The 72,089-nt window shown below is 39.2% G+C and overlaps 1 protein-coding gene across 1 annotated transcript; it reads right to left on the reverse strand.

Moving 5' to 3' along the window:
- Positions 1-3,509: 3,509 nt before the first annotated feature.
- LOC5564472 lies at positions 3,510-51,429 on the reverse strand. Its single transcript, XM_021842115.1, has 5 exons — positions 51,205-51,429; positions 26,510-26,693; positions 16,372-16,600; positions 4,899-5,105; positions 3,510-4,609 (listed from the first exon to the last, which is right to left on the reverse strand). The coding sequence occupies exons 2-5, from the start codon at positions 26,617-26,619 to the stop codon at positions 4,295-4,297; spliced, it is 861 nt and encodes a 286-aa protein (XP_021697807.1). The 5' UTR covers positions 26,620-26,693; positions 51,205-51,429; the 3' UTR covers positions 3,510-4,294.
- Between the last annotated feature and the right edge of the window lie 20,660 nt (positions 51,430-72,089).

The raw sequence follows: 72,089 nt of genomic DNA on the forward strand, positions 1-72,089 counted from the left end.
GTTGCTTTACACTCAGTATGCTCTTGACAAACCAGATCTGTTGGCGTTGGACCGATACTTTGAAGATAAGCTATACGTGTGCGGGTCTACCTTGGATGAATTTCCAGATGTTTACCAGAATCCCAAAATTACATGCCATGATGCTGTCACGCTCCACTATTATCAAGCAGGACCGTTGCTGAAAGGATACGTTAAACTGTGCGCTGAATGCCTCAACACCAGCAGTATCATTATCGATGGCAAAACGTTGCTGTGTCAAGATTGCTTCAACAAGAAGAGCGTTGGTTCAAAAATTTCAAAGAATCCGGTTGAACGTCGTCCCAGGGGACGACCGAAGAAGAACGCCTATCGCGACTTACGAGAAATTTCTTACAATAAAATAAAAAAATCCAAAATCAACTTTTTTTTATTTTTAATTTTTTTGTTCCTTATTTATTTTTTACCCCCCCCCTCGTACCTCTCCAATGGTCGCGGACATAAAAGATAATTAATATTTGTATCAGCCTTATAGAAAATTGATAAAAATGCTTCTCTCAATATATTTTCATGTGTTTTCTTCAAGAAAATCGTAAAAAACGTATAAAAACGTTTTTCGATATTTTAGTTGCAATTTTGCGCGATTTTCAAGGCGATATTTTAGGACGATAAATAATCAAATTTCTAAAACTATCAACGAGAGCCAACTTGTGCACTGTCAAAGTTTATATTACATGCAAAAAATATGTTAAATTTGTCCTAAAAAAGCTTATTGAAGGACCTAAAGTTTAATCAACTTTGGGGGCAAAACGCCCACTCCTATTTCATAACACCAAAACAGCCGTTTGAATTCAAATTCTACCTAACGTAATGCCATGTTGAAGTTATGCGCAATTTGGAACCTTACAAATGTACATTTTTCGCATCAGCATGTCTACTATTCGCTCTAACGAAGGTACGATGCTGCCATCTGGAAAAAGTTTACTCTATGCGTGAAGCGTCGACCATTTAACCCGGCAAGGTATAGGAAGTGAAATTTCAAATGCTTATATAAAATTTATTACAATAGCTGTTTAAATTCTTTTCAGCACATGTTGATAGACTATTGATGGGCTACATTATAGACACATTATTTTGATTTTTATATTTTTTCCTCAATATTCTGCGGATTCTATAGCTTATCGTAAATCTAATCCCATACACTTAACAGAATTTAATTAAAAATAGTTTTGAATTTTTAAGTAGCATTCGAAAATTGACATCCTATGCTTTGCCATGTAAAGACATCGGAGCTTCACGCATAGGGTCAACTGTGGTAATTGCCTCCGTCATCGCGAATTATTGAATATTTTTCCAGATGGCAGCATCGTACCTTCGTTAGAGCGAATAGGGCGATATTCAAAACTGAAAAGGCAATAGATGACTCTTTTTCAGTGGTAGTAAAAACGAAATCCTGAAGCAAAGAAAGCACAATGGAAGATGAACTAAACACAAAAGGTTATGTATTCATATTACGCTTGATTTCTAATCACTACTTTTTCGATCCAGTTTCCTAATTGCAAGTAATTTACGTTTTTTCATTATTTCCCATACGTTTTGACAGTTCACCGACTACCATTCTTCCATGCGCTTGTGTTTGAAATTTGAGAAATTTGAGAACCCAGCGTAGCGCGATCAGTGAAAGGAATACAAACATCAGTGTCGCCGCTAGGCGGCCAGCACAGATAAACTGAATGTTCGAAGGGTTGTTGTCTGCACTTTTTGCCACTGGCGCCAACTGTTAGCGATTAATATCAAAATAAACAGTCGTTACCCTATTAACATCTGAACAAACGCCCGGATGTATGCAACCTTTAAACAAGCATGATTGTGTGCGTACGTTTACAGCATGGCTAACGCCGAACTGAAGCGGGGCGTTTTACCTCGCAAAACAATACATAAGCAGTTAAGCAAGCATTTTTTTAAAATGATTTATGTTTTCCCTAACGTGGGCAAACTACTCCCAGTCCCCCTACACATGTGCAATCATGCTTGCATATACGTTGCATACATAAAGACGTTTGATCAGATGTTATTGTTCAATGGATCATTAAACGGCTGCTATGGCAAGCATAGATGGTGCCACCGTAGCCTTGTGTGTTTGACAGAACAGCAATGCTGTCACAATGTTAAATCCCATATACAGTGGCGCCTTTGTTCTGATGCGGTGAGCACTGACAAAAACGGCCTTCAATGATCCATTATAGCATTATAGTAATTATAGTCAGTGTTGATTAGACTCATTTACCCGAAATTCGAATTGTGAAGCCATGAACTGTTATAACTGTGCGTTGTATTCCTGAGATGGAGGGGGAGGTGGTTGGGCTTACACATGGGATCCGACAGTTTCGATCTCGGTGGGCCGCAATTCAAGTTTCGGTGAAATGATTCGCACTCACTCACTCACTCATTTCATTTCACCGAAACTTGAATTGTGGCTCTCTGGGATCAAAATTGATCGATTTTGTGTGCAGTACTCTGTTGCGCTGTTGATCTTCTTCTTCTTCTTCTTCTTCTTGGCATTTACGTACCCACTGGGAGAGACCCGGCTTCTCAGATTAGTGTTCTTATGAGCACTTCCACAGTTATTAACTGAGAGCTTTCTTTGCCAGAATCACCATTTTTGCATTCGTATATCGTGTGGCAGGTACGATGATACTCTATGCCCAGGCAAGTCAAGGATTACGAAAGGATCCTGAACCGACCGGGAATCGAACCCAGACACCTTCAGCATGGCTTTGCTTTGTAGCCGCGGATTTTAACCACTCGGCTAAGGAAGGCCGCGCTTTAAACAAAATACGTGGAGTTGAGTACGGCTAACATAAGGTAAATTGGTAATCATCTCTATAGGTCATAATATGGAAGAAAAAGAAGAAAAAATCAGACAGAAGCAAACTTCAGCTTGCACAATGATTTGGGTTTAAGGGTGCAGGATCCGTCATTGATTTTGGAATTTTCAAAAGCAGTTTTATTGTTCAAAGCCAATAAAAATTACAGAAAAATGTGTTCACTATATTCTTTTCTCCAATCGGAATACAGTGAACACATTTTCATCGAAATATTTTTAGTTTTGAACAGAAAAACTGCTTTTGAAGTTTCGATGATGACGATGATAACGATGACGGAGCGTTGAACGTTAATGGAAAATAATGGTTCAGTGCGTTTCACTGCTTTTCACTGGCAAAATAAAGAGTCGTTCATCTTATCCTTTTCACCATCTTTGCCAATAGCTATCTTCTACAGCTGAACCGTTATTGGAATCTTCAATCAAATTAGGGATAAACCACTAACCTTCAGTCCAATCATCCGATTAAGTTCTGTTTTGAGATGCACATCAAAATATGGTTGGTCAAAAAATGTTTCATGTTTCTAGAAATTCACAATAGCTCTGCTTATTGAGAGAAAGAATTTATAGAAGAAATTTTCTTATTGTAAACATAAACTCTCACGTCTTTTCGAATGAATTAGGGAAACAAAATTATAAAACACTTTTATTTCATTGGTATCCTTTTTATTACAGGTTAAAAGTTTTGTCATGAAATACAAAGCTGAAAAGACGAAATAAATATATCGAAACTAGAGTGCCTTATACTTCATCTGAGATGTGAATCTTGAATTGTTATTTTTCATTGGGTCAGTTACAGGTAAAATATAAATACAGTATAAGTGACTTATTTGATTTTCCGTAAAAGCTCGAACACATGCCTAACATCGTCTGATAAAAAATAAATGAATCTACGTACGGCAATGCCAAGTTTTGATGGCCGGCCATTTATCTCACATCTTGTCTGTTGGTTTTGCGAAAAAAAAAATAAAACATGGTCTGACTCAGGGTTCATCAATCTCCGACTGCAAGGATTTTCGCATCAAATATTTAAATAGATTATTGTTATCATCGCCCGAGAATGTTAACCTTGGTTATAATTCGCACTGTGAGTCATTATTTTGGTATTGCTTTGAGTATAGCAAATCTCTATTTATAATTTACATTTTTTTGATTATTGTCCTGTCTACTTCTTCCTAACATTAATTAATTCTACGCTCGCTCTCAGCTCGTTCTGTCATGAGCCATTTGGTGACAAGGAGAAAAGCAGTGCCTAGTGCCAGTTGAAAGGTATCTATTATGTGAATGTCTTACATCCTAATAGTAGTGTTATTTTTCCATTTTATTTTCAAAAATTTATACAGTATATAGATTAAACGATAACAATAAGGTAGGAATTTGAAACAGAAAATATAAGGTAAATTTATTGGTTGCTAACTCTAGTAAATCCAACACTTAGAAAGAAACAACCTTCTTTTGTGTTTTGAATCGGACCATTCCGGTTGTGACTTTGGTTCCTGCCTGTTCGGTGGTGGTGGCTGGGATCAACTCATCGCACGCCGTTTCCGCGAGGACCTTCTTCAGATGAGCTGCACGGCGAGCTCGGGCAGCTTGCTTCTCTTCGAAATCCATCATTTCCTGGTCCAGATCGGCCAGACGCGCCCTGGTGGCGTTGGCTCGTTTGGCTGCGAAGGACTCCGCAGTTTCGTCCTTCCACTTGAGGGCACTCTTGGAGTCCAAGGCGGAGCTGCTATCGGTTACTGCTCTAATCTACGGTGGACAGGGGGAAAAGGTGGTTCAAGGCGGGCAGGTTCGATTTTGGGAAGTTCAACAACGAAGCAAGGTAGCCACTAGATTTAGTAGGATTCCGGAGCTTCCAGATTCTGAAGCACTGATTGATATTTCAGCTGCAGCGGGACAATGCAGGAAGGGAAACAAGCAGTAGGCAGAATAGAAAAGCGTAGAATTAGTTTTATTAGCAGCTAAAGCGCGCATAGCTCAAGGCATAGAAAATTAGTACGGATTTGTTTGATTAGACTCTAGCTAAGCAGTACTTTACCTTGAGTGTTTTCCTCACGGATTGCTTTTCGGTGGACGCAAGATCGCTGGAGTCGTCGTAGCTGGACAGTTTTTCGGCCAGTTTCTTGGCGGTCTGTTCACTCAGCTTGGACCGAGTTTCGCTGCGAACCTGTTCCAGCGTATCATCGCTCTGCAGTTGCTTCAGAAGGTTCTTGTTGGCGCGGATTCGGTTCAATGTGGCTTGGACCTGTAAAAGTGGTGAAGAGGTAGTGAGTCAGCTGTGGATTTAAAAATAACAGTTTCGATGGGCACGGGTGATTGCGGTTGCGTTCAGGTTGGTACTGTTTTAGAATCGAATGTGATTGAACTCGCGATGAATTACGGTCGGCTGTGTTGACATTCGGATACAGAGTGCAATGAACCAAGAATGCGTTGAAGAATTTGATCGCTTTGATCAAAGATGGAAATGTAGACAGTTGGTACCGTATTGATAAGAATTACAGGACGATTCGAAAGCCGGACACTAACCTTTTAATCGATATTCTATAACTGAATACCGATGTTTTTCGCTTAAAATTACGACGCCTTATACAATATCCATTAATAAAAGTTAACGAAATAATGATTTTGGATAAATTAGGGTCGATTTCTGGGATTCGATGCCATACGGAAATTCGAATCAACACGGCACAACAATAATGACAACATATATAGATTCATTAAAAAAAAATAGTTTGAGAAAAATATACATAGAATTTGTGTTTTGTACATATTCAGCATGTGGCCCAGCCCAGATACCTTTCTTAGAAGCCGTAGACATTACCACTAGGCTTAAGAGCTTCCGATGAATCAAGAAGCATGTTTGCTGTTAGACACCCAAGTAGAAGTGCTTGGAAAATTTGGTAATATTTGCGCTATTCTTTCTTGATGAATTGTCATACCATTTGTATGAGAAATCAACTAACAAAGTAATCACACTTCCATTATCATTCCATGTATTGATTCACGTGAGTGTATTGATTCACGACAGCTTGCACCGATGGGATTGGTGGTCCAATGGCTATCGCTTCTGCTTCGTAAGCAGAAGGTCATGGGTTCAATCCCAGGCCCGTCCCTTTCCTCGTACTTTGTGATTGTATCTTTCATTTGCTTCTATCTTCCACTACTAATATATCACGGTTGATCTATCACAGTTCATAGCATTCGCTGAAACCACAGGACGGCTGTTCGCTAGAACCACAGGAAACGGCTGTCATCCACGAACAACTGGAGTGAAGACAAAAACTTGGAACTGGAAAAGGTACTGTTTTGACAGCTGGCGCAAGAAGATAAATTATGCACTAAATATACACGATTTATAGACGGAGTAAACGTGACATTTCAAATTCGCATATTATTCTGGCGTTTACTTCGTATTTGATTGTGCAATTAGCTGCAGTTTTACACAAGGTAAGAATCGTATCCTGCCGTATAGAGTTGACCACAAAATTAACGATAATATGTCTCATGAGTATTTGATCATGCGACATATGTCGCTTATGCGCGAGGTTTATTGTGCACAAAGCCTCAATTTGTTAACTTCAACACTAAAGCCACGCTAAAGATGGCTGATCCTCTCTTCAGGGGGTTGGCTCGAACCAGAGACAACCAAAAATCCGTTTCCCTACGCTTCCATTCTTCCATCAAAGCACGCCTTCCCTTACGCCTGATACATAGGCGTTTGCAAACCAATCAGCAAGCCTCTCTGCCATAAATTTACCGCCAAAACACCTTCCCGTATGAACTGGCGTAGATGCAGGGGCATATCCGGTGTACTGTGTGAGCCAGTTTAATGCATTATCAATTCCTCCCCCTTCCTTTCATTGGTATGCATTCTGACGTAGCAGGCGCCATTGTTGCCTAAAAATAGAAGATCATCAGTACATATACACTGAGGGTGTCGTTTGTCCCAAGCAGTCATCTGGTTTGTTCCTTGTGTAAGTGCAGCTGATCTGGCGATACTGAAGTAGCAACAACGGACGGCGAATCAAGCTCAAGTACGCAAAGCAATAGCTTGCATATTTCTGAACGACCAAATAATTTTCATTATTGGTACAATGCAACCTAAATGTACGAACTAGGTCAGGGTTTATTAATTGAATCAGTTCGTAAACGAGCCAGTTTGAACCGTAAAACGAGGTTTTCCCTCTTGGAGGCTACTTGTAAGCAACTAATATTTATTATTTCAAGAAATTGTACTTCTTAGTATGCTAAGCATATCATTGATACTTATGAATCCTAATCAAACTAAAATGTGTACAAGCTAAGGTCTTCCAAAACATCCTTGTAGTTCAAGCCTATGATTCTACACGCGTAAAAGAAGATCTATTAATTATTTCTAGGGACAAGAGCAACTCATATTTCTAATCACTTGAATTGTTGAATTTTGAAAAGTTATTTATTTCGTCATGACCCAAGTTTTGATTACTTAGGCTTTCTAGTTCATTCGAAAACATAAGGGAACAGAAAAAATTCGAAATTATATATATTTAAATCTTTGCATATTAGCTATTTTTGTTAATTCGGAGACGTACTCGTCTATGGTCCAATAAGCTATAGAAAAGCTCAGTTTTTATGGCTTTTGCCATTCAGTTACATTCTGGTATTGTAATATTCTAAAGTGGTTGTAGTGGCTCACTAAGAAAAGTGGACAAACTACAAACTTCAGAATCAAATAATTAATTAATAGCTATTGCCTTAAGACTGCCATATTGAAACCATAACTTCTGTATCTGTATGTTGGGGATTTTTGTTATTTCCGTACGGGTTTGGGCCGAAAGGTCTCAGATTTTCATGAAACTTTTCCCACAGGCAGGACTCATCAATATATGAATAAAAAAATGAGAAAAATTCAAGGTCGCCTATTTTCCCGGAAAACTCAGTTGGATTTTTTTTGTTTTCCTCTGGCACTACTTTCCAAACAACGTGATTGATCGTGATATCAATGCATTGGAAAGTGTGTGGTAAAATTATTAACCTCATTGTCATCATTTGAAAACCATGATTGTAATTTAACAGAATATTTGAAATAAGTTTCAGTAACAAAATCTTAAGTGGATCGCTTTCACTCCAATTTTAAGTACTACTCCAAACAAAACAGAAATCAATAAAATAATGAAAATGTAATATTATTGTTACATAAACTCTCGCAGAGCTGAGCATCAGATAAAATGCCTGTATTTGATTATAGATTTAACCTTCCTGTTATTGCGCGATTTGCCATCGTCAGAACCACCACGCTGCAGTTGTGAACGAAAAGCGAGGTTTTTTCACCAGTGTTGTACAAAATACTTAGGGAAGATCGTGCCCAAACCCGGTGAGAATTTTGGTCGTATGCTGACAGGGAAGGGGGGTTTGCTTCTGCAAACCTGGAGCGTCTGTACTCCATGTTAGGAGCGGCTCACAACAGCGTCTGTTACTAGAAATGGTCGGGTCTCGGGTTTGAAAATTTAAAATTTTTCGGGTTCGGGTCGGGTTTCACAACAAAAAGAAATTTCGGGTACGGGTCGGGTTCGGGCTTGTATAAAGTCGGGTCCAGGTCGAGTTTTTTGAGAATTTGAAACAGAGTAACAACCTGGAAGCTTACCCATGCATCAAAAACAATGAATTTACCGAATCTATGACTAAAGGTCGAAAGACAAAAGGTCGAATGGACAAAAGGTCGAGTGGACAAAAGGTCGAATGGCAAAAAAGGTTGAATGGACAAATATTTCGGAAGAACGAAAGGCTATACTCTGTAGACGAAAAAGCAAGTTGTCCCTACACCAAGCACAAGCGCTATAGCTATAACAGACGTGGCGAAAACGCGCATATTTTCAGAAAGACCGTGCTGAGGGAGGTTAGATTTCAGATGGTCAACGATCTTTTTGAGATGAGATTTTGTTAGACTTTTCAGGTTGTAGTGCATCCAGAGTTACTGTGTACGTGCTGTAGTCTTATGTGCTAGAGCCACATTCCTTTCAGGCTCACATACACAGCTACAATAATTGAAGTGAAGAAAAAATTTTAAAACAAGAATCGAAATTGTAACACCTGGATCGCGCTTCTTCGACCGTATCATGTAGACCATCAAGACACCTGCATAATGAGGTAAAAATAGTTGTAGAGACTCTTCGTTACTGAGCAGTTGTTTTACAACTTGGATACTGATGGCGAGCGTAGCACCGATCATCGCATGTAACAAACGCATGCACTCCCCTTGCGCGCATTTAGAATTTTCGTGAACCTCCGTCTAGCGTAGCACACTACGATTCTGCTGCGTTTAAAGGCGGTTTAGTTGGAGACTCGTTATTTATTTATATTTTCCTGAGAATTATGTAACTCTAACTACATCAAGGTGCAAGCCACACGTTAAATGGTACGCTCTGTCACAATGTTCAAGGCAGCTAGGAGAAGCAGTTTGCCTAGACTTTTTCTGCTGCATGTGTTAAAGTGCTGTATGTAATGCCCTCTCCTCAGAGTAATATCATCAGGTGGTTCCGAAGAGAAATTAGTCTGAGTCCAAGAGTAATGTATGTGTTTTCTGCAGATCATCTCCTAATAAAAAGCATGATGCATAAATCCAAAAATGATCAAATTATCAGAAAAGCTCTCAGTAAATATTTGAGTCAGATAAAACTGTGATACCTAGCTCTAAGAACATTCAAAATCCAAAAAAAGGACAATCCTTTCTTAAAAATGCAATTGAATTCCCCATGAATACTCTAAAGCATGAAGAACAGCCGATATTTACAAGAATTGAAATTGAAAATTGAAAAAAAAAATACAGATAAGATGTAAATGTGAAATCTATTAAGAACAGCCGATGTTTAAAAGAAAGAATAATCGTCGATACAAGTGTCTACAACAGTATAAAATTACTATAGTGTATAACTCCAAAAGAACAGACAAGCTTTAAAAGGAGGACAAATCTCTATTGAAAATGTATCAAATAAAAAGCTAATAATAATTACTCTATGCTTTGGAGTATCAAAATAATAACAATTGACGGTCAGAAAATAAATCTTTTCATGGAAAATTAAAGCCTTAAATCAAATTATTGCTTCAAACGGCAGTTCTAAAGAACAGCTAAAATTTAAAAGAAGGAAAACTTCAGATGAGAATGGAGAAATTTGCGGTCAAAATAGACAACTTGGACCTTTCGTCCATTCGACATTTTATCTATTCGACCTTTTGTCCATTCGACATTTTATCTATTCGACCTTTTGTCCATTCGACATTTTTGTCCATTCAAGCTTTTTTTCCATGCGACCTTTTGTCCATTCGACCTTTTGTCCCTCGATCTTTTGTCATTTGACCTTCTGTCCTTCAACCTTTTGTCCTACAACCGAATTTACCATCTTTACGAACTCGAGTTTTGTCGGGTTTTCTCTTGAAAACATTTTTCAGGTTTCGGGTCAGGTTCGGGTTTGAACAGCGAAATTTTTTTCGAGTTCGGGTCGGGTCCGGGTTTGTTTTTGAATTATTGTCTCGGGTTCGGGTCGGGTGCGGGTTTGAAGAAATAGAATAAGTCGGGTTCGGGTTTGAAAAATGTGAAACCCGACCATCTATATATGTTACCCATGTCAGGAGCGGCTGATCATCGTCCGAGTGCGCACTATGGTCCTCCATACATTTAGGGAGAATGGTCCTTCTGAAATCTAGGGGGTTGGTGACAGGCCCTGCAAGCTTACCGTAAAACATATCAGCGCATGATCGTCAACGAGAGAATATGGACCAGAACAATCGGCAAAGACCACAGAGACGGAAATGAACTAGCGATTGGAAACTCGGTACGTGGAATTGCAAATCTCTCAACTTCATCGGAAGCACACGCATACTCTCCGATGTACTAATTATTCGTGGTTTCGGCATCGTAGCGCTGCAGGAGGTGTGCTGGACAGGAGCAATGGTGCGAATGTTTAGAGGTAATCATACCATCTACTAGAGCTGCGGCAACATACGTGAGCTGGGAATAGCTTTCATAGTGATGGGTGATATGCAAAGGCGCATGATTGAGTTGTGGCCGATCAATGAAAGAATGTGGATTTTGAGAATTGGAGGCCGATTCTTTAGCTTCAGCATAATCAACGTGCATAGCCCACACTCCGGAAGCACTGATGATGACAAGGATGCATTACACGCGCAACTTGAACACGAGTACGATCGCTGCAAGCACGACGTCAAGATCATCATAGGACAATTGAACGCTTAGGTTAGACAGAAGAAGGAGTTCAGACCGACGATTGGAAAGTTCAATGCCCACCGGCTGATTAATGAGAATGGCTTGAGAATGATAGATTTCGCTTTTTTAATGAATAAGGCCTTTTTCTACATAATTGACGTCAGAACCTATCGTGGTGCTAACATTGACTCCGACCACTATGTGGTAATTATGAAACAACGCCAAAAACTATCCCTCTTCAATGATGTACGGTACCGACGCCCGCCCCGGTACAATCTAGTGCGACTGAAACAACCAGATGTCGCCAATGCGTACGCGCAGCACCATAAGGCAGCGTTGCCGGATGACAGCGAGTACGATAGGACTCCTTTTGAGGACTGCTGGAGGACAGTCAGAGCGGCCATTGACGACGCTGCCGAAAGTATTGTCGGATACGTGGAACGAAGCTTAAGAAACAATTGTTTCGAAGAGAAGTGCGAAGAGGTTTTGGAGGAGAAGAATGCAGCGTGGGCTGCAATGCTGCAGCAATGTACGCGGCAAAACGTGGAACGACACAGACTGATGCGGAAACCGCAAACCCGCCTATTAAGGGAAAAAAGCGCCACCTGGAAGAGGTGGAATACCAAGAGATTGAGTAGCTGTGCCGTTTTCAAGAAGCGAAAAAGTTCTATCAGAAGCTCAACGCATCTCGCAAAGGCTTCGTGCCTCGAGCTGAAATTTGCAGGGATAAGGATAAGAGCCTCTTGACGGACGTACGCGAGGTGATCGAATGGTGGAAGCAGCACTATAATGAACACCTGAATGGCACAGAGAACACATGCACACAAGGTCAGGACGACGAAGGTGATGGCTACGTCAGCATAGCAGAAAATGGAAACCAAGCAGCTCGCACGATGAGACAAGTTAAGGATGCTATTCAACAGCTCAAGAACAACAAGGCCGCTGACAAGGTTGGTCTTGGATCCGAATTCATCAAGATGGACCCGGAAAGGCTGTTCGCTTGTCTGCATCGGCTGATAGTCAGAAAAAAAAAAACAGCTACCGGAGGAGTGGAAGCAAGGCGTTACATGTCCTATCTACAAAAAGGGCGAAAAACTGGAATGTGAAAATCATCGTGCAATCACTATCCTAGACGCCGTCTACAAAATGATATCCCAGATTATCTTCCGTCATCTATGACCTATAGCAAACGAGTTCGTGGAAAGTTATCAAGCAGATTCCGTCGACGGCCGCTCGACAGCAGACCAAATATTTTCCGTGCGGCAAATCCTCCAGAAATGCCGTGAGTATCAGGTCCCTACGTACCACTTAGCCATCGTTTTCAAGGCGACAAACGACGGTATTGACCGTGTAGAGCTATCGAAGATCATGGACGATAACAGCTTTACCAGGAAGCTTACAAAATTGAATAGAGCAACGATGCATGGGGTGCAAAACTGTGTGAAGATCTCGGGCGAACACTTCAGTTCGTGAGGGTCTCGGCGGAGACTACGACAGGGCGATGGACTTTCGTGCCTGTTGTTCAATATTGCGCTTGAAGGTGTCATGCGGAGAGCCGGAATTAAAAGTCAAGGCACGATTTTAACGAGATCCGGACAATTTGTTTGCTTCGCGGATGACATGGATATTATTGGGAGAAAATTTGAAACGGTGGCAGATTTGTTCACCCGCCTTAAACGCGAAGCAACAAGAGTCGGACTAATGGTGAATGCGTCAAAAACATAGTACATGCTGGTAGACTGAATTGAGCGCGGAAGGGCCCGCCTAGGAAGCAGTGTCAGGTGGTGGACGAGTTCGTCTACCTTGGATCCTTGCTGACCACTGACAACAATGTTAGCCGGGAAATACGAAGGCGCATCATCAGTGGACGTCGTTCCTACTATGGGTTCCTGGAGAAACTGCGGTCAAGAAAGATTCACCCCCGCACAAAATGTGTTATGTAAAAAACGCTTATAAGACCGGTTGTCCTCTACGGGCAAGAGACGTGGACTTTACTCGAGGAGGACTTGCAAGCTCTTGGGGTTTTTGAATGCTGAGTACTCAGGATGATCTTCGGCGGCGTGCAGGAGAACGGCGTGTCGCGGCGATGGATGAACCACGAGCTCGCCCAACTCTACGGCGAACCCAGTATCCTGAAGGTGGCTTAAGCCGGAAGGATACGCTGGGCAGGGTATATTGGAAGAATCTTGGACAACAACCTTGTAAAGATGGTGTTTGCCACGAATCCGGTAGTACATGAAGGCGTGGGGTGCAGCGAGCTAGGTGGATCGACCAGGTGCAGAAGGATCTGGAGAGCGTAGGTCGCAGTCGAGGATGGAGAGAAGCGGCCATGAACCGAGTGAATTGGCGATGCGTTTTTTTGCGAGGTTTAATCAAGTTAATTGATGTAGAAACAGTACATAAATCATAATTAGGTGTCCTGGTCGCCTATTTATTAAGATGGGGACGGAATATGAGAATCTAAAGTTACGAACGAGATCACTGTGAAAAAAGTCTTTAAAACCAAAAACGCCTCGGGATCAAACAGTATTGCAAATGTTGCTTTGAAAGCAGCAAATAGAAAAACACGAATATGTTCAGCACAACGTGTACAAAAATGAATCAATAAAGGTAACTGGCTTGGCATGTATAAGTAATCCTGCCTAGTTTGGGTAGTAGCTACGGCTAAGATATTTCAGATCAGTATTTAGCGTAAAAGAACAAAAACAAATTTTGGTAAACCCGTTCGAAATACTACAGCCCATGTAGCGTTAATTTTTATCTTGGTAGACTTGGTGGACCCAGCTTTTACTGCTTTCAACAACCATGAAATGGCAAACTTACGTCATCTTGATTATACATTTAAATATAAATTCGCAGATGTTGCGTTTAAAAAACCCCCGGTTAACAAGCTGGGAACTCTATATTGAATTGATTGCGACCAAATTTCATGGATCCGCTCCGTCCATTGGAAGTCTTAGTACATTGGGTGTTTCCACATCTGGTGAATTGGGAGACATTAGTCCTTGCTCCGAGTGATCGCCCAATTGTTTTCCACTTTTCACATAGGACATTTTCCACACAATTCCCTTCCGGCTATCTGTACAGAATATACTCAGGCTGCTATTAGAATTCGTGCTGAACATGGAACTGAATTCATTTAACTTTGTAAACCTTGTATACCTGGCCATTCTTCCATCGCTGGAAATGAATTGGCTGATGAGCTAGCTCGCAATGGATCATCGCATGACATCTTTGGTCCTAAACCATCTATTCCGTTTCGAAGTGCTGGGTGAAGCTTCACATCAATTCTTGGGTGGTAACTCAGCACTAGGACTCGTGTCGTCAAACAAAATTGAACATTACTGAGCCATCCCCAAAGGTGGCAAAGTATTTAACAAATCTGTCAAAGCAAAATTGCAGTCTCTTGGTCAGAGCGTTGACTGGCCACTGCCGACTCAACTAGCACATGGCAAATATTCACCGTGCTGATTCATTTGTGTGTGATAGTTGTGATTCCGATTATGGAACTTCGTATCATCTGATATGTAACTGTCCAGTTTTCGCTCAACTGTTATTCAATTTACTTGATAAACACTTATTAAGTGAAACTGATTTCAGAAGCCTGAATCCTTAGAACATTCTCTTATACTTTAGTCTCTAGCTATAGGCTCTCTTTACGTTTATATGTTTTGCAGGCCCTTTTCAGGGCACTGTTAGAATCTATCGTGGTATGAATATACTCGCAATTAGTTAACGAATACCACGCTGGTTTACATGAAATCGATCAACAATTTTGAGAGGTATTCGACATTTAAGGATAGATAATGGTTGAAAATGGTTTATCAGCGAAACTAATTTGGCTACATATAACGCTCGATGGATCAAAATAAGGTGAGTGTAGACTTCGTTTGTGAAATCAGCAGTGAGACGCACTGCTCAATAACGAAATGAAGATCTTGCGAAAAAAGCAACGGTATTGTCATCAGATGGTCGATATGTCGACAAGTCTTATAAGTCCATCTCAATAAAAACAATCGCAGGACAGTAATGGAAATTTAGATCAACTGAATAAACAAAAATTGTGAATTTCTTGGACCTAAACGGCTGATTTACTTTTGATCATTTTTCCATATGCAAACGCATTCTTGTTCCAATAATATTTTTTGGTATATCATGGTCATCATTAACCAAGTGACGATATGTGATACTTCCTCTTCATGTTAGCGATTAGTACTAATGAATGTTATACATATGAGGATTTTTCTACGAAACAATGGGGTAAAAGCTACAACCATCTATCTAAAATTAGACTCAAACGTAAATTTTGACCGAATATGTTTCCTTTTGCAAACAATTGACAACCGAAAGGATCGAACAAAAAACAACTGACTTCGCGAGAAGTCACAACGACTATGACACCCAACAAAAAGCATGCCTGATTTGTGTGTGTGCGTGTGAACGATTGATTCATGAGGTGCTCAGTGATTCGATTGAAAAATAAGAGTACAGCTAGACTGAGACTTTTTTTTCTAGAAATATCACATTTTATTATCATCATTCCTGTAAATATTCCTAAGCTACAATAGGTTGCGCTGAGTATAAATATTGAAGGTTAATATATTATTCATAATTACAGATATTATTTAATTTATTTGTTATGTGATAAATAGCCATCAAAGCAGGGTTGAGCACATATTCCGAACCATTCGATGTTGGAATCGGTTCTTAGGTTTTGTTTTTGTAGACATAATCACATTTCATAGAGAAATACTACTAAATGTATCCATATGATTTTAATAACAAGCGCTCGTCATTCTAATATATCGATTCGGTGCTTAGATGGTAAAATTTCGTTCGCCTATCTATGTAAAGTGCAGTATAATTTTTTTTCGAGCTCGAATAATTTGTTTTTTTCCTAACTACAAACATTTCGTGTGTACACACAACAGATCAACATTCCTAAAGTATGCTACAAAGGTAGTGGCTACAAAATCATGCAAAATATGGAATTCTAATATCAGAGAGAGACTTGCTTTGCCGTTGTTCGATTAGTGTTGGAAACATATTGAATCAAAAGTTGTGATTAGTAAATAGAGGAGGTATACTCAAACCAGGTAGATTCATTGGTTAAACATTGAAGAGTGTTCTATTAAATGATTTAGGAGCAACCACAACCGCAGCCGGTGCTGTTGTAGTAGTTGTAGTAATTGTAGTAGTCGTAGTAGGATCGTGGGATGTAGTGCGAATCACTCGGCAGTGGGATCACGTAAATGACCGAGTTGTCCCGATTGACGTCCGAGCGTCTCAAGAGAAAACGTCTGAGTCTCACCTGCTCGTCGAAGTCGTTCTCCAGCACGGAACTGCTGACCGGGGCCAGGCTGTGGCTGCGCAGCTGATCCGAACGCGAATCGATGATCGACTTCTCGTGGATAACCTTGGAGGCACGGGCCCGGGCCATCGACAGGTCCTCGTCGAACTCGTCTCCGTTGAAGTCGAACAGGGGCTTGCTGGCGAGAGGGGAAGCGCGGTGCATCGATGTTTGCTCGCGGTCGGCCGATCTGTGGATGGGAAAGATGGGGTCAGGTGGAAAATTGTTGAACAATACGGTTAAAACTGAAAACTATGAATAACTAGTCGAGGATTTCATCAATAAACGGTCAATAAATTTAGAAGGGTGGCATAAAATCAGCACAAATCTAGAAATGATTCTCACATAGACCAACTTATGAATCATTTAGAATTTTTCCGAATCTCCTCCTAATCACCTACGATAGATAGGCCAAGGAAGTCCCATTGAGAATCTCAGTTGATCAACGCATCTGCCAAGAATATCGCAATCATTTGATCGAAAGCTATTTGTCCAAACCTTAACAAGATTTTTTTCTATGATCTTTGAGAGGCTCCAGTCTAATGAAATATTTAAGTAGTGGATTATTTAATATAGGCAATCGCCCAATCTTCATGGCATCTTCTAAAGAAGAAGTGTTAGACATAACGCTCTTCTCAAATAGAATCAGTCACGAGTCGACGGATTGGTATGTATCAGATGAGGAATCATTATCTGATCAACGCTACATCTTCTTTGAACATTCAAATGTAACTGCGCAAACTTTGCGTTTTAGGTATCCCCGATCAAAAATGGTTTGGATGATGCCGTTGATCCTACAACATCCTACATTATGGAAGCTTTTGAAGAATCATGTCCTCTGCGGTCTTTGAAGACTACTAGAAGGATCCCATGGTGGAATATCGATTCGACTAGACTCAGGAAACAATGTAGAAAGAGTTGGAACGGACATCGTTTAGCTAGATCAGAGTCATTCGAGTTGGCTCGAAAGGCTCACAAGAAAGCTCTTCGTTCTGCTGAACGATCCGGTTGGAAAAACCTTTGTACAAATGTTTTAGTTTAAGTAAAATCAGTCGGCTGAACAAAAACCTTGCACAATCTAAGGATTTCCAAGTGAACAAAATTCGCTTACCCAATGGTAACTTCGCTTCTTTCGATGAAGAAGTTTCAGAATGTTTATTCAATACACATTTCCCCGGATGTGTGGATATAGCATGAACCAAATATCTTTTCATGTAGTTACGAGTATTTGGCTTTGGCTCGCAGTATCGTAACTAATGAATCAAATCTAGGCGCACTTAATTATTTTGCTTCTTTCAAATCTCCATGAGTAGATGGGATTTATCCAGTTATTCTCCAGAAGGGATTTAAGTTTATCAAACATATTTTGAGAAAGCTACTTATAAGCAGTTTTGCTACCGGCTATATCCCTAGATCCTGGCGTGATATCACTGTGAAGTTTATCCCGAAAGAAGGGTGTGCGTCGTATGAGGAAGCGAAGAGTTTTAGCACCCCTTTCTTATGAACCTACCTACCTACGACAGCAACGCTACCAGGATGTTCTCCCTGCGGCCACTTAATCGCTGTAAGGGTCGATATCGACCGTAGGGCACCGGTATGACCTACGTAGCCGACTGCGAACCCTTGGACCACCTGTTGTTTAGCGTCTGCACTAGCCACTTCTCGAGTCCACTCGCCACCTCCTTTGTAGTTCCAAGACGATGTGGGTGATAGCCGATGAAACGGCATTCCAGCCAAGCTCGTCTTCACACATCCTCTGAACCAGATTGTCCGGAGTCGTGTCCCCACCGCATGTGGCAAACATGCTGTCACGCATTGTGCGGAAACGCGGGCACACGAACAAAACGTGTTCCGCCGTTTCCTCTACACCTGCGCAAACTGGACATTCGGGAGAACCCTCATGACCGAAACGGTGTAGATATTGTCTAAAGCAACCATGGCCCGAAAGGACCTGTGTCAGGTGGGATGTTAGTTCCCCATGGCGCCTATTGATCCAGATATCTACCCTCGGAATCAACCTGTGAGACCACACTCCCTTGGTGGAACTGTGCCACGCACACTGCCATTTGGCCATAGAGGCCAGTCTGGCAGTCCTGCGTATGCCTCTTGTGCCGCGCCTTTCGAAGCACTCTATGTCTTCCATGATAAGGATACCAATAGGCACCATACCGGTGATGACGCAGAGTGCATCGTGTGACACGGTACGGTACGCGCTCGCAACCCTCAGGCATATTAGCTTATAAGTACTTTCTAGCTTGCTACGGTAGCTGTCGGTACTTAAAGCCGGGCCACCATACCTCAGTATGGACGAGGCGACACTGGCCAGAAGCTTACGCTTACTGGCGTACACCGCAGAGCTATTGGACATCATCCGGGATAGTGCCACAATAGCTGTGTAGGCTCTCTTGCAGGCATAATTAACGTGGCTAGGCTACCGAAGGTAAGCTTATCGTCGATCATCACCCCTAAGTGTTTGACGGAGCGCTTTGAAGTGATCGTGCAGTCGCCTACACTGATCACCGCTTGCTGCACCGACTTTCGGTTGTTGACAACATCCGCCTCAGTTTTGTGGTGAGCCAATTCCTAAAGCTCATCCACTCCTCCACAATTGCGATCGAGTTGGCTGCAGTCAATTTCACTTCTTCGATCAAATCACCGTAGACCTCCAGCGTAATATCGTCGGAAAAGCCAACGATGACCACACCCGCCGGACATCTTAATCTCAACACCTCGTTGTACATGAAATTCCATAACACTGGAAGCAGGATGGAACCTTGAGGGACTTCTGAGGTTATGTGAAAGCACTTCCGACCTACCTCTGTGTTGTAGACTAATACCCGATTCTGGAAATAACTCCCGAGAATGTTATAAAGGTACTCGGGTATCCCCAGACGCAGGAGCGCATCAGCAATAGCCGCCCAACTAGCACTATTGAATGCGTTCCTTGCATCCAGAGTCACTACTGCACAATAGCGAATTCCCCTCCTCTTACGCTGGAGTGCTATCTCAGCGGTTTTTTTTTAACCGTCAGAATAGCGTCTACAGTGGATCTCCTTTTCCGGAAGTCGAACTGGTTGCTTGAGAGTCCATTTATACCCTCGGTGTACCTTAACAGTCTGTTAAGGATGATCTTCTCGAGCACCTTCCTCGCCGTGTCGATCAAGCATATTGGTCTATACGCCGACGGGTCACCGGGTGGTTTTCCAGCCTTTGGCAATAGTACCAGGCTCTGCCGCTTCCAAACGTCGGGAAAAACTCTCTCGTCCAGGCATCTCTGATTGGCAGATCTGAACATCCCGGGAGCCTCCGCAATTGCAACTTTGAGGGCCAGGTTTGGAACTCCGTCTGGACCTGGTGCCTTACCTGTTCTGAGGGATTTTGCAATCCCTGCAAGTTCCTCTTTGATTACCCTCTCCTCATCGCCAGCCCCAATCCCCGGCTGTCCTACGAAAGGAGGCCAAGGGCTAGGATTATGTTGCGGAAAAAGCCCCTCGATGATCCCCTCCAGCATCTCTAGAGATTGTTCTGTAGGAGCCATTGCACCACTTGTCTTCGCCATAACGATCTTGTAGGCATCGCCCCTCGGATTCGCATTGGCACTCTAACAGAGTCCGTCAAAGCATGCCTTTTTGCTTGACCTTATCTCGGATTTCAGCGCGACTTTGGCAGCAGTGAACGCCACCCGTCGTTCGTCACGCTCCTCCTCAGTACGTGCTCGCTGCATCCGCCCCCTGGCCGGTAGGCAGGCACGGCGCAGGTTCGCAATCGCTTGAGTCCACCAGTACGCCGGTGGTCTCCCATTCCTAGGGTGGACTTGCCTAGGCATGGTCACATCGCATGCATGCGAAAGCACCGCTACCAGCTCGTCCCCGCTTAAGCCGAGGAGGTTACGCTCACAGCGGAGCGCCTCTCTAAGTACTTCGTCATTGAAGTACGATGTCTTCCACCTACAAGGACTTGGCCTTGACCTAGCCGATTCCTCTACTCGCTGCCTGCTGTTGTTGTAGTCTATACTGTAGCGAACCGCCAGGTGGTCACTGTGAGTATAGGCATTGTGTACCCTCCAGATCGAACTACTCGTTAAGCCAGGACTACAAAAAGTAACGTCGATAATAGACTCCACTCCGTTACGGCTAAAGGTACTTTTGGTACCAACATTAGCCAGATCGACATCTAGCACGGCCAGTGCCTCTAGCAGGATTTGACCCCGCTGGTTCGTGATACGGCTTCCCCATTGCACGGCCCAGGCATTGAAGTCACCCGCTTTTACTACTGGCCTTCGCCCTGTCAGCACGGTCGTCATACAGTCCAGCATCTGCGTGAACCGCTCAATCGCCCAACTCGGAGGCGCATAGCAGCTACAGAAGAGGACCCCGTTTACCTTGGCGATCACGAAGCCCTCGTAGGTAGTAGACACCAACTCCTGGAAGGGGTATTTACCCGTCGTCCATATCGCCGCCATTTTTCCGGATCCATCCACGACCCAGTTGCCGTTGCCGGCGGGTACTCGGCATGGGTCCGATATGATGGCAATATCCGTCCCCCATTCAGCAACTGACTGATACAGCAATTGCTGAGCTGCGTCACAGTGGTTCAGTTTCAGCTGCGTTACCTGCACTGTGACTTTTCAATTATGGCTCTTTTGAAGGTCGGGCACCTTGAGCCTCCCGTTTGATGCTTGTTGTTCACAGACTTCCCGGAACAAATCAAACACTTTGGAGGGTTCTTGCAGCCTAGTGCCTTATGACCTTCCTCACCGCATCGCCTACACAACTTGGTCCTATCAGGGCCTTTACAGCCCCAGGACTGGTGTCCTGGTTCCCTACACCTGAAGCAGATCACCGGTTGCTCGTGTATGGTCAATGAGCATATTGATCAACCCACCTTGATCTTCCCTACCTTAGCGGACTTATTAGCGTCCGCGACAGGTAGCTGTACTAAGGCCACCTGAGTTCCTGCCGGACCTTTCCGTAGCCGAACGGCAGCGGTGGGCACCTGTACCTCGCACTGTTGCCGCAGTGCCGTGACGAGCTCTTCTGCGTCAGTGATCTCGTCAAGATTCATCACATTCAGTGTCACTGCCTGCGTTAGAGCCCTCACCTCGACATCCTCGCCAAGGACCTCTTCCGCCAAACTTTAGTAGGCGGCGCCCTTACGCTCCTTGTCGCGGTTAAGCTCGAGGATCATTTCATCTGTACGAGTGCGTCTGACACTACGTACGTCGGCTCCTAGATCTGTGAGCTTCGCGTCGCTGCGTATCGCATGTTGAGGCACTTAATGAAGGCTCAAGTGACATGCGCCAAACGGAGCCACATGTGGGGAAGTGAAGGAATTCGATTTTATAGTTTGGGATGAGAAGCAAAGTTTTCTGTATTATCACTATCACATTAATGAGAAAATGTAGACGTTAGTGAAAGAAAGAGTGGATGAGAGTGGTAGAGAGTTTATTGGATTTCAAAAATTCCTATTTCGACTCTTCCTTAGGCTGCAGGATTGGCAGAAACTCATCTGCAAATTCGAGGCTATTCTGCGGAGTAAATATTCAACTCAGAATTCGTGACACAAATATTCACACGATTTGACGTTTCTTTGGACTTTAGATCCACCAACAATTCGCCACTTGCACCAAAGAACCCGTTATCCGGAATAAACCAGTATGTGACCAGGTCATCCGAAACCTCTTGACTATTCTTCTTTTGATTTAATTTGTCAATTCTTGAAATTCAATATGTCTGCAAGATAGCTCTCAGAACCGCCAATACAATGGCCACTTCCCCTGAAGAACAGGGTATACAAAACAACCTGGCATGTGATCAAGTCGTCCAAAAACGTTTGAATCACTCTTCTTTAACCTTGATTTGGGAATTTATGAAGTTTGATGTCGCCAACTAGGTTTCAGAACCGCCAATTTAGTGGACATTTTTCCCAGAGAACCGGGTAACCGGAAGGAAAAAAGGGCAAAACGTCAAAAAACAAAATGTCGAATGCTAAACGTCAAATACCAAAACGTGGAAAAGACAAAATGTCGAAGAGAAAATTCGAACAAGAAAAAAGAATGCAATTTTCTGCGAAAGTCGATACAAAGCTAACGTGAAATTCAAACACCAAACAATGTTGCATATAGTAAAGGCAGAATTTTTTTTTACTATTTTTTCAATGCTATTTCCGGGATGTTGTAATATTTAGCTAGTTATGGAACTGATAGTAAAAAATCAAATTGAAAACAGCCAAAACTTGTTGGAAATGTTTAGAATTTTTTAAAGCTTCTGTCAAAAAATTGAGTCTCTTTTTGGAGTGCTAAATATAATCAAACTATGAAAGGACTCGTTTTTGCTCCAGTTTGACGTTTGCGCAGTATCGCTACCTAGTCACTGTTTGGTCAAATCTTGTATTTCAAGTATTGGGTGTTAATGTTCGCTTGACTTTGTTTTGAATTGATAATTTTCAAGTTATGTCTGTTTGTCTGTGTAAATTATCTGCACAAATAATAAATCATGGTATAGAAGTCAATTCAGTAGTAAATATTGAAAAACTTGCCGGATATCCTGATATTTATATATGCGATCCTGAATATCTGTTGTAGGAAAGGAAATCGATCAATCTAATCAAATGCATTTTTCGACGAAACAATGAATTCATTTTTAAAGAATAAATAATTCACTAATCGGGTAACGATTGTTTACATCGTTCTGAAATGCTAGCAGTTGATGTCAGCAGCGAAAATTACAGACAACAACTTTTCGAACACTCAATTCCTGTAATCGACCACCAAACAACGACACTGTCGTTTGTATTCCTCTCATTCAGCGTGGTATGCTCGGTTGTCAAGTGTTTCATACTTAGGCTTCAATTTTAATTTGCTTCAACTGCTGCATTAGGTACTTCTGTTCTCATCATTCTCATTTGTTCCATGCTTACTCTTATGAAAGTTGGAAATTTGGCTGTTTCCAACGCTGTCCGCATCGCAACCATTTTTTCCTTAGCAACGCTAGTTATCCAAGAAACTTCGCTTGAAAAATAACTGAATTCGACGTTTTGTCCCTTCGGTGTTTTGGGATTCGACGTTTTGGCATTCGACGTTTTGTCTTTTGACATTTTGTACCTAAACCGTGTGTACACCAATCATGCGCAAGCCGTTCAAACCCTCACATGAACATCTTAGTAAAAAATTATTGCGTTTGCATCACACCGAAGCGGAGATAGGCATTTTAGTGAAATTTCATGCCAGCAAACGTAGCATACATTAAAAATAATTAGCCTTGTGTTTGGATTTATCAGCATCTCTGGAAAAACTGCTCCGTTGACTGAGGTTTTCAATAACAGTTTAATTTGAACGCAATGCTTTTCACTTCTTCAGCCATAAAAACGACTAGCTGCATTTTACGTTTCGTGACAGCGGAATCTGCGCTGCATATGACGTTAATATTTTTTCACTTCACGAGGCTCTCTCAGGTTCAGACTAGAGCGGATATTACGTAATATAGACTATCTTGATATCAAACGTCATACTTCTTATTTCCAGTGAAAACTAGATGTGAGGTTTCTGATATCAAGAGAACCTACGCAGTACGAACGAAACCTGTAAAATTATAGCGAGTCGAATGTAACAAAAGGACTCCATCATATGTGATAGATATTTATGTGCGATCTTAAAATTACATTGCTGCTGGTTTGAAGAAAGCTATAATTAGCTACCAAACTAGATGAATTTATAAAAAAAGTTCTGATCGGGTTTTGAACTTGCGACCTCCGAAGCGGTAGCAACATGCCCGAATATTCTCGGCTGTCTCACCACCTTAGTGAGTAGTTGACGAAAGTTGAACACGTTCAGCGTAAAATTAGTGTATCACAGAATCGCTTCGACGTTTGGTGGTTTCATCGAGAAGTGATTGAAAGAGCAGTCAACAATGCGGAGCGTTCTCTCGGTCGCGTGATTTTTAAGCGTGGCTGGGTTTGTTTTGTGGCAGATTCATGTAAATTTCTAGCGGATTAAACTGAAATATACTTGGAAGGGCCATGATTGGTTGACAGATGGTCATATTTGCTTCAGCTGTTGGCTAACGCGTGTAATTTTCAAATGCCTGCCACAATTTTCCGTCGATGTCCAAATTGCGTGCTGATTAATATTCACAAATTTTTGCTGTGTATATTACGTTATATCAGCTCTAGTCTGAACCTAAGACAAGACGTATCAGGTAAAAGTACAAAAATGGAACCAATTGCCTGTCAAAAAAGACCACTTCTCATTGGTCGTTTTGGCAAAGGCCTACTTTCACGTCGTTGAGTTGGATTGAAACGGGGCACTTTGTTGCTAGCCCGGCCGTGTTGCTAGATCATAGATTAGAGTTTTCATCAAATAAATGAAAAATTTTCATGAAATCTTTTTGTTTCAAATCTATTTATATTCGATTTTGGAGTTTTTTTTTCTATCTTTATTAACGAGATTGATTTTGGAGTTTGTCGCATGTGCTCCTACAATTCTAAAATGAATAAAATATACTTAATTTAGAGCTTCTTGGTTTTCTCTACAAGTACTGCCGGTTTTGAATATAAACCTGAATTTTTAAAAACAGAGCATCCTCTATTGCACTAAATGAATGAAGCGTTTAAGAAACAACCTATTTATGAACCTTGATATTTGAAATTGTGCACAAGATTTGTTTAAAAAGAATAATGGTAGCACTGGTTTTTGTATCGTCAAGGTTATCGACTGAAAAACAACTGGGCAGTCTTAGTTGAGCTGTCACGTCCTGTCCTAGGTCTGAACTTAGCATAAGCTGAGAATTAGCCTCTGTCTAGTGAGGAAGTAACTTCATGAAAAAGAAAATATAAAAAATAATCAAAATTTAATGATGTTAAAATTAGTTTTAGCAAACATCTCACTTCTAATACAGAATACCCAGGTAGAAGGAATTGATATAATTCTTCAAATCTTCAAACACGGAAAAAAGTTCGTTCTCGCATCTGTGAACAGCTGTCATGAACTCTAGAACTAGTAAAGTAGTGTAGTGAAGTAGATCATGTTTAGATGAATGTGTTGCCTGATTTCGAAAACGTTCATGAGTATATGACGGTAGTTTACGATGCCATTTTGACAGTTTACGTTTTCTAGAACTCTTCTTTAAGTGTGAAGTGAAGGTTTTGATAATCGAAAAAAGTACACTGTGGTGAAAGGTTTAAGCTTAGATTTGTCCATTCCACATCACAGTTTATAAAACCACAACCCGTACGAATCTTACATCAGAACCGTGTTCCCGACTAGAGGCTTGTAACAAAAATATAATAAAATTTTATCAGAATATGATATGCATATCATATTATGATATAATTTTGTTAGGCTCCGTCATTCATAGAACATAATAAAACAGAAATATAACATAATGTGTTTCATATCCCTTTAAGATATTTTTTTGTTCATTTTTAACAACTTTATAACAACATAAATAGATAGTTATGTATTTCAATAATATACAATATTATCGTATATCGAACAGTATTATAATTTTGATACTTTGTATCAAACATTATAACTTGGTTTGAAATGTTTTTGATAGAATTAAAACACATTTTGTTATGTTTATGTTACTATTCATACACTTTTTGTTATAATTTTAGTTATTTTAACAACATCCTGCATCAAGTTTGTAACAACCTATGTTCGAAAAACACTTATAACATAATAACATATGCTGATATAATTTTATTATGTGCCCTTAGTCGGGTTTACATAAACTTGACATCGCAGAAACAAAAGCGATTCGAGCAGTACACTCGCCACGGCATCAACCTTGATTGGCGGAGGTTGTTCGACCGCATTTGCCAATCCTATCAACCCTGTGGTGTAGCACGGTGAACCCAATCCACGTCAGTCAAGTCTTTCCATTCGTTTATCTAATTTCCAAGATTTATTTCTGTAAACATGCGCCTCATCTGTGGCTCTAATCGAGTTCAAGTTTGCTGGGCACCATAAGATCGCCAAACCGACCGACGGTTAACCATGCGTACCCATCGTCAAACATGTGTCTTCGCGTCTACTGTTTATGATGTCGGTTGGTTGAGCCATTATGATGGGATGTTATGTCTGTTGAAAAATACTTACGCTGGTCTGCGGCTTCTCTCGAGTCGGGCCAGGGCCTCTTTGTAGTTGTTCTCCACCATGCCCAGGTTGGAGGCGTAGACGCGGGTGCGGAATCCGGGACGGCGACTCATTTTGGATGTGATTTTGTTGTTGGTTTGGTGTTGCGAAGGTTAGTTTGTGGCAAAATATAAAGGGGTTAGTTGAGCTGAAATGAAAAAGAGAAAAATATAATTAAATTTGGTTGGAATTATATATCTGGAGGTAACCTGCAATGAGTTCTTAAAAGGATTGCTTCAAATGTCAGGATTTTTAGAAGATTTGGGCAATCTTTGGGCAAAGCTTTGGGCAAGCATTTAAGAATTCTATGTATAACTCTTTCAGAAATGTATCCCTTATTGAGCAGGAGCATGAATTATTTTAGAGCTATTTAAAATATTCTACATAATTTACTTTCATTCGGAACTCAAAAGAGATCCAAACTTTTTTTTTCATCGTAACGATCGACTGGAAGGAGCATGTGGTGGAGTTGCTATCGTATAGGCCTATAAAACATCAACTTTTTTTGTCATTTGAAACTTTTGGTGTTTCTGTTGAATCACAGCTTGGTAAATATACTTTCATAGCTGCCTATTTGCCTTTGTTATGCACTGCACAGCAAGTTAAATTGCTTCAAACTGACTTGTGGAAATTGACTTGCAATAAGTCATTTTTTTTGTCATTGGTGACTTGAATGCCAAACATGCCTCATGTAATAATTCACAAAGCAATCCCAACGGCAGAGTTTTATTTAATGAGTGCTCTTTAGGATATTTCTCAATTTAGTACAATGTGTTAGCATTCCAAATCCAACTCCTGCAAGTATCAACTCCCATCATTTCATCAAGTGGATTCTTGAGCATCTTCCAACTTCTGTCAACATGTCATCACACTCGTTATCGTTCTAACGGAGAACATCTTCTCATTTAATGAACAAACATCCTGGCGCAAACAATCCGATCGTCTCATCAAACACGTTTGTCCTGCCGCGTTCACCCGGAACGAAACCAGCGCGCCACCATATCAATCGTTGACTTCATTGAGCGAAAAATTTGGCGAAAAATAAACATTCTGGTCGGGTCGGGAATGTTTTTCTTCAAGTCGCCCACGCCCCTATATCTAGGGGTCGATCTTCATGCCACCGTGCCGCGGAAGCTATTTAAAGATCAGCTGGTTTGCTCCCTCGGCATGCCCCAGCAAGATATCTACTATTACTGCACTCCGAGAAGAAAATTACACAATCGGAACACCTTTGAGGAGTGTATCGAAAGGTGGTCGCAAATATTTGGAAACATCTCAGAAATTTGTGTTAAACCCATATGTAATATTATGATAAGGACATGTTTGCAATGTATTTGAAAGTTATGTTACGGTGAAATTTTTTCAAGAACTCCTTGTTTTGTGTGATAAAATAATTTTTCGAATTGTTTACGAAAAAACTAATACCACTTTTCACTTCACTTTTTGCAAAAGTAAAAAAAAAACTTTGTTTGAAAAAAATGTTTGAAGACTAAATCTTAAAATAAAACGTTTTGAATGTTTGCAACAACTTTTCGATACATTCCTTATCTTTTCCCACTTCACCTGCAAGAACTTCTCAGATTCAAAAGGTGCGAACAAAAATGCTCTGATTAAGTGCTCAATAATGGCCACGCCGTGCAACTCGTCGTCACACTTGCCAACCCATAAAAAGGGAGCAGCGCAGCATCGCATCGGAATGTCTCTTTCATAAACTTGTCACTCATCTAGACTAATTAATTATACCACCGCACCGGTGCACTTTGCAGTGTCGCATCGTGCACTTTGCAGCACCGTGTGACAGAATCAAAATAGGACCCAACCGGTTCACTTTTGACACGATTTGGGTCGTGAAAACATTTGCCGGTGAGGAATTTCTGTGGCGGTGCTCTGGTTGGACTCATTTTCAGGTGGCCAGGGTCGGAGCTTAGAAGGCGAGGTTTAATGATGTTATGTGTGTTCATCTTCTTCTTCTTGGCTTCTTGCTTCTCAGCTTAATGTTCAATGAGCCCTTCCACAGTTATCAAGATAGTTTTCTTTACTAAAGTTGTCATTTTCGCATTCGTATATCGTGTGGTAGGTACGATGATACTCTGCCCGGGTAAGTCAAAGAAATTTCCGCTTTGAAAATATCCAGGACCAACCGGCAATCGAACTCAGACACTTTCAGGTATGGCTTTGCTTTTTTGCCGTGACTAAGACTAAGGAAGGCCCCTAAGGGTATTCATACCCTTCATGTTGCTCACGTAATGTCTAACTAGCTTAATGAGCAGATCAAAGGTTGGTAAAACTTATCACAATTTCTTTTACTTTTACTTTTCCTTACGCCGCGTTTCTATGAGTATTATACCCGATGAATTCCAGGCAAACACTCTTTTAGCTTACTTATTGTCTAGCATTCTTACTACATGCCTCACTCGTTGTACTTTTCCAGCCTTAGCGCCTTTCTGGATACTGAGATCACCAATGAGTTACGCCAGCTTGTGATACATTCTTCTTACACTGTTTTCATGTACTCCGCCAAAGATGATCCTAGCACTGGTAGGTGTTCTTTCAGCATTTTCAACGCTATGCCCGTAGAAGCCTAGTGATCTTTCTAAGGTTTGGTATAAGATGGAAGATGAAGTTAACCAGACCTCAGTATCTTGTGGAGTCCTTGGTAAGGACGACCTCCTGCAATAATACGTCTTAATATCCCAGTGCAGTTGTTATCCTACGTAACCAATGATTCTAGCCCTAGGTATACGATCTCGTCCGTAACCTCGAATTCATAACCTTCAATACGAGCTCTGCCACGTTCAGTTTTTTCAGTCAACGAATACTTGTCTTCGATGTATTTACCAAGAATCCCATCATTTCTGCAACTCGTTACAGCCTGGTGTATTGTTCACAATCGCATTTAACATCCTTCCAATGACACTGATCGGCACGTGTTAAAACCCTCATATTTCATAACAGCTTCAGACGTAGTGTTGAATGGAAGATAAGAAGACTATCGCCTTGTCGAAGTATTTTGCGTGTTTTCCTAATGAGTTCGATAATGCAATCGATATTTTTACTCAATACAAAACACCATCTATCATAGCCATAACCAGTTTCCCGGGAAAACCGTTTTCATCAACTTCTAAAGAACTCCAAAGACGATCGTATCGGATGGGGCCTTGATATTAATGATGATGATGAGCATCTTGATATTGGCTACTTTTTTTGGAGAATCGGCTGAAATGTAAAGATTTGGTCTATTGTCGAATGTCCATCCGCAAAACCGACATGATAATTATCAAGAAATCTTCTTGCTAGCAACGGATTTATGTCCTTTTCTAGGGTCTCAGAATTCGCTCCAAAAACATCCAGGAAATATTTGTACATGACCTTATGTTACAATGAAAGATTCAGTATGCATTATGTTACAGGGAATTCAATAAATTGGAATACAACTATTTATCGTTGTGGAGGTGAGCTCCATTTGCATTGTGTGTATTGGTATTGCTGTCAGCTCTGGCCTGATATATAGGCTAAGCGACGCGCATGATGTCGACTTGCTGTCATTTGTGTTTGTTTACCGCACATGATGAAGGAGTTCCGCGACGTCGTATTAAAGTTGTTTGCGAGAGGTCAGCGACCCAGTGACATATTCCGACGGTTGAAATATCACAGGGTGAATGGGAATTTCATTTATACCACCATCCGTCGGTACCAGGAGACGAACTTAGCCAAGGACCGTGTGAGATCCCGGTGGCCGCGTTCGGCGAGAACGCTTGCATCCATCAAGGTTCGCCGACAAATGAACCACTTTATCGGGAAGACCGCTGCTGACCTGGATGTGTTGATCGAGACTACTCACACCATCATGACGAAGAACCTGGGATACAAGCCGTACAAGAAACGAAAGGTTTACGGAGTAACGGAGGCTACAATGAAAAAGAGGCTGGACAGAGCCATGCAGACATTTTTGCAGCACGCAGGTTCGTGTTTTCTGATGAGAAACCCTTTGTCTTGCAACAGCCGCACAATGTCCAAAATGATCGGCTGTGGAAGCCGATGTTCTCCAACAGCCCCCGTCCCTCATAAACATCCCGTGGTTCCAAAACGCCGTGTCGGTGACAGTTTGGGGGCCGTATTCAGGCGTGGGAAGCTGCCACGATTGATTATCGAGAAAAACGTGAAAACCAGCGCAGCGTATTATAAGACCGAGCTTCTAGAGAAGATTGTAGCTCGGTACTACGGGACCTCTACAAGAACCATCGTTACGTCTTTCAACAGGACGGTGCACCGGCCCATACGGCGAATATCGTCCAAGCGTCATCTCGAGAGAGTTTGACAGATTTGCTCGATATGACTGGCCTCCCAGCCCCAAGGATCTAAATCCCCTGGACCATAATGTAATGTCGTGCATGCTGATCAAGCGGAGTAAACATCAAGTGAGCACTATGGACCAATCTAAGAAGCTCATCTCTAAGATCTACTACGAGACACCAAAATCGGTTCCAAAACATCCCGGAAGTTCTTGTTAATAACCTCCTGTTACAAGAAATTAATCAGTATGCATTGTATTACACTCGAGGCAAAAAATCTCAAAGGTTGATGTGCCGCATAATATGTTTTGCAATTATCAGATTGATGTTCTTTTCCAGAGCCCCGGATTCGCCTCCAGAATATCCCGGAAGTACTTGTACATGACCCTATATTGCAAGAAATTTCTCTACATGCGTCAAGTTATACTCCCGGTGAAAAATCTTGAAGATTGATGTGTCGCACAATATAAATTGTGCTGTTCAAATGTTTGATCGCATTGGATGACCGAGGCACCGATTCCAGGGAATCCGGTACCGGCCAGATTGGTTTCAAATATGGAAAGAATTATAATATACTAATGATTTATGATTCAGTTACAAAACATTGTTGTTTTGTTTGCTCCGTGTGATCGGATAGACTAATGGAGCTGCCCATAAGTTCTGCTCTGCTATCTGGTTTACAACTGCCATATTTTTCATAGCATGGCTTTCGACTTCGATTAAATTCAGTATTCGGCACTCCACCCCGTTCACCGTATAGCGATGACTCCTGTCATATTGAGCTTCAGCTACCACACTTTCTTCGTGCTGCTATTTCTTTATGCGGTGGATTCGCTTTTCTTCGACTCTCGTTGCCCTGTACCGCTATCTGTTAGGACAGGTACTGGCCACAAACATACGGCTTCTGGCATCATTCTTCACGTCTGTCACTCTCCGGTACTCTTCATCAAACCGGTCCCAGAATGCTGTTCTTTTGCCGATTCGATAGGCCACCTAACTAGGGTTGCGCTACCTACATCGGTTACACAGCTTGAAACCTTGAAACCTACGTTTAAAACTACTTAAACGACCTAAAATCGCTTAAAACGGCTTAAAACTAATTAAAACTGCCTAATATAAATCAATCGAATTAAAACGGCCTAAATTCGCTTAAATTGTCTTGGAGATCGCAGCAAGCTGTGCACGCGGGCGGCTGCGTTTTGAATTTTCTGTCAAGTTAATTTCGGCTCCGGAAATTTTCGAATTGAATAATGTGAAAATTGAATTGCCTGATTTTAGTTGCAAATGTTTTTTTTTCTTCAGTGAAAAGTGTGATTCTGTTAAAATTCAATGATAAAGCATAGTTGCCATGGATAGGAGATCTGATGATGATGATCAGTGCTTTCTCAAAACAAATGTTAAAAAAGTGACAAAACCGATTGGATAGCTATTCATTTCAAAATAGTTTTCCATAAGCAATTGGAATTAGATTGGTAAAGAAACCAACATGACAGCTTTCAGTATGCAATCTACGAAATACTCCGTACAAACGACTGAGAATGGTACAAAAAGAGTAAAACCAGCTTAAAGTTGCTTCAAATCGCTTTAAATTCCTTAATACGGATATGAATAAAACTGCTTGATATCGCATAAAACGAATATATATATGGCTTGGAACGACTAAAAACGAATTACATACGGCTTAAAATCACTTAAAATTATAACTTGAAATGGCTTAAACCGACTTTAAACGGCTTGAAACGACTTATATGGCTTAAAATGGCTTAAATGACTAAAAACGGCAAAAAATAGATTAAAACGGCTTAAAACGACTTAAGACGGCTTAAAGTTGTATAAATTCGTTAAATATTGCTTAAAACGTATTTAAACGGCTTAATATGACTTAAAACGAGGTCATCGACTTAAAATGTCCTAAAACATCATAAAATGGTTTTGAACGGCCTGAAATCGCTCAAATGTCTTTTAATGGCTTAAAACTACTGAAAATGTTCTGCTAACTCAGTTATCGCTCTCTGTAATAATCATAATCCGCAGCACATCATTGGTATCCTATTTATAACCTTTTTCTACAACACTGATTACTCTGAGTACAGCTTGATCTTCTATATTATATCTCTCAACCTGGGGAATACTATTACTATCAAAAATTCGGTGATTCTTCCAGGGACGAAAAAACTCAATCTACCCTCGCCTACATTGATACTTTCTGGGTAGAATCCTCTTTGTTTTCACCTTGACAACACAATAAAAATTGGCAAAGCGCTTGCGCAAGATTGTCAGTTTCCTTTTAACCTGCTGCTACTCAACCGCTTTGTGATAATCGGAAACAAAAAATGATATTCATTCTAACCAGCTTGACTTTTTTTTACATTCCGCTTCGAGAAGTTGTAATTTTTACACGAGGCGCACTAAAGACACGTCAATATAATCGATTCCGTGCATCGTATCGTTCATTACCCGTATAGCAGCATATTTTTTAATTAATATAAACCTCATTAATAATCAATTTTCTAAAACTGACACTCTTCTGGTTCTGATAATCAAAAAAACCAACGACATACGAGCATCGTTGTTTGTTTTCTTCATCTATTTTTGTTTCTTCATTGGTACAATCATATTGGTAGTGGATCGGTTACTTTGACGATGGCATAAATGTCAGTGAATTGAGTATAGTGAGCATGATTTTTTTTCGTCTTTGGATTGTTCATGCCAGTAAAATTAAACACCTGCCCTCAATGGCAAATAAGCGAGAGAAATTAGTGTTATCATCGCTCTCTCACGCTCTCTCACGCTCTCTCGTTCGATGCTGCCGTTTATCAAGCATGTTACAACTTGCGAATCATGGACCGATTCAGATGGAATGTTTTTCGGCGCTTGATTCATGTTTCGAAATCAAATGAGAACAAAACTATTACATAATCTGTCATCGTTTTTGATGATTCGTGTAATAAAAGATATAACGAGATTGTTTTATATCAAACTCATTATATTGATTGAGACTTTTTTTAGTAATCGCTCAGTGAATCTCATTTTTTATAGTATTGATAAAAAGGTACCGTCAAACGGGGTAACTTGCAACAGGGGTGAAACTTGCAACACTTCAACATGTAAGCGAATTGTCGTTTCGTTCAGCATTGAGTTAAATTATTATAATTTATTCCGCCGTTTATTAACCTTAGGTATACAACAGAAGATTTTGGCGAGGGTTTGGGTATTGTTTCATTTTTAATTGGTTTGCTGGAGGTGAAAATCGTATTACACATTGGATTGTATGAAATTAATCCTGCAAAACGTTCCTCGTACCACACAAACGGTAGAAATATGTCAATCGAGGCATTTGCTATCAGTTACAGTACTTAGTAGTGTACAAATTCATAATAAAAAAGTTTTGATAATTTGATGCTTCAACACCATAAAAATCCAAAAAAGTTTTTGACTACCCTTGTGGGGTAACTTGCAACAGTAAATTTAATCTAAATTGTTTGATATTCCTGGCCGTAGATCATCGAAAACACATGAAAAGGCAAAATTAAACATATATTTGTTCAGGAACATTATATTTTTGTAGCTTAATCAATTAAATACACTTCAGGTACTAAAAAATAGGAAATTTACGTGAATATCCTCACTATTAGATTTTGTTTTGTTTTCTTCATGAAAATAATAAATAATTTTGAATATCTGTAGTAAAATGAACTTGCAGATCTGCTACTGGAAATTTTTTACATGAAATATGATGAAAGTTATGTCAAAACACCAACAGAAACCATTCTAAGACATGCATATCAATATGTGATACGTCGCTTTGATTTAAATATGTATATAATATAAGTTATGAGAAGAATATCCTGAAACAATGGTATTTGTAGAAAAGTTGCATTTAAGCGTTTGAATGGCTTTCCAATAACTGTCATGACTTATGATATGCTAGAATTTCCCCGTGTGGACACCCTATACAATGCCAATGGAGTTTTCAATCGATTTGGTTCAATATGCATAATTCATCAATAATAATTAGTTTTCTAAGAGTAGAGTAGCCTGTTTCTGATTATTCTCATGCTTTTTGTGCAGAAAATTATTGAATGATCATAATAACACGATATAGGTTAAGTTTTTGATAGTGTACTTTAGATAGCACTGTGTGTTGCATGTTACCCCACATCAGGGGTAGCATTAAAAATGTATATTTTTCGTCTCTCCTGAGCCCGGAAAACCAAATACTGATCAAATTAACACCGCGTGGTATTCTTCACGTGGCGATTAGGGTACTAGATGATTTTTGTCTCATCTGAATCCTCAAAATTGTTATCCTTATAGCTTTGAAGTTGAAAATTGTTGCAAGTTACCCCGTTTGACGGTATCTAAATATGTGAAAGTTATGATACCAGTTGAATAAACTTTGTGAGGTGGAAACGCAGGAAGAGGTTCATATGAATTAATTTCAAGACACTCAACTAGAATGTGTTCTCTCTGAAGCTTTCTCAATAAATTCTGACTGAATCTTTCCCAAAATTCTATAAGAGAAGTTTGCCAGAGAAGGGTATAGAAATTTCTATGAAGTTTTCCCTAGGAATGCCGTTGAAAACTCCTTTATTCTTTCATAAAACAATGTCTTTACTAAATACTGAATGTATTCAAAATGAAAACATGACTGTATATCTAGTATCTCCAAAGACTAACTTTCTCTTATTAAGTTGGTAAAAAAGCGTCAGTCTTTAAACTCGGAAGAATTTCCTGGAAGAAAGCATGGAAAACTTTCTTCAGATATATTTTAAATACAGTTTCGAATGAACTAATGGATTAATGACGATATACTTAAATGAAATCTCTTGGAAAACTCCTGGTAGTTTTGCTGGGGGGGGGGGGGGGGGGTACAGTGAAACCTCCATGAGTCGATATTGAAGGAACCATCGACACAAGGAAATATTGAATCTTTTGAAAAGCTGTTTCAAGGACCCATAATACTGCCCTTAACTGCACATTTGTTACATTCGAAATTTTTGACAATTTCGAGTTAATACCATGCAAAGTTATCAAATCAAAAACACTTTCGATCAACTCCCTGAAATTTATGAGATTGTTCTAGAACATACAAAAAAAAAACAAATTTTTTTGTCACATTGTGATTTGTAATCGCATAACATTTACATTGACATTCTACATAGACCTCATAATGCAGTAACAATGATATTTCTGTCAAATTTATATAATGTGTGATATGGGCTGTACACAATTTCAGCCTCAAATAAGTATTGTTGAGTTCAGGGTAATTTTTTAGAAATTTCAGTTACGTCCCATACTAACAAAAAGTACACACTTGGTATTCCATTTGCTCAATGCCTACTTTTGTCTGATGTACCAAATATGCGTATATGGGCACTATAGTAACCAGAGTTGGAAGAAGTCATGAGATTTACACTACAGTAGGCAAGCGCAACAAATCACAGTCAACGAAGACAGTGAAACTCACGCCTATCGATGCTGTAGGCAATATTCCTTGAAAGCAGCAAAGCACCCGTTGCTAAGGGCAACCCAAAACTACTGTAGAAAAATGTTCTATTTCCCGTCTTTTCAGCTTTCTATTACACTACTGGTTTATAAAATTCATGCATTCATGCAGATTCACGATTTTGAACTACCTACTGTAGTGAGAAGAGCAATGTGAGTTCCGAGAAATTCAAGCCTACTACCGCTACCTATTACGCTATTCCTAGCCCTGATAGTAACCATAATTGTTTTTTTAGTGTGGTCCCACGAGTCGATATCGAGTAATGGAACATCGACTCATGGATTCTTTGGATGAAATTGATGAACAATTATGAAAAAAAAATCGTAAAGCATACTCGCTTTATACATCTGGAGAACATGAAACATGGAAGGGCCGGCCCTGCTCACCGCTGGCATGATGAAGACGAACACACTTCAAAACTGTGTAAACAGAAACAGTAGGAGATCCATCGTATTTTAATTAATCACCTCATCGCGGATACTCACACCTCCTCCTCCCAATTCCACCGGAGGTAGCCATAATCCACGACAGTAAACCTTGACTTAGTTAGAACTCAGAAAATTCTCTTTTCATTTCTTCAAGAACGAGATTTACGACGGAAAAATCTTCTTGCTCGGGCCTTTGGGCTGTCACGTTTCACTCGTAATCGCACAAAAATAGATAAGTGAGGGATTTGCATGGTTTGTACTCGAGTTCGTACCGAGACCGGGACGAAGGATCAACCGCAGAAAAGACCGCCCGAGAGACCGGCGTTCTGTGGCCACATAACTCGGAAAGGGAGCGTACAATTCATTGTGTAACACACTTGAGCGGAGACATCGACCGTCATCGCGTATAGTGGACCGCGGCGCCGCCGTACTCCACTATGGGCGGTCTCTATGTAATTTGGCGGACAAAAACTATTTTTGCCGTTTAATGCTATATTTATAAGTTTTCTGATTCGAAATTGATATTATGTTTTCAAAAATCATGTTTTTGAGACAAGCTTTTGAAAATAATATATAGTGAAATAATAAGTGTTGTTAATAATGATGCATATTGGCCAATTTGGCCACTTTGTCGTCCATAGTGTTCCTACTCGACCGGAGGGGATTGGACGAGGATTGCGTTTTCTGTATGGATGGGACGATGCGGGGGACATACATTTATTCAAAGGTGCGCTATTATTAGATCGCGCAGAAATGCCGCTGGCCGTTTGTGTAGCAAAAGGGAAAATCAGAACGGCATTACCCAGTGAGTAAAGTATAAGTAAGTAATCTTTGCCGACCAGACCGATGACGACAACGACGACGGGTGATGAAGTGGCCTGACCCGTTTGTATGGGCGATGAATGAAATTGTTTCTGAAGCAACGAGATTGATTCTTGATTGGACGGGCGGGCGCTGTTTCGTAAACTCTCTGTGTCTTGAGGAATTTAGCTGACTCTGCAAGCATGTTTGAGCTTCTTTTGTGGATAAACGATTAAAATGAACAGTAGTAAATTAAAGTATAACAAACTAACACTTTGTAACTTTTGTATTTAATATATAGAGGTTCATTTTTTGTCTAAAACTCATCACTCCTTATTCTCTCTGGCGTTACAACCCAACAGGCTGACTAAAGACAAATTTTCTGAACATCAAATAAAAGCAGTCTCTAGCCGCCTATCGTGGCCAGTTGTTCCGAATCTGCGGGATTTAGGCAGGAGATTTTCAACTCCATTAGGATAATCAAGGTATCCTTCCAAATCGCAAAGAAAGGAGACTGTCGCGTTTTACCGGAAAATCTTAAAGATCGCGAACTTCTTCTCAAACATCTTGAAGAGAAGAAGCACATTTTTTTACCTATGATGCCAAAACAGAACGTTTGTTCAAAGTCGTCTTAAAAGGTCTCTCAAGTGACTATAAGTCACCTGAAGAGAACAAAAATGAAAAACAAAAAATGATTGACTTGGACTTTCCCCACTCCAAGTAATCATTATGAAAAAGAGAACCCAATCTGGCATTGTTCGGAAAGGGCTTTCTCACGAATATTACTTAGTTCACTTTAACAAAAAAGAACTAAATAATATTGAAGCTTTAGAAAAAAGCAAAACTTATGTTTGATATTTACGGAAATGTTGCTTGACGACTGGATGTTACAGCTATGAACGTGGTATTTTCGGCCGTTGCAGTCTTTGAGAGCAGCAAGAACAGTTTTGCTTCAATATCCGACGGTTTCGGTAATGTAAAAAAGGTAAAATACATTACCGAAACCGTCGGATATTGAAGCAAAACTGTTCTTGCTGCTCTCAAAGACTGCAATGGCCGAAAATACCACGTTCATAACTTATGTTTGATGTCCGTGTGATATGGGAACATTTCCAGAAACCTGGAGGAAATTACCAGAACCCCACCCAGTGCCGTCGGTGTCAAAAGTGGGGTCATGGAACAAAAAATTGTCGCATGGATGCTAAATGCATGATATGCGGAGGTTCTTCTCACGCCAAGGACGTCTGTCCAGTGAAGGAAGATACCGATAAGTTCATATGCGCCAATTGCAAGGGCAATCATAAGTCAATTTTTTGGTCTTGCCCTTCGCGCAATAGAGTCATTTAGGCTCGTGACAGGCAGATGAAAGATAATATCCGTTACGATAACGGTCGTTTCCGGAATTTGCCTGATAGAGCATCTAAAAATGTTCATTTTTCAGTTACCGATCGCTTGATCAAGAATCATACCCATCAGGAAGATCATAATCATGCTCATTCACAAACTAATTTTAATCCATCGGGTAGCCGTTCGAATCTTTTATTTTCGAATGTATCTGCCCGCGGAAAATCCTTTGCCGATATCGTAGCAGGTAATTTGAACTCTTTCCCTCTACATACCATGAGTATCCGTTCTAATTATTTCAAATCAAATCGTAAAAAAATCGGCCGCCACAGGAAACTTCTACTGCGCTTCTTCGTCTACCGAAAATTCTAATGGGAAATCATCAAATGTACCCACTTCAAGTGATATGTCTGTCTTCGATTTCAATTTTCTAACTGAACAATTCAATCAAATGATTGATGCAATGTTCAAAGCCACCACTATGACTGAAGCAGTCCAAGTTGGTGTAAAATTTACTTATCAAATTGTTATGGGATTACGTGTTTCTAATGGATCCAATAAATAAAAATTTAAATATTTTAAATGGAATGCTCGTTCCTTGAATGGTAAAAAGAACGAGCTGTTTAATTATCTTACAGCTAATAACGTGCATATAGCAGTTATTACCGAAACTTATTTAAAACCTGGATCCAAACTCAAAACAGATCCTAACTTTTTTGTTTATCGTAATGATCGACTTGATGGGGCATGTTCCATTGTTGAAGCCAGGAGCATTGCAATTCCAAAATGTGAATCCATGATTATAGACGATGATCTTAAACTCTTGATCCACCTTAAAAACGTGAGGAGAAGGCAATTTTAATGCACTCGCGATCCTGCTATGAAAATTATATGGCAGGATTTGCAGAAAGAAATCAAGAAACGTTTTGCACAATTAAGAAACAAAAATTTTGAAAATAAGATTTCGCAAAAATTTAGTACTATACCATTTATTTCCACTAGAACTCTAGTGGAATTAAATGGTATAGTACTTAATTCGGTTTTTTCATCTACTTATAGGTATTCTACTAAACAGCTCGAAGATTTATTATCAAGATTTCTCAATTGGACTCTGGCTCTAAGCCCTTTTGGAAATTATCTAAAATCTTTAAAAAAAACCTCAGCAGCCAATACCGGCATTGAAAGAGGAAAACAAATTATTACTAACTAATTGCAAAAAAGCTCAAAAACTTGCTATGCAGTTTAAAAGTGCGCACAATTTCAATTTAAGACTCACTAGTCCGAATGAAAATCAAGTAACTTAGGACTTCGAAAGCATTCTCACTCAAGAGAACGTTTTCGAAAATTCATTGGAGACTGAGAAGTGAGAACTATAATCAAAAAATTCAAAAAAAAAAAAAAATTGAAAGCCCTGGCGATCATGGAATTTTCTACATCCTCATCAAGAAACTTCCAGAAAGTAGCTTATCATTCCAAGTTGATACATTTTACAATTTTTTTAGTTGGCATATTTTCCTGACAAATGGAAAAATCCTAAGGTTGCAGACAAAAATCCGGCAGAATATTCAAGCTACCGTTCAGTCAGTTTGCTTTCTTCCATAAGTAAACTATTTGAAAAGGTCATTTTGAACATAATGATGGTCCCCATCAATTTTCGCCAATGAACTGTTCGGATTTCGCCATGGCCATTCGACCACTCACCGACTTTTACGTGTAACATATTTGATTCGTTCCAATTCTACTGGTCTTGCTTTTCCAGACATAAAAAAGCATTCAAAAATGTTTGGCATGAAGGCTTGATCGTATAATTAAAAAACTTTAATTTTGCAACATACATTGTTAGAATAATTCAAAATTATCTGTCAAATCGTACACTTCAGGTTAATGATCAGAACTCCAGGTCTGAAAGATTTCCTGTAAGAGCTGGTGTTCTCCAAGGCAGCATTTTGGGACCAATATTATACAATATTTTCACATCTGACTTACCTGAGTTACCTCAGGGATGTCAAAAAACCTTGTTTATGGATGAAACAGGCCTCTCCGCCAAAGGACGAAGTCTGCGTGTCATCTGTAGTCGATTGCAAAAAAGTTTGGATATTTTTTCTTCATACTTGCAAAAATGGAAGATTTCTCCTAATGCGTCCTTAACTCAACTAATAATATTCCCACTTAAACCAAAAGCTCTTTATTTGAAACCTTCAAGTAGACATGTTGTCACAATGAGAGGGGTTCCAATAAATTGGTCAGATGAAGTTAAGTATCTAGGGCTCATGCTAGATAAGAATTTAACTTTCAAAAATCACATTGAAAGCATTCAAGTCAAATGTAATAAATATGTAAAATGTCTTTATCCCGATATTAATAGAAAATCAAAACTTTGTCTTAAGAACAAGCTTTTGATATTCAAACAAATTTTCAGGCCAGTTATGTTGTATGCTGTACCAATATGGATTAGCTGTTGTAATACCAGGAAGAATGCTCTGCAGAGAATTCAAAATAAAATTTTGAAAAGCTTCCTCCCTGGCATAGTACCAATGAGTTACATAGAAAATCCAATGTTGAAACATTGGAACAAATGTCAAATAAAATAATTAATAATTCCAGGCAAAAATCGTTACAATCTTCTATTGCCACGATCAATGCGCTATATATTTAGGTTAAGTTAGGTTAGTTAAATGGAAAACGTGTTTATTTTTCTCTTATAAGCAGGTGAAATCAACTCACCTGTAAAAAATTTGAACTGCAACGGCAAATGAAATATAATATGTTGTTAACAAAATGTTAATTAAATCTTGAATTTGTTTTGCCAAATTAGGATGGTAGTGTTGTCTAACACAGAACACCTAGATATAAGAAATGAATGTTATGTTTGGGAGGATACAAATAAAGAATTAAAAAAAGGAATTTACATTATTTTTGGTTTGCAGAAATGGCATCTGGAGAGTGTTTTGGTCATCTTAAGTTACATACGGCACATAAGCTACATCAGCAGTTTATTATTGAGTGATGGATTCATTGCCAGTAAACTATTTTGAATTGTGACAGAAAAATAATTTCCACCGAAACGGCAAAGTACCGCTGTCAAATATGAGCTGATTTACAATCACCAAAGTTCACATCTGTTAAGCGCTGTAATAGTTGAAAAACCACGCGTCTCCATCTCATCTCTCATAGTCGGTATTCATACGTTCTCGGCATTTACAGCAAGCATTTTCCCGACACAAACAAATTGCAAATATTCCATTTTATCGTCGTCAGTGACACAGGTGCACCGAAGTAAAAACATTCTCCGTGCAATTTTACTTTGGAAACGGTTTCTGGCACACTGTTCGCGCATTGATTTCACTCCACCTAAACTGTTTATTGCACCGGAGATGGCGTATTTCCAGGTAATGTTCGCAAATAAAAACCGAATATTCTTCCACCAGTTGTTTTATTTCCTTTCAAACTGTTCACGCGTGTGTGTCCATCGAAGGGGACGACGATTCACATCATTTATCGTAATGTATGATGATTGCCGTGCGGCCGCACACATGGGTTCAACCACTGGGAAAATATTTTCACAGCTGTCGAACATCTTGTTTGGCCAAGGCTGCGCTAACGAACGGCACGATCGCTACCAGCTCCCACTTACTCTTTCCATCGGCACACAGTGTACTATTTTGGGTGAACATAGTCCATCTAAAGAAAAAAACGAGGCATCAAGTTTTCTCCGTTTCTTACCCATAAAACTTAGGCAAGTACCATCTTGATTCATATTACGGACAGCTTCAAATTCCGGACACTCTCCTTTGTATGGGAAACATTTCACTCGTAATGTTTCAATTTTTGCCGTTCAAATGTTCTCACTTTCAAGGCTCGTTTTATTAACCTTTTTCCATAAATATCTTTGCAAATTTATAATGCCCAACTACATTGTGTCCGTAATATGAATCAAAACGGTATACCATTTTGTCCGATTTCCCCTATACCTGTGAAGAAAAACTCATATATTTTGGGTATCATTACCGAAAAAAATCAAAAGAAAAAGTTCAAAATATATTGCTGACTATTGAAGGACGTTACAAATGATCATTTGGTGTTAACATTTATTAATCCCTCTACTAGTAGCTTCATTTTTTTCAAAACATATTCAAACCGCGATAAATTTTTCTTTTCTCCATATTTATGCACCATTTTTTTCACAATGGCTCAAAAATAACTCTAGTTTCAATATGACACTGACAGTATCTGCACACTATTGATGATTGGTCATCTGGTTTCTTTGGCCATTATTTTGTTTTTAGTCAATTTATCAATAAATAATTAAAAACAAATCATGGACTAGGTGTACCGGTTATGGACATAGTGGTTCCCTATTTCGTCATACGTGATTACTTTAATACCTTCTAATTTTGATTTTTTGTGTGTGTTGTGGTAGTTAGATTTAAGATATATCTTGATGTTAAAACATTCAAAAAGATTTAAAATGTGAAAGTTATTAAAATTCCACATATGTCCAAATAGGGTACCACTACGGCCATAACTGGTACACTTTCCCTATATAATGTCAATTGATTTGGAGCTTCTCTGAATAAATCATCCTTATCGGTTAAGCTGTCTCCAAGAAATCTGAAAATAACAATATAATGTTTTTTAATTGAAGTTTTAAGGATTGTTATATAGCCATAGTGCCACCCAATGTTCATTTCTCAAAACTGGTTGCATCAAATGACTTCATTTTTTCACAACAGACTTTTATAAAGGTATTCAAAGGTATTGTTAACAAAACCATATTATTGAAATTGTGTTGAAATTATCTGTGGTCTTAGATGTTGCTGTCAACACAGATTTTAAAAGTAGAATTTTTTTTTGAGAGCCTGTGAAAAAATGGTGCAAAAAAAAAACAACAAACTAAAGAGTTATTAAAGTTTGTTTTTTAAAAATAATGTTACTAATAGGAGGCAAACGTAGAGATCAAATGGTGTCTAAGATTAACTTCTATCACTTCAAAATTGAAAAATACCTGAATACACTAGCAAAAAGTAGTTGAAAGACATTTGTATTGAAATCAAATATAATTAAGTATACCATAGCATGAAATAAAATCGAATTATTATTTATGCAAAGAACTTGAAAATTGATGGACGAGTACCTACCAAATACTGTAAACACTAAGTACTGTCATATCTACCATACCATCTTCCATTGATTTACATTATCCCCCATGTTTCGAAATATATGATGTCGGACTACATCAACCGTAAAGTTCTAAAAATTTTGTTAAACTCTGCTTAGTCGATGTTTAGAAGACTGTGGAATAACTCAATGCCAATCTTGTTGCGTACGAAACTCTGCCAGAGTTCCATAATAGCCAGTACCCCTTATATATCATCAAGACTCATATGTTGATCTTTGTAAATCAAATTGTCATTGAATCATACACAAAACAAACAACAAAACAAGCGTGCTGACAACCTTTTATCCCAAGTTTTGCGGATGGGATTCAATTTCAAGACAAATTGCCATGACAAACAAAGAAGACAACATCGTTGCAATCTTTTAATCTCGTGAATTTTGTTTATTTTGAACACAAAACCATATTTGTTTTATGGTTTTTATTCAATAATGTGGCGATCATTGTCATATTCTGTTCAGGTTGTAATAAAATGTTGTTGCGGAACAGCATTGTTGCAACAAGAATAAAAAAAGACATTGTCTTTATTGCTGCCTATTGGTTGACAACTGATTCACTGGTTAACCTACAATCACAGAAGAGTTTAAAATGATCTTAAAAACTATCTGGAATGCGAGAAAAAATATTCTCATGCAGCCTTTCCATGAAAAACCGATCTAGTGCTTCACCGAATTCCGTGAAAATTTGCTATTTTGTTCCTTATCCGAAATAAGGATACACGTGTTTTTGAATTTTTTTGATTAGGGTGACCATTTTCAAAATAGGGTGACCAAAAAACGCGACTTTGCAAAATTTTTATTCAAAAAACCGATATTGATTTTTCTAGGACGAAATGAGATTATATTTTTTTCATTCCACAAAAAAGATTGGAAATCGGTTTAGCTGTTCAAAAGTTATCTAAAAACTAAAAACACACATCACTGAAAATTTGACAGGAAACGTAAAATTTTCTGAACTTTTATGAAAAAATGAGAACAGCAATAGCCCCTTTTATCCCGAGGCCTTCACAATACAAAAAAAAAAAAACGTTAAACGTTTTTTACATAAAAAAATAATTTTTTTTTTTTTATGTAAAAAAACATTATTTTTTTAATTTTATATTTTTCTTGAAAAGTCAAAATCTTTAGCTTTCATTTCGTCCAAGAAAATTTAGAATCGGTCAAGCGGTTCAAAAAATATGATTTTTTAATAAATACAAATTTTGCAAAGTCGCGATTTTTTTAGTCACCCTATATCGGAAATGCCCATCCTAATCAAAAAATTCAAAAACACGTGTATCCTTTTATCGGATAAGCAACAAAATATCAAATTTTCACGGAATTCGGTGAACCACTAGATCGGTTTTTCATGGAATGGCTGTATAATAAGAATATTGTACAACTCCAAACTAAGGTGCGACTTATTATTTGAAAGTTTTCAAACACAAAAATTCGTGCGCTCTTCTGAATTCAAATCACGCAATGAGCGAAACCTTAAATTTAGAGCCAAAAATATTAGGATTTAGCGGTGGCACAAACGACCTGAAGGTGAATTTTCAAGTTTAAAACTTTGTTATTTTCAAACCAATTTTCATGTTTTTAGCATCTTTCTATTCAAAATAAAATTTATAAAAAGTTTATGTTACATCAAATTTGACTAAAGTTAACACTTTTTTTTTATAAGGCACTTTGTGCTCGTGGCCACTACTGTGCCGGAATCAGTTGATCTGTAACTTCTTCTTTACCGATACAGATCTATTTTCAACTTATCTATATTTACATCTTACTTTCACTCTCTCCTACTCTTTTACTCTCACACCGAGCAGGTAGGGGAGAGCTATGCTGTAAGTGAGGCTAGCTGCCTGCGAAGAGGGTCAGTTTGTCTCAGTCACCATCTGATACTGACGGAGGATGGATGTGCTCCCCAAAGCACTCCTCCGTGGGGTGTCTTCTGGTGGCTGGACGGGTTTTTTGTGGAGGGGTTGGGAATCGAACCCATGACCTTCCGCTTATGAAGCGAAAGCGTAACCTCAAGGCTACAGACCCAGCTTTTTTTGAATCAAAGTAGTTTTCTTTTGATTTTTCTTTTTTTTTTATTAAAAAATCATCTAACAATCTTTGTTTCACCATAACTTTATGAATAGTCGAACAATTCCCAATCTTTTGACATATTTTGAAGCTCATTTTGTTATTTGGAAACTGTTTACTTTGTATAAAACTAGTTTGGAATCTGAAAACACGATTTTTGAAGGAAAAACTTTTACAAATATTGCCAATTTATTGTTAATAGTTAGCCGGATCATATTCTCTGCAGGGAAAGATTCCAGAATCCTTCGGCATACATTTCGGCAGAGAGGTTTTCGATAGCTACTAAGCTCATATATGGCGAAAATATGCGTCGTATTGAAGTGCTTCTTACTGCAACGTTTCAGACACATCGGCCGTGAAAAATCCCATGCCAAAGTGAATCATGGAAGTGCCCAAGTTGCTCTGCGCCCTACCTAAGCTGAAAAATATATGCGCTATTGAACTCGCACTTACAAAAAGATACTTTATTAACTTCAGTTAAATAGGAATAAATTAAATGTCCTGCCAATTTATTTAAACAATACAAAAAAAAAATGATTTTAAACATTGAAAAAATCATGTTTTGTAGTTCATGAGTAGTTTTGTTGAATAACTAAGTCAAACCCATTTTTTAATTAAAATTTAAAAGTTTAAAAGACTTAATCCGCTTCAAAGTAATGTTAAAAGATTTGAAATCGGTTGAGTATTCATAAAGCTACGGTCGAGGGAAAATTTTGAAAAATTTTAAGACATATTTGAAGTTTAACAAATTTATTATGAATTTGATTTTGAAGAGACAAAAAATAACAAAGTTATGACGACTTCACTCAAGACCATATTTTTGAAACTCAGAAGCACGCGTCGTTCCAAGAATTTGTAGCGTATTTACTGCAGAAATAGAAATAACTATATGAAACAACATAAAAAAAATTGCAAATGTGCACTAGAAGAAGAACGTGCAAACTTTCAAGAAAATTAATGTTAAGAAACGCTCTAAAAACTCCTTGGATGAATCTCCGAATGTTTTGAAGGATTCCAGAAGTTAAAATGATAACAAGAGAATCATTTTTTGGAAGTATGATTGAAGGAGTCCTGGAACGACACCTAAGAGCATATCTCACGAAAAATCTCGCTAGAATTGCAGGAGCATCTTTTGAACAATTCCTGGAGAAATGCTTGATCTATGCTCGTTTAATGGAGAATCCTTTGAACTTGGAGAAACTCTAGTGCATTAAAATTATTGATAGAATCTCCGGAGAAATTGCTACAGAAAACAATTAGAAAAATGCAATGTTAGGAATTCATACAAGAACTAATAGTTGAATTCTTAAAAGTTTCTTGCAATAGAATAAATTACCGGCGCTATTCTTAAAAATATGTGCAAGATAATTCATAAAGAAACCTGTACCAATATCTGGCAGAATTACTGGTGGAAATGGTTGGGCCACTTGTTCCATTTTTGAAAGAGATTCCTGAAAAATGTCATGTGATAAAACTTTGGAGGAATTCGAGGAAAAAATTCAAGACGAATACTTGAAGTGTTTCTTAGAAATATCACTGTTGAAGGTATTCCATTTTTTTGTAAATTGATATTGAAAAAAAGTAATTCGAAAGAAGATTATTGATTATTTTTTTAGTGAAACTTTCGCTGCTTTTCGGAAAATTATCTGCTCGTAGTTATTTCGCTGATAGTACTACTCACAAAATTTCTGGAGTTATTTGTTGAGGAATCTCCAGACAGATTCCGGGACTCTCGGAATATTTTTTACTTGGTGAAATTCTCCATTAAACGCCTAGAAGAATTCTTAGATCAAGAGAATTCCTTGAAAATATATTCTCGCATCAATTTTCGAAGAGTCCCTGGTAAACTCCTGGACCTATGCTTCGAGAATTTCTTGGATGAATCCCTGGAGAAAATTCTGATAAAATTCTTCGAAGAATGCTGAAGGGAATCTCTAAAGTCAATACTGACAAATCGCTATAGAAAGTCAGAAGAATTTCTGAAGAAACTGTCAGAAAGAACTTGATAAAGGTGTAGGGGGACCGGCTTGACGATCCTATCTCTTCGTTTTTGCCATATGACGAATTCCAACCAGTATGAGTCAAAGAACTTAGAAATAGTGCTCGATTATCTTCGATTTGAACTAACAGGTATAAATCGATCATATTGATTCAATTCTCAACTTTTGAGAATGGCCTGTGAGATTTTGCACTCAATTTATTTGAAAACTTCTTGCTCCGAAACTATGGATTTCTGAGAAAATGTTGAAATGGCGAGTTGATGTGAACCAATCGGGCTACAGGAAAAAAAACACTCGTTAAATACTTTATTTTTTATCACGAAAACTTTAAATATAACAAATAAATTTAAAATTACACTTGAACATTATTTTTATTTTTTTTATTTTCACTACAGAGCATTCTACATTTTGCACAACGTTTGTTTCGTTGCCGTGGTCAACAGTCACAGCACGAGCTTTAGAATGAACATCGATAAAAACCAAAAAGTGTCAATTGAGTGTCTTCTGACACGATGACATTTGCATAAATCATAAGTTTTGCATAGATTTCAGACATCGGATCATAAACAACATGAATAGTTTGATCTTGCCTGTTATGTCGAATGTGACACACATACTGTGACAGCAGAACAGAAACATACAAAACCGTAATGTTTCCTAGCGAAGTTATCATGGCCAGTGGCATTCAGTTGACATTTGTTTTGTTCGACATTCGTTTGATTGCTCGCGTTTCGTATGTTTAAGGGAAGTGCTGTCGAATATCAGTGAAAACGTGTCGACTATCGTGATTGCTTATAACACTGCTACAGAGTCTTAAAAAACTGGTGTTTGAGACAAGTTTTCTTGATTGAGAAATCTATATAAATAAAAATAGATGAAGGTTTGTACGTCACGAAATGACTTACGAACGGGACAACGGATTTGGATGATTCTTTCTCCGTTTTGTTCGTCAAGGGTTCCGACGTGTTTGTGTGTATAGAAATCTCAAGATATTCATCGGGAAAGTCGAAATAACGAGAGTGAACGGAACTGTAATTTTGTATGGGACGATCCATAGCGATTTTCAACAGCCTACTTGATGGCAAGATGAAGCTTGCCAGGACCACTAGTTTCTAATAAAAAGTTTATTCTAAGAACAACTATTGATCAATCTGCAATTTTTTTTGTTAAAATAATTACTTTTAGAAAATACAATGGAAATTTTAAAAGTTTTCATAACCTTAAACATTATCATGATAACTTTTCTAGAAGTAGCCATTTTCATGCTATTTGAAATTTAATGCACAAATTTACTAACTAAATTATAAAAAAGCCCATTTCGATTAGTTATTCGTGATTCTACATCAAGAAAAACAAGTCAGAAGGAAGAGATATTACCTATATTCTCGAAAACCTATTGTTCTTGAAGAAAAATCGTGAATAACCATTGAAAATGACCTATTTTATTGTTTCATTAATACATTTTTTGCATTAAACTAGAAATATCTTGAAAACGGCTACTTCTAAAGAAGTGAGCATGTTGATCCTTATGGGCTAGAAAAATTTCAAGATCATATATTTATTATCCAAACATATTGATTTTGACAAAACACAAAAATAAATGAAAATCGACTTAAAGTTGCTCTAGGATTTTTTATTAAAAATTTCGCCATCATAAAACTTTGTATCAAACATCTATTTTTGTGTACCATTTCGTATCAAACTTTGATCATGACTAGTATTCTGAATACTCGTCTTTTCACAGTGATTTTTCATGAAAACTATTCAACCTACTTCACAGAATGATCAATCATTCAATTATATAAGTCTTCAATGTATAAGAGTTGTTAAAAAATCAATTCTTATCTGTAAAATCGCCACTATTTGTAAGATGAATCAAGTATGGAATTCAAGACAAACTTAATTTTAAATGACGACGATTAAAAAATATATTTTAGTGTATATATTGTCTTCTTATAGCTCAACCGACTACAGCTTCCGAATAGAACATTTTTCTCCAAAAAGTTTTTTTTTACTAAGGAGCCATAATCACGACTTCTTCTAAATTTTCAATTACCAAAAGTTGTAAGATTTTTTTTAGGATGAATTGAGGCCAGAGCCCAAGATTCGAAACATCTGGGCAGTTCGAATAAACACGGTAACAAACTTGTTTATTGATGATACATAGTGAATTGTAAACCAAATGAAACACTTCTAGGGCTAGTTTTTTTTTTGGGACGCATTTTCAGAAATTTTCCATATTCCAGAAGAAAACAGAAACACTTTTTGCTGACGGAGCCTGCTGCATTCAAGTGTTTATGATGTTGAGGAGATAATGTACAAAATTAGACACTATTTGAGCTCTTTAAGAACCTGTGAAATTTCCAAAGGATTTTTTTTTTGTGTTTTTCATTAAAGCCAGCAATTTATTTATGGTCTTCCTTTTTGTTTTTACGATAAAGTATATAATATATATGAGTTTTTCACAGAAATAGGGAAAGTTGGTCAAAATGGAACACTTACCGCTGTTTACTAAAAAAGGGTGGGCACGTTCTCGTAGTTTTTGCACAAAAACGCGTATTTTTCTTAAAGCGTTCGATCGCGGCTAAATTGCGTCCATTTTCTCTCCTAAAATAGTACACTGTGCATCACGATGGACTTCTACCCGATGATGGATTTACTGACGATCGAGTATTCTACTGGATTATCGTTCGCTCCCGGCAGCATCCGAAAACGGATGGGCGTTTGGAATGTTTCAACAATTTACTATTTGACTATATCCATTTCACTGGAATATTGCGTAACCGAGGGGTGCACTTCGAGCATCATCAGGGAAATTTATGACTTTTTCCATTTAATTGGTCGTTTGAGTCCACAAATACACACACTTGAGGCATATTTCATTTCACCGCCGACAATCATCATAACAGTTCATATTGTTTCCTCAGATGGAGACGCATGGTAGTTTTCAGCACGTGCGAAGTCATCCCACCCGAAAACCAAATCAATCAACTCCCCCTCCAAACACTAATCACCAATAAATTCAGCCGTCTTCAACACCTACCTAGTTTAAACACGAACCCTGCGAGCGGGGGAAAACTATCGATCCTCAGCGGAAAAACTGCGCGCGGCAAAATGGCAAAAGTTCAACAGACTCTGGCTTTGGTTCTGACTCTGCACTATACTTGAACTGCTTCTCTTCCTTTTGCCACCTGTGGATCGAGTTTTCTCTGTCCCAAACGATCAACCGAGTGTTTCGAGCACTACTGACTGTGAAAATTCGCTGCCGAGACGATTTTATGAATCAAGTGGTTTTCCCACCGCTGGCTGTTTTTCGGCGCCCGGTCTCGAACCAATACCAATAGCAAACGGGTGACTTTCCCGAGTTTGGCGAGATGCGCGTTTTCCCACATTCGCACTTTGCAGAGTAGGTACACGGTGTGTTTGAAACCGTTATTTTCATTGATTAAATCATGAGCATAGATTATCTTCGTTTGAAAAATCAATTGGTTTGGTTGTGTAGGTTGCTTGGTCACGTCAGGAGTTAACCATCAATGTTAACTTCCTTTTCTCGATCCTCTAGATAGCCGCATAGTGTCGTTAGCGATTGTTTCAATTGGCTATGGAATACTACGGACTGCCTGTTCCGGTGGTAAAAGTCCACCTCACAACTTCTGTATTGCTAGCCTCGCTAGGAAAATCTTCCTAAAAAAAGCTTAATGTCGTCAAAAATGCTGCTCACTACGACATTTCTACGGTGTCTCTGCGACTACTCGTTTTGCCCAATTGGCGGTTGAAGATCTCGCCGGGGCTTTGGACAGCTCTCTGTGCGACGACGCATACTTCCCTTGGGCTGGCCTCGCGTCAGAGCCCTGTTCTTTTGGTCGCTCATGTGCACTTCATTGATCTACGTCGACTCGTTCTCCGCTGCTGCTGTTCGAGCTCTCCTGGTTGACCAGTTGGATGTCGAGGTCGGTCCAGTAATTTCGGTTAGAGGATGACTTCCGGTTCTCTGGCGCTCCGACGACTCAAGCCAGTGATACGCTACGTACTACTCAGAGTAGTCCCTGGTGGTGAATCTATCCTACTCCAACGAAGATTTCCCCGGCGTCGGAAGATCTCCCGAACCGATGCTATCCGGGCAGATGCCGATGTCGGTCTTGCGATTCCGGTGGTGGGAAGCTTCCGGTTCACAGGCACCCCGACGATCATTTGCCGGTGCAACAACGCGATCTACTCAACTAGTCCCCGGCGGTGGACTTAGCCTACTCCGAAGGTGGCTGATAAGAAGGAGTGCTGAAGAGCACATCACACACATCGTGCAGTGGAGATGACATAGGTAAGAATTGTAGATGTAACCAAAATAGATTGTAAATAGTATTCCCAGACATGGAATAAAAGAAAGGTGCTGACGTAGTACCAATATGAGCCCAGGAACGTGTTCTTACTGCATGTGTAGGTCTGGAGGAGGATTGGCCGCACAAGTCGCGTGGCGCAGCACGGGATCCTCAGGAAGGATGGATTGGTCGCAACGGATGACGAGATGTATCGGGAACGTAGGCGATAGAGGACACTGGATGACAGCTGGTGGGTTAAAGAAACTCATGTGACAGGCTTAAAATCAGACGGAGCTCGGATGGAGAAGTCCGGAATTAGGAGGAGTTTCGATACAGGAGGAGACGATCGGAAGTCGAAGTTGCGACCCTAAGGAGGAGTGTTGGAATAGATGTAGTGTTGCATCTCAGGTAGAAGAATCGTCGGTTGAGAAGCGTCGTCGTAGGTAAAAGTGTGGAAGATTCGTTGAGAGAAGTGTGTTTGTGTATGGATATGAATTGTAAATATATAACTGGTTTGAATAAAGGCAGTTGCCGCTGCTGATTTAGGTATCAGTAAGTAGCTGTCTAGTTGATGCAAACAACTTCTGCATTGTCTTCCATTAATGATTTACAATCGGTTGTGGACGGGCTCGCCTCGCTAGGAACTGCATGGTCTTAGCGGACTTGCTTTCCAACAACATTGATAGCTGAATAACAGTTTATTCAGCTGAACCGCTGCATAAACAAGGTTTTAAATAGGGTAGCTCAGATATTTTTTAACATAAAAGAACAGCAACGATCAATCTTTGCAGACCCATGCAAAATGCTAGAGCTCAAATGGCGTTTGTTTAAGAGGAACTTATGTCTTGGTAACCAGTTTTTGCTACTTTCAGTAAACATGAAAAGGCAAACTCGCGTGCTATGTCTTGTACATGCGTGCTTGTTATAGTGCAATTGTTGCTACACTTATTTCTAGCAAACTAACAGAGATGTATGTGCTCCAGTAAATACGTAAGGCCTTCACTGATTGTGGGCAGTGATGCTAATACATGCCTGCATAGTTAAATATACAGCCAGTAACGCCAAACCTCAATAGGATCCGTCATCATGGATTTCTTCTTTGCGTGAATGTTGCTTTGACAATACATGCACGAAACTGATAGTACGTATACTCAGTTTTTTAATAACTTTTTCTACCTTGATTCTCATCCATTTTCATCCAAATGCGCCACAAAAACATACACAAATTGCAAAAAAAATATTTTTTTTTCTTATAAGACAATCATGGAGGCATCACACCAATAATATGACATTCGTTTGCAATTTTCGTCGTTAGAGGCACTCCCTCTTTCTCTCGCAACAGACACACCGATCTGAAGAACATCAACCTTGTCATTCACCACACTATCAACTAAGTCGCTCCGGCGGCTGCTTCGCCCTTCAGTGGAATATCCGTGATCTACGGGCCAACAACAGCGAACTAAAACTGATCATCTCTGACTTCGAACCGTGCTTTGTAGCTTTGAAGAAGATCAAGGTGAACCAGGTTGTTGTTCCATCAGACTTCGTTGGCAGAAACTACACGTTGCTGCTACAGTCGAGGAACGCCAACTAATGGCAACACGATCTTGACATCGGGGAAGGCATACCGTTCAAACGCATCCAAGTCGATACCTCTCTGCATCTCGTTGCTGCTTGCCTTGACGCACCGATCCAGGGCCTAGGCAACTGTATATATTTCGCCGAGCTAATCTCAGTATCAGACCGCATTGGGTGAACTACTCGAACAACTAGAAGGCCCGATTCTGCTCATTGGAGATTTGAACGCTCACCACATCGCATGGGGATCGCACCAATCAAGCGCGCTTGGGCGATTCATAGCCGAAACAACCCTGTCGAAGCAACTGGTGATCTTGAATGACGGTTCAGCGACTCGCATCGACACGGTCTCGGGTAAAACTTCGGCGATCGATGGGACCATCTGGTAGGAGAGTCTGACTCGGAAGTTCACCTGGCGAACCATATCAGACACGCTAAAAACTAATTGCAACAGCGTATAAATTCATCCCGCGGACTAGTGGCCAAATCGGACCGAAAGTGTTACCATGGTGGTTCCCCGAGGCAAAGGCGACAATCCGTCGGCGACGGAAGTGTCTTCGATCGCTCCTACGTCTATAGCATGTCAACCCTAATCAATCCGAAGCGTTGACGGAGTTTCAAGCATCAAAAGCGGAGCCACAAAAAGTGATTGAAGAAGCAAAGGAGCAATCGTGGGAAAGCTTCGTAGGGAAGATCTTCCCGCACAGCACGACAACAGAATTGTGGCACACGGTTAACAAACTTCGTGGAAATAGGACGAAACGCTCAGTTGTTCTCAAACGGCCTAACGGCTTTACGGACAACTCCGAAGAAGTAGTGGAAGCACTAGCGACGCACTACGGCGAAAGTCGGCGACGTCTAGCTACCCTCCAACTCAAGTAACCAATAGTTCGGATTAAACTTAAGCAGTGAACTCCATAGTTCACTTTTGGTGTATATCTAGTTTCAGTGAAACTTTTTCGCTGAATAAGAGTATAGCACGGATATTAACAGAACTTGATAGTCAGATGAGTAACTAATGAACCCCATCATAAACTAGAAAGTTCAGAACAAGTTCGAATTAATGTTCTTTCTCTCTTGAAGGTAAATAAACAACTTCAACTAACTTAATGTAAACTGTAACGTTCGATTAATAACTTAAAAGCTGATTAAGCCAAAACATCCCCTTTTATCCGAACTTTTGAGCCCATAGATGTTTCGTCTAATATCAGCGACGCGTACAACTTTGACATCACCCTAGCCGAAATTCTGTGGGTCGATTGGATAGGGTACCCGCTATATCAACGTCTTCCCGTGTCCGTAAAGTTTGCTCTACTAGAGCTGCTGAACAAAATCTGGCGTAACGGTGAGTTTCCCGGCAGCTGGCGGAATGCGCTCGTTGTTCCCATTTCGAAGCCGAACTGTCAAGACTCTGGCCCTGCTGCCTTCCGACCTGTTTCGATAACCAGCTAAATGGCGAAGACACTCGAGCGAATTGTCAACGATCGTTTAATCACGGAGCTGGAGTCGAACGGACGACTTGACAAGCGTCAGCACGCTTTTCGTGTGGGACGCGCTGCCGGCAGGTACTTCGCCGTGCTGGAGAGGTCGATACCGAACGCCGACGAGCACTGTTCCCGAGCAAAGTTGAATAGAAAAATGACAACAAATCTTGTCACCTGATTATCATCATTTGATAACTGATTTTGTTATTATCTTGGCTGAATTAACAGCCAACATAACAAAAATGAGAGCTCAAATTTGTTTGTCGAATAACAAAGTAATAACAACTTATGTTTTCACTGAGTTCAAATTGATAACTAAATTTACAACATCATTTTTTTTTTAATTTTATGGTTATAAATCACGGAATTTTTTGGAGAAATTGGTGCTTTGGATTAAACTTACGCTTCAAATAATATTACGAAATTTTGTGTGACGAAAAGTCAACTTTGTTTATCAACACAAACTTTGTAAAAATGTTATGGGAAAGATGTGTGATAACATATTTTGTTATCAACCTGTTATCAATAATGTCTGTCACGGATACAATGATAACCAATTCTGTTATCGTTTAATTATCATTGATAACGGAATATCAAATTGATAACAGTGATAATGAAAGTTGTTATCATTTTGATATCATCCAGTTATCCGCCTTTGCTCGGGTTGATAGCGTCTCTGGTTCTGTCAAAGGCATACGACACCACCTGATGACACGGTATACTTCGCACCCTGAAATCATGGCGGGTACGTGGTTGGATGATGAATCTTCTGCAAAGCTTCACAGAAAAGAATCCGTTCTCGTATCCGTGAACAGCAGACGTGAACTCGTCAACAAGCAAAAATACACCGTGAACTAGATCATGTATCTGTGACCAATTATGGTAGTTCATGGTGTATTTTTGACAGTTTACGTTTTCCAGAACGCTTTTTTGAGCGTGTTCTTCTCGGAGCGAACGTTTCAGGTGTCGTTGGATGGTTACGCATCCAAAGCTGGATCAGTGTTGTCATTGCCGGATCGACTGGACAAACTACTGATATCCTGCTTGTCGTGAAAACTTTTCACTGAAAAGGGCTAAAAGCAAAGGAGTGCATCAGAAATTGCAGACCACCGTGAAGGCTGTTTGCAAATGAGCGAAAATCGTCGGCTTCTCAATGTCTGTGGCAAAATCGCATATTTTCTATTGCAGCCCGAATGCGTGTCGGGAACCAGTGTAGACGTTGATCAAGTCTTCATTCCGAAAACCAACCGGTTGAGGGTTCTAGGAATCACCCTAAATCGCACCTTGACGTTTAAGCTTCATTGTAAGGTGGTGAAAACAGCATGCGAGTCGTGTCTAAGAACACTGAAGATGATCGGAGCCAAACTGCTGCGAGGCAATCGGACAAGTCTGCTGCAAATCGAATCGACGCTCTTCGGATCGTCTAGAGCAGGTCTGCCCAAACTTTTTAAGCCCCGGGCCAAATCGCAAAGAAAATTTTGTGTGGCGGGCCACATTTTTGGATGCTTAAATATATGCATGAAGTCTGACGAAACCACACCTCTAATTATCAAAAGCACAAATCTAGAGAACTAGACAATCGTTCGCGCTGAAAATTTCATTGACTTGTCACCAAATTTTCGGCTCGAATGGTTGCTTAGTTCTCTATATTTGTGCTGTTGTGATTTCGAGGTTTGGCTTCACTCGTCATGTTCCCATATAATAAACGCAGTTTCAGAATAAAGTCTATGGTGAGCATCCCGAAAATAAATCAAAAAATTGTGACAAAAAACTAGTTAACGAAGTTCATGAAATATGACAAAATCAGGGAATGAAGCCGTTTGCATTTGAAGCGCTCAGAGAAATCGAAAAACAGATGAAACATCTTACTAGACCTATGGTCACCAAAGTGCGTAACCTTTCCCAGGATTAGAAGACTGCGTTTTGAATCACGCCCAAGTGTTGGTAAAATTTACTTCCAATCTTCTGAAAAAAATTGATTTATTGAAATTTTGTTTAGAAATTTAGCCTTTTGACAATGAGTTATGTTCAGGCTGCATTCGTTGAATGTTGAAAGAATGCACGGTAGAAACATTTTTGTTGTAATCCCAATAACATTAATCTGATATTTGTGTTTTCTTGTGAACCTCAAAACTGCAATCGACAGGGCTTAAATCTACAGTCGACTCCCCACAACTCGATGTTCTATAACTCGATGTATTCTATAACTCGATGGATTTTTCGGTCCCTTCAAATTCCCATACATCACGCGCTCCATAAGTCGATGTTTCTATAACTCGATGTCTCCACTAGTCGATGCCACGTGGGACGAAAATTCCCTCCATAACTCGATATCCATCTAAAAACCCATTTTTATACAGGGAGACATGGACCATTTCTGGTTTAGCAGTGAATAAAAGACTTGCAAGTTGTAATAAAAGTTTAAAAACATAAAACTAAAAAAAAAATTTAGTAAGAATGAGGGAGTTTCGAATATTTTGAAAAAAGTGTCCAGAGATAATTTTTCAAAATGCTATCAACAAAATGATATTGTCTGCTAGCAGAAGTGATCATAAAAGTATAGGAAATATAGAAAATTGAGCCTTTGAATTTAAAATTTTTGTTATCGGTATGCTCTATAACTCGATAATTCTATAAGTCGATGGTCCCTTGAATATCGAGTTATGGAGAGTCGACTGTATATGCTTTACAATCGGTTTACTTCACTGAGGCCTTAAGTGTCCGCAATATGAATCAAAACGGTATAGCTGCCATTTCGTCAATTTCCATTCGATTTTTTTGAAACCGTCTTCAGTTTACTTTAAAATGGTATTGCTGTGTGCATTTGAAATGCAAATATCAAATGCGGGAACACCAAATGCGGTAAGATTTTTTACAAGAAATGCGATGTCAAAGATAGATTTTTCTTACTAGGGCGGCGGTGATTTATGTAATCGTTGCTAAGTGTCCTTTGATTATTTTGTGATACCGCATTTGAAGGACGTTTACTCAACATTTGCATCTCAAATGCAAACAGCTATACTAGTTATTTTTCATAAAAGGACAATACTGAAACCGGAACCATACCGGAGATATTCCAGGTTGTACAGGGATTACGAGGGTGCCAAATTTTGGAAATGTGATCATTTTTTAATTTATTGCAGTTACAACATCAAAGTTTTTATGTAAAACGTAAGATAATGATCGATTGTTATCATTTGAACATAGGGTAACTCGGTGTAATACGCCCCAACGGGGCAATACGCCCCTCTTCAATTTCACGGGATTGAGGCTTATTTTACACGTAAATATGATCACATATCTTAAATATTCGTGAAAAAATGATGTTGCGCATATATGTTCTTCGAGAAGTATAAACAATCAATAGAAATTTTAAAAATATCGAAAATCAGGTTTTTGGCCTAAATTTATGCATCCGATAAGCAAGGCTAGCCGTAAATGAAGCCCATTCTTTACTATTATGCTTATTACAAAAACTTTTACCGGAAGACAACTGCTAAAGGACCCCTTTAAGCATAGCAAGTGGTGGAATTCTCTTTGGAAACATTTCTACAACGCTGTGGACCTTTTTTCTATGGGAGGGCATATTGTCCTGGTTGTTTTGAAACGTAAACATTGGGTCCGTTTACAAAAAAACATCTTATACGCTTTTTTGAAGCAACCTGGAAAGAGAAAGTTGCGTGCAGAGCATGACCAACTATATAAGGAACACCTTGACAAAAAAAATAATTAAAAGTGATGCATTTGCTACTGCGATAGAGCAGTTTTTCCTTAAGGGGGGGCATATTACACCTTTTCACCTTACTTTTAATTAGTGGACCGTTCCGGAATACCGTAGTCAGTTCCGCCAGGGCCCCTTTAAGGACATTTCAGTTTCATATCCAAAACATGCCGTGCGACGTCTTAATCTTCATTCAGTAGAACATGTCAGTAAGAGATGAAAAAACTCGATACAAACACATGTGGCCATGTTCCACAAGGGCACCTTTGGGGACATTTCCGTTTTATGTCCAAAACATACCGGGGAGGATGCTTAGACAGTGGCAATTCGGCCAACCAACGCGTCCTAACAAGGCTGAGTATCGGACACACCCGGCTCACACAAACTTTTCACTTAAAAAAATCCTGCGACTGTGGACCAGTGCACGAGTTCACCCGTTGACGTTTTAGCGGTATCGTGTTATTTACGTGACCATGACAACTAGTGAATTTGGCACCGCTCAAAGGTCAGATTAGTGAATTCGTGCATCGGTCCGTTGCAGAACGTCATTTGATGTGCGGCATGTTATTCTGCACTGCCGAAAACATAAGCAAGAAAGACGAAAATACGCCATAGATTCACAAAGCTTGAATGAAGTTTTGAACAAAACCAAGGAAAGAAATGACCTTTTTTTAAAGTATTTATATGATACAGGATTGCACAGTAAGATGTGAAATGTAATATGTGAAATGTTCTATGTGAATATAATATGTGAATTTGTAAATAATTTAATTAGGTTTCCCTTATTTTGACACAAGTGAACCCTTGAGGTGTAAAGTGTCACCAATTAAAAAATTATGAAACAATAAAATAAGGGGTTGGTGCGAAAATCTAAATGGGACAGTTATGCTTTCATGGGCAGTATGATTCTCATGAAAACAGAACATTTTAAATAAGTTATGCTATTATAAGGGATTTGGATTGAAGATATAAGCTGATTTTTTTCCTCCTGTGATGCTTAAAATGCTATAATTTTGATATAAACATCTCATTTCTTTTAATAATCGAGCTGTTCTTGTTAGCTTTATGTTGAACAATTTAAGGTCTGCTCTACAGTTTTCCTCCATTGCAGTTTCTCAATTCTACAGAGTCAATTTTATGTTCTAGCTGTTATCGGATTTCGAGTGTACGAAGGTACGGTGCTGCCATCTGGGAAAAGTTTGCTCGATGCGTTAAGCGTCGAAAATTTTACCCGGCAAGGTATAGGAAGCGAAATTTCAAATGCTCATATAAAATTAACTACAATAGTTATTTAAAATCTTTTCAGTATTGCTGTGTGCGTTTGAAACACAAATATCAAATGCGGGAACACCAAACGCGGTAAGATTTTCCACAAGAAATGCGATGTCAAAGATAGGCTTTTCTATCTAGGTCAGCGGTGATTTAGATAATCGTTGCTAGGAGTCCTTTGATTGGTTTGTGTTAACGCATTTGGAGGACATTTAGTCAAGATTTGCACCTCAAATGCAAACAGCAATATATGTTGATATACTTTTGATATACAGGCGTATAATTTTGAGTTTTATATATTTTCATTTCTTCGTTTATAACGTTTCTAGGCACACCGTGTATAAGGTGCGCCCGAGGGATTTGCGCAACGCATTCCACAACTTCGTGCGCCGTTTTGAGTTGGGATGTGTTGTTCATGCGATTTTCGTATTGGTCGATTTTCCTCGATCTGTGACGGAGCGAAAGGTGCCGAACAGGTGGAGTTGTATGAGTATGGCACAGGGATTTTTCAGTGGCTTTGGTGGTGTTCTTGAAACATTTTCCATTTGTGGCTGTTACGATGCATTGTATTTACGAGACGGTCAAGATGGGATGGGAAAATATTGTGGATAGTGATATCACCGTCAGTACTTTATCAATGGCAAAGTTCGGGGTACAAAAGAAATCATATTTGCAGTCAAATGAGTCACTCTTCACTTATCAATTAATTTGGTAAGATAATACTTGACTCAAAGCCAATGAAATGCTTCGAGTCAATATAGTCAATATAGTCAAACTAACTGAATTTTTACATTCAAAAACCAGATCTAGATCTAGATCTAACTTTATAGATAAGATGAACTTTCTTGATTACTACAAGCTCTGCATATATTTTTCCGAATGTTTTGAGAACAGGTATCGTGTTTAATTTTTGAAAGTGAAAGAATACTGTAATGTGACCCATCAAACTTCATGATTTTGAAACCTATTGCAATATATGGCCGTGCTGCACAATTTGAAACCCTTAAATTTTAAGATCGTCTTCTTCTTCTTTTATGGCTTTACGTCTCCACTGGGACTGAGCCTGCGTCTCAGCTTCCACAGTTATTAACTGAGAGCTTTCTTTGCCAAAGTTGCCATTTTCGCCTTCGTATATCGTGTGGCAGGTACATAGTATCCCGCAAATAAACTCAAAAAAGCTAAGCTACTGGTTCGGATTAATAAGCTTTTATTTAGAATCGACAGATAGTCAAAATGTGTAATGCAGTACCGAAGTAACATTCGATTTAAACTGCATTCGCATTGTACGATGATGTCACAATCGCTAGGAATGCTCTGCATCTTGCCAAGTCGTATCTGTGCCGCAAATCCCAAAATATGGCAGAATATTTATTTTCAGGGTGCGTTAAAGTCGACCCACACCGTCGTTGTCTACCGTCGATACGACTCGAACAACAACGTTTGTTCGAAATATGTGAATTGTTAGAAATTTTAAACTTTTGCGCGGAGCATTATCTGTTTTCTCGAACTCTGTTGTCGTCGTCGTCGTCGTTGAGCTCGTGTCAATGTCGGTCGTCTATATCCAAAAGAACAGCCATTCGCCGTAATGAGTGGAAGAATTGGTTTCAAGGTCGCGTGCACCGACTTATCTCGGTGATGGATACTAATCCGAATGGGCGGACGAAACTTTGCACCAGGAGACAAATAATCTCGTGCTCCTCAAAGCATAGGCGGGGGAGTGTTAGAGCACTCAGCCAGGGTCGAGAAGTTTATTTTTTGCCAGATTGGTCGTAAAACATGAACCACTGACGAATTCCATGTTGAATCGGTTGGTTGGCGAACTTGACTATCTTCTGAGCAAACCGGAGATCATATAAGAAGGTAAATTTCATTATGTTTACCGGGGAATATCTTCAAATACCGGATATTTAAGCCAAAAAGTTTATAATTAAAAAATATTCGTTGACGGTATCCTGTTACCCACTGTATTCTGGTATCAAATTGGTCAATTATAAAAGAAGGCTCCTACTATCGAAAGCAATCTGGAAATGGCTCGATTTCTGTAAATTTGTTCATTACTGAATGTTTTTACTCCAGGAATATTATTTCATAGCCAATTTGATGCATTTACAAAATTTACAAGAACAATTTGAATTTTACTTAGTTTGCAAGATGTCCATCAAAAACCTCATAACACATAATAACACATCATTTCACGATGCTCTTCTTAATGTTCATTCTTCTTAGTTTTATTGCATGTTTGATACCATGATCGACGGAATCCATGAACAATTTATGTATTTTGAGACACTGCTGCAAAAATTACATAGATATCATATAACAAATCGAGCTGTACGAAACTGGGGCCAAGAGGCGCTTGACCAAAATTGTAGGTTGTCTACATTTAGTTTAAACATGTTACAACATACATTCATACTTCCGAATTATAATTACATTCGACCATGCTTGCGTGGTCCAATCTATTTTGCCATATTTGAAATAATTACTAGTTAGGCTAACATCAATTTTTTTACCGATTTTCAATCATCCATACTTTTTTAAAAAGCTATGCATATTTCAGGGATGTGTTATTCTACGCAAACATTTTTCTCTGTAATCACGGTGTCTCTGGTAGAACAAAATTAATATAAAAAAATCAGTATCGCTAAAACATTCACCAAATGAAAGCTTAGGCTTTTCCCTTTCATTTGAGACCTGTTTGGAAATGTTCTATCGGGGGGTCCTGAACATTTTTTCAAAACAGTACAAGGTCGTTTTTTTCAGTACTGATTTCTAAATTATGGTTCACATAGTAATTTTCTAGCATGCTTATCTAGGTAGCCATGAGAAAATTTTCTACGAATAGTTAACCAATTAATAAAAAGGATTTACCATTATACCATTCTATTTAAACCAATTATAAACATGACATATCGATACAGTTAATACGGTTAATACGGCCTACAAATGCTCACTATTGTACATTACTACAACTCAGCATCGATCACATGCTTCGGAGCTCTCCGGAACCTTAACATGATTCCATGCAACTTGAAGATCGAAATGCACGGTTTCACTGGCTTGTTTTCCGTATTTGCTTAAACCACTTCCTGTGATTTTACAATACTCCGGGATATGATAGCGCCAATATGGTACTTCCAGCTATTGGGAGAGCAATCCACGTTTTTGAAAAGTTCTCAACCATTTCTGCAAAATCATCATCCAGATTCCTTTGAAAACAACTTTTATGTACCTGGTCAAAATGATCAAGCGCCTGGAAATACATTTTTTCATTGAAAATTGATAATTTACAGAATAGTACGATAAATTTCAATTGCAAGCAAACTTGGATCCCATTTTACTTCAAAAAACATGCCGATTTTTTCAAAAGCTTCTGACAGTTTCAGCTGGTGAATCCACATTTGCTGTGGCTTAGGCAACTGATGATCTTCACCTGTAATAAAAGAATTAATTTTAAAGTCATCTTTATGAATCACACAATCAAACTGCTGATGCTTATGCTTATACTTTTTTGTCAATTGGATTGACAACACCTAGTGAAATATGCAAGGAAGGTGGCGGGCAATTTGTTTGTCGGGTGATCTATCGAGCAGTGAATAGTAAATACAATTGCAGAACTGCTCCTCCAGCTTATGGTCCGAGCCGAGACTTTTCCATTTCGCGTTTTTTTTTATGTTGTACATTGGGTGGTAAACCGTGTAGATTTGACAACCAACGAATTCAATTGGCACTTACTTTTACACTACTGTGTCTACCACGTTTTGCCTTTATTTTTGGTGAGATTGTTCTTCTCACATCATTACATGCTTCGAGTGGTAGATTTTAAATTGTATTTATATTTATACAGTGCTATATTCAGAAGTTTGAATTGGTTACTGAACGAATAAACGTGCAAGCTCGATATATTTTTGTAAGACAATGCCAGACTTCAATCCTGATGTCGTGAAAAATGTGCTGTTCAATAATATCAACCACTATCGCTGATAACGGTTGCAGACACATATTCTTTAAACACAATAAGCAAATCTTCGAACGATTGTATCGTGGCTTTTTGGTTTCATGTTTCAGGTCTCCTGACAGAGTGAAGCGTAAATATATATATTTATTAATAGGTGTGAAATTGGGATATATTTATTGTAATTATTAACAGGCATACCTCTAATCAGCAAACCAAAATGCTATTTGCTAAATTTATAATCATGGCCTTCTACGGTTCGATTGAGTTGTCATCATATGGTACAAGCGATTCATTGTATCATACTATTGGTGGAAGAAGATCACCTATGGTACGTATCTCTTACTAAAAAAAAATGTTCAGGACCCCCCGATAGAACATTTCCAAACCAGTCTCAAATGAAAGGGGAAAGCCTAAGCTTTCATTTGGTGGGTGTTTCAGCGATACTGATTTTTTTATATTAAAGTTTTCTACCAGAGACACCGTGTAATAGCTTTATTTTCTTCTAATACACCATCTTGATTGAACCATGATTTTTCAATTTTTCGACGTTGTCCGGTATTGGATGCTGTCCGATACTGGGGAATCTCCCCCTAATTTCGAATCATTGACTATACAATTGGCACACAATTGGCAATTTGCAGGGCCAAAGAAATTGACTCCGTTCTGGGCCCTAAAAAGTGTGGCTAGGCACTGGGGAAAGGGTTGAATTACATGATTCATCTTGGTTAACGATATGCTTGGTTATAAAGGCCCTAAAGGTCATACAGAAATAACACATCATTTTAAAAGGTCACAAATACCCAAAAAAAAATGAAGTAAATAACGATGCCTGAATTGTAAAAGTAATTTATCCATCCATACAACACGTATAATATTTTGACTGCACGTAAAATATGTTGACTCCTTTAATTTTGAACCATTCCAATCATACAAAATCTATACAAACAGTTATTACCAGTCTCTGGAGAGATAGTCGACGCATCTAGTATCGTACCATTCAAAGATCTTGTATAATTTTGAAATAATAAACAAACTATGAGGCTTGTTACAATTAAACATGATTGAGAGTGACTGAAAACCTAAAAAACAAACAAACATTCACTCCTGCGATGTGAAAACCGAATCCGCTTGCTTGGGCTCCTCCTTAATCAAGCGATCCGATTGTGATTGATAATGGGGCGTGCCTTTGTAGAATAGGTATACATAGTGGACCCTTTCAATTAGAAACGATTTTTGTGATCAAAAAGGAATAGAAATTGTAGGAAAACCGAATTTACTTATCACTTCTTGACACAACATTCACATTATTTTAAAGCTTTGGGTTGTATTCATTTTCACGACTTCCCAGGGCATAGAGTATCTTCGATCCTAGCACACGACATATATACACAAGAAAAAAATGGCCTTTAGGAAAAAACAAGCTCTCTGTTAATAACTCTGGAAGTGTTATTAAGACCATTAAGCTGAGAAGCAGGCTCTGTTCCAGTTGTGATGTAATGCCAGAAAGAATGCACATGGTTTAGTACCGAAAAGAAAAAGAGTTCTACAGCAAAATCGTATTTGGAAGTGTCTTGACGTATGAGCGTGTGGTGACTGAAAGGTGAAAGCAGAGTCGCGATGCACACCTGAATGACGTGAAGGCAGAACATTTTCAGGCGTTTTAATTTGTTTTAATACGTTTTGAGCCATTTTGAGCATATTCAAGCAATTTTAGGCCATTTTAAGTCATTTCAAGCCCAACTTTAAGCGTTTTTAATCCATTCAAAGCCGTTCTATATCGTTTTAATAAATTTCCAGCCATTTTAATTTGTTTTAAGCTAATTTAAGCAAATTTAAGCAATTTTAGGCCGTTTTAAGTTGTTTAAAGTCGTTTAAGTCGTTTTAAGCGATTTCAAGCCATATATGCAGTTAAAAGCCATTTTAAATGATTTGGGCCATTTAAAACCGTTTTAGGCCATTTTCAGCCGTTTTAATTTGTTTTAAGATGATTCAATCCGTCAAAAGACATTTGAGAGATTTCAGGCCGTTCAAAGCTGTTTATAACGTTTTAAGACATTTTAAGCCGTTTCAAGTCGTTTTAAGCCATTTTAAGCTGTATCAATTTGTTTTCATTCGTTTTAAACCATTAAAGCCGTTTTAAGCCATTTAAATTAAGCCGTTAAAATCCGTTTTAAGAAATATTTTAGGTGATTTTAAGCCGTTTTCAGTCGATTCAAACTGTAACCACTAAGTAACCGCAGCGCCACCACCAGTGCAGCGGTGGGTTTTGAAATCAAATAGTAAAAAAAAAACTGCCGATATTGAGAACTCCCGTAGATTGGGTTCAGACGGAACTATTTTTTTTGAAGGTTTAAGTCTTCGCTATAATTGAAGTCGCACAAAACAGAGTTTTGTTGCGCAACATCGGATGATATTCTCCACCCAATCAGAGCAGAACACGTAAGGACCAACTTCGGGTCCCGATTTTGATATGCAAATATTTGCCAGCTCATAGTGATGACCTGATATAGGCTTGGATTATTTCTGTAAGATCCGTGCGAGAGATAAGATCGTAATTGAGTGCCAAGCAGCAAGAAGTTGAATTCAATACCACAAAAGCCAACCAAGTGTGCCTATAGTATAGTGGGTAATAATTTGCCAATCAAGTGAATCTAGTTTAGAAATTATTCAAAAATAATTCTTCTAGTTTTAGTAGCCGAATTTCTGAAGAGAAAAGTTTTAAACCGCATGAAGCTGTGCTTTATATTGCAAAAGTGAGCCCAGCAGATTAAACCGTTATTGTGAATTGAACGAAACTTACCAATTCCTTACCTTAGTTTTAGGCCTTTGCCACTAGTGATACATAGCGCACCCAATATAGAATTGTGATTATAGCCTGTGAGCTATTACCGAAGGTAAATTTTGTTACTTTAGTTGTATTAAATGCATCCACCTAAAAGTGTCGTGTTGTCGCCTGAAGAACCTTCAGGCGAAGGTTTTTTTTTTGCGATACTAGGTTTCGTCGGATTGGTGATCGATTCCACCTCGCCCATACCGGCGTACGCCACGTGTCCGCTTTGAGTAGCTCCTTGGGACCCCAAGTCGCAGCTAGGCGCACGTGTAGCATCGGGCAACCACCCATCGGAGTTGAGCGACTGTTGCAACAACGACCAAACCACGATACATATTGAGGTGACACACAAGCTGTAACTCCAGGTTAGACTAGTCTGTAAAAAAAAAAACGTGCACGTTTAGGGCCATGATAGGGATGTATAGAGAATATATGAACCCTACGAATTTTGTACTCAAAGTTAGACCCTAAACAATCGTCGGATTACGCAGAGAAGATTCCAGCTGTTATCAGATTTATTCGGTTCGATTTCCGTGTAGTTTGGGTTTTAGCCATTATATAGTAGTCTTTACCTGACCTGCCCTGAGAGGACTAGCCGGGTACGGTGATTGAACACGCTCTTCCGCAGTACGAGCTCTCGTACTGGCGCTTAAGCGGGAGAGTTTTCGAAAGGGTAGTTCATTGAAGAACTTGCCGATTTTGCGGACATAGTTCGAAACATTTGGCAGTAAAACATCTACGTTTGATGGATTTACTCGCTGGTTTGCATTATTTCCGCCCTGCTGTCTACTAACTGTTACATTGAACACGCTCTTCCGCAGTACGAGCTCTCGTACTGGCGCTTAAGCGGGAGAGTTTTCGAAAGGGTAGTTCATTGAAGAACTTGCCGATTTTGCGGACATAGTTCGAAACATTTGGCAGTAAAACATCTACGTTTGATGGATTTACTCGCTGGTTTGCATTATTTCCGCCCTGCTGTCTACAAACTGTTACATTTGGCGCCCAACAACTGGATTGAAAACTTGATTTATTTTTATTTATTATTTGCAATTATAGTTTAGATTAATATATAGTTATTTTTTTTGCTCTCAAATTAAGGATGTGTTTTTGAATTCGTTTTTATTCCGAATTTCATATATTTTCTCTCATACAGAGAAGTTATTTCGATTTGTTGTTTAATTTATATTATTATTATTATTATTACTATTTCTTTTCTCCCTTTTAGTTACATAAGGCACTCTGAATTTCTTTATCTTTTTTCTAACATTTTTCCTTTCTTATTCCGAGTATTAAATAACATTGAATTACATTTTGGCGTTTTCTGAACAAATTTACAATATGTATGATTACCGCGCGGACGATTTAGAGGATGATGAGGTAGTTTATGAATTGGAATTAAGAGGTCAAACTGTGCACCAAGGGGCACCTTTTGGACAACTTCGGCGAGATTTGCGTCATTGGTTGAAACACGACAGGGCCAACACACCTATGTATGTTACAAGTTTGACCATTGAAGAAGAATTTCCAACAATTTCAAACAAAATTTCTGAAATCAAGAAATCTCTTTTAATCCAACCAACCACAAAATCTCGTTCAAGGTTGATTCACCTTAAAAATCGTATTCTCCGAGCTAGAGCAATAAATCTGGTCGCTAAATCGAAACTAGTGACTGACGTAGAAATGCTTCTTAATCAGTTTTTCACCATTAATACGCAAACAGACTCAGCGTCAGTCCCTGAGCAAGTTATTAGCCAATCAACAACGAATAAGGAAGTTAGTAACAGAGATTTTGCAGCTCAGGGTATGGAATCCGGTACAGTTGACAAAGGAAATTCATTTCGAAATCAAAGCAATCAAATAAATTCGCAGGAGGCAAATGCCACAGCAAATCTCCTTAACTTGGATAACGCAGCTGCAGAAAGAGCTGGCCATGAATATACAGGGATTAGCACTGAATATGCTCACCCTTCGAGCAATCGTAAACAAACTAACGTTATCCAGACGAATACGGTGTTTGATGCGGTTCAAGAACTCCCAATTCAACAATTAACAAATATGAACTATCAGACTCTCAACGTTGATGATCAATCTACTACAATCAACCCTACGTTAAGAGCAATAAACAGGCCATCAATTGGATTCTTTTTCAAGGTCAATCCATCAAATTTCCCACTTTCCCGAACTCGAATAACAGAAACCAAATTTTTGCTAACGTTGCACGAATTCCTGAGTTTGAGTTTCCGGTACCAATGACTTTTGATAACCAGATATCGGCTGAATCAGGAAGTAATCCTAATAATAGAGTACAACCCACGGAACAAAATCCAAGCACTCCAAATCGCGAACCAATTAGTACTCCGCTAAATATGAATTCATTCCGTCGCGCATTGGATGAAATTCAATTTTCGAATACTTCGCCCGCTCCTCCAAACTTACATCAGGAGCGAAATAATCATGGATCTACGCAACAAGATAGTATGACTAGCGAAATCAAGAATCTTGTCCACACTTTAATAAGACAGTCCATTCGAGAATATTTCGATGAGATTGATCTAATGCCAACTCCAACACTTCCACCACGACAGTCTACAAATCGTAATGCTCCTAGAACTTCGGAAGTTTTCAATAACGCTCCTTCAAGTAGTGTTCCCATTAACAGGCAACTTCCACAATTGAATAACAATTTTTCAAACATACCTAACGTTCCCCAAGTACCGTCATTAAATCAAATGCAAAACCATCAGTTCAATGCGGGATTGAGAACTAAAATTGAAAAATGGCAGGTGTTTTTCAGTGGAGATTCGCGATCATTGTCAGTCTCCGATTTTGTAAGGCAAATCACAATTTTGGCCAACGCGAATCGAGTATCGAAAGAAGAATTGCTCCAGCAATCATACCTGTTTTTCACAGGAGAAGCAAGGAAATGGTATTTTACGTACTATGAGAAATTTCAAACATGGGATCATTTGGTTTACTACTTGAATTTGAATTTCGAGAATCCAAATAAAGACAAATCAATCGAAGATATGATAAGAGAGCGTAAACAACGAGGTAATGAACGTTTCAGCTCATATTTGGCAGATATGGAAAGATTATTCCAAAGTTTGTCCTACAGACTCGATGATCACCAAAAATTGAAATATGTGTTTGAAAACATGAAAATGTCATATAAAAGACGGTTAGCTTTAACACCAGTTTATTCATTAAGCCAACTAACGGAATTCTGCTACAGTTTCGATAGTTTGGAGCCCAGTCTTTTTGTTCCAAGTGTACAAAGGGTTCATCCAGTAAACCAAATAGAAAACTTGGAACAAGATGAATTCGATAGTGCATCAGATGATGAAATTAATGCAGTCTTCAAAGCCAGGAAATTTAAGACATCAAATGTCAAAAATAAGGAAGATGTAAGGAACTCACCTAAAAATCCACAGGGCGACAAAGATGCACATATATGCTGGAACTGTAGAGAGGGTGGTCACTGGTACACGAACTGTCCAAAATCTCGATCGGTGTTCTGCTACGTTTGCGGTGAGCCCTCGTACACCGTGAAAACTTGTCCAAAAAAACACCTTATGCGATCAGACTCTCCAAAAAACTAGATTCTGGGACGGCCCAGAGTTGCTTGCAGTCGTCCCATCGTGACTACAATTACTTCAATCGAATCCTTCAAGTTAACACATGTCCAATGAAATGTCCCCACGCAACCGTAGAAATTCTCGGAGAGAAGGTCACAGGATTACTCGACTCCGGAGCGAGCGTTTCAGTTATAGGTGTTTTAGATCTTCTCAATCGCCTCAACCTAAAAATAGTGAAGACTCCGAGTCAAATGCGGGTTCAAACAGCCAATGGCGCACCTCTTACCTGTCTCGGTTTCGCGTATATTCCATTTACGTTTAACAATCAAACCAAAGTAATCCCAACCGCGGTAATACCAGAAATTTCCAAAAGCCTTATTTTGGGAACCGATTTCTGGCGGGCGTTCGAAATACAATTATCGGTCGCAGGGAAACCAACGTTTAATAGAGACGTCTTCGAGAATGTCGCCGGTGACAACTCGCTCTTCCACGTCGTCGAGTACGGAGAAGAAAATGTATGCTGCATCTTGCAAATAGATTCAGATTTCCGCGGACCAGAAGACGTAACGGTCATAGACAGTAGCTTAGATATTCCTTCGATTGAAATCCCCAATAATGAGCTGACACATTCAGACGAGATTGCGACAGAACATGTGCTAACCGAACCTGAAAAGTCAAAATTATTTAATGTGGTTAAAACCTTTCCGAGGACGCAAAACGGTAAAATCGGACGAACACATTTGATGCAACATAAAATAGTGCTCAACCAGAACATCAACGACATCAAGCATAAGAAAGTACCGATCTATCCCATTTCCCCAAAAGTCGAAGCTGAAGTTGACAAAGAAATTGATAGGCTGAAAAGCCTAGATTTAATTGAAGAATGTGACAGTGATTTCATTAATCCACTTTTACCAGTAAAGAAAGGTGAGAACAAATGGCGCTTGTGTTTAGATGCCAGAAGGCTCAATTCACTAACAAAACGAGATGAATATCCATTCCCTAATATGTCTCAAATTTTGTTTCGAATTCAGAAATCCAAATATTTTACCACAATAGATTTGAAGGATGCATATCATCAGGTCCTATTACATCCAGATTCTCGAAATCTTACCGCATTCAGGACAGCCAAAGGACTATACCGCTACAAAACCATGCCTTTTGGCTTGTTGAATAGCGGAGCTACTCTCTCACGCT

This window comes from Aedes aegypti, chromosome 2, assembly GCF_002204515.2.
Source record: "Aedes aegypti strain LVP_AGWG chromosome 2, AaegL5.0 Primary Assembly, whole genome shotgun sequence".
NCBI classification, from domain to species: domain Eukaryota; kingdom Metazoa; phylum Arthropoda; class Insecta; order Diptera; family Culicidae; genus Aedes; species Aedes aegypti.

What these genes read in the sequence shown, in the direction of transcription:
- LOC5564472 (XM_021842115.1), bottom strand. Translation starts at nt 26,619, where the DNA reads ATGAGTCGCCGTCCCGGATTCCGCACCCGCGTCTACGCCTCCAACCTG. An exon ending in GAGAGAAGCCGCAGACCAGC is followed by an intron (nt 16,601 to 26,509) that starts GTAAGTATTTTT and finishes TCCCATCCACAG; the next exon opens with ATCGGCCGACCGCGAGCAAA. An exon ending in AGAACGACTTCGACGAGCAG is followed by an intron (nt 5,106 to 16,371) that starts GTGAGACTCAGA and finishes CCACTTTTACAG; the next exon opens with GTCCAAGCCACATTGAACCG.